General features: G+C 52.9%; 4 protein-coding genes across 5 annotated transcripts; all 4 read right to left on the reverse strand.

Moving 5' to 3' along the window:
* Positions 1–4,316: 4,316 nt before the first annotated feature.
* On the reverse strand, positions 4,317–6,502 carry LOC119098241 (uncharacterized). Its single transcript, XM_037221167.1, has 4 exons — positions 6,382–6,502; positions 5,427–5,540; positions 4,672–4,906; positions 4,317–4,378 (listed from the first exon to the last, which is right to left on the reverse strand). The coding sequence occupies exons 1-4, from the start codon at positions 6,475–6,477 to the stop codon at positions 4,317–4,319; spliced, it is 507 nt and encodes a 168-aa protein (XP_037077062.1). The 5' UTR covers positions 6,478–6,502.
* Positions 6,503–7,699: 1,197 nt separating this feature from the next.
* On the reverse strand, positions 7,700–20,944 carry LOC119098242 (transcription factor Sp4). The gene is made up of 13 exons (XM_037221168.1): positions 20,824–20,944; positions 18,916–19,165; positions 18,493–18,601; positions 17,737–17,963; positions 17,232–17,357; positions 16,697–16,865; positions 12,179–12,219; positions 11,599–11,824; positions 10,876–11,086; positions 10,464–10,647; positions 9,791–9,910; positions 9,410–9,490; positions 7,700–9,052 (listed from the first exon to the last, which is right to left on the reverse strand). The coding sequence occupies exons 2-13, from the start codon at positions 19,135–19,137 to the stop codon at positions 8,924–8,926; spliced, it is 1,845 nt and encodes a 614-aa protein (XP_037077063.1). The 5' UTR covers positions 19,138–19,165; positions 20,824–20,944; the 3' UTR covers positions 7,700–8,923.
* Positions 20,945–33,393: 12,449 nt separating this feature from the next.
* Positions 33,394–40,381, reverse strand: LOC119098914 (tetraspanin-13). Of its 2 annotated transcripts, XM_037221958.1 has the most exons (5): positions 40,217–40,381; positions 37,242–37,631; positions 36,479–36,625; positions 35,942–36,051; positions 34,481–34,566 (listed from the first exon to the last, which is right to left on the reverse strand). In XM_037221958.1, the coding sequence occupies exons 1-4, from the start codon at positions 40,274–40,276 to the stop codon at positions 35,977–35,979; spliced, it is 672 nt and encodes a 223-aa protein (XP_037077853.1). In that variant the 5' UTR covers positions 40,277–40,381; the 3' UTR covers positions 34,481–34,566; positions 35,942–35,976. The 2 variants fall into 2 exon arrangements, with proteins under 2 accessions (XP_037077854.1, XP_037077853.1); XM_037221959.1 differs by lacking the exon at positions 35,942–36,051 and having other exon boundaries at positions 33,394–34,566.
* Positions 40,382–44,567: 4,186 nt separating this feature from the next.
* LOC119099398 (MFS-type transporter SLC18B1) lies at positions 44,568–60,430 on the reverse strand. Its single transcript, XM_037222538.1, has 15 exons — positions 60,068–60,430; positions 58,272–58,363; positions 56,836–57,253; positions 55,803–55,926; positions 55,322–55,417; positions 54,125–54,198; positions 53,587–53,714; positions 53,230–53,318; positions 52,748–52,838; positions 51,314–51,462; positions 48,126–48,242; positions 46,439–46,611; positions 46,176–46,250; positions 45,540–45,633; positions 44,568–45,083 (listed from the first exon to the last, which is right to left on the reverse strand). The coding sequence occupies exons 2-15, from the start codon at positions 58,348–58,350 to the stop codon at positions 44,946–44,948; spliced, it is 1,845 nt and encodes a 614-aa protein (XP_037078433.1). The 5' UTR covers positions 58,351–58,363; positions 60,068–60,430; the 3' UTR covers positions 44,568–44,945.
* Positions 60,431–70,335: the final 9,905 nt, after the last annotated feature.

Raw genomic sequence — 70,335 nt, forward strand, 5'->3', positions numbered from 1 at the left:
TTGCAAAGTTTCACGTTTGAACGTTGAAATATAACTGATGATGTCGAACGTTTCCACAAAGTAACCTCTCAACTCTGAAAACTGCCTAGCGGCACTTATAACTTTTAACTTTGCAACCTGTACCATACATATTAAGTACGCTGTTCTGAAAAAAGCACGAAACAAAGCGTGACCCTTCCAAAATCAAACTTACCATAACGCAAGATAAGTTCAGGCTCTCACTCTTGTCAAGTTCAAGAGACAGTCTCATATAGGGTCCCTCATGTAAATCTTGTATTCGTTTGAGTGAAATCAGCTATCATCCGTAATAAGTTCCTTGATCGTAATGCTATCACGATTATTGTCCTTAAGGTCTTTCACTGCAGATACTTCGTTACACACCTATCATTCAAAGTGACGGCTAAGTTTGGGCAATATCGCGATGTGCAGAAAATCATGCAGGCGCACTGTCATGATCAGGCCACCGCACAGCGTCCAAAAGCGTGATCGGTCGGGCTACTGAGGTCTTCAATTTTCGATAAGTTGGCACTTGGACAAGTTGGGCATCCAGACCACTCCAATAATAATAACCATGATGCCGAGCAATACAAGCACGCGGGCTGCAGGGACAACAGCAATGTTGGCTATTTGGCAACGCAACTTTCGTCCTTTAATTCGGCGATCAGCAGTACATGTATAGGGACCTACCTGTCCCTGCTTCATGGCGAGCGAACGGTGATCCATTTGAGACCTGTTCCGTCCGCTCTGCCATCTGCTGCCGTTGCCGCCGCTACAGGTGCTTCCTCGTTCTGACCCTGCACCTCTCGCGCCGTTCAAAACGGCGCGCTGCCGCGGCGCGACCGTTGCGCGCGCCGCGGCGGCAGCGCGCGGATTCCTGGCCGGATTGTGCTGGCCGGCGCGGCCGGGCGCGCGCCATTCAGGTCGCGCCAAATAGAATCCACGCGCACAAAGCGCGCGCCGGCCGCCGCGTCTTTGAGCGCGCGCCGACCGTTGGAACGCCACGCTTTTGTTGTCTACCGTAACAGGTGGCGGGCGCATCCTCCGCGGGATGCTAGACGGGCCAAACGGGTTGAAGACGCCGCGATGGTACGGAAAGTGGGGCCAGGGTCCTGCCGCGCGGCGGCCGGCGGCGCCCAGGGACGGCGGAAGGGAGGGCGGTGCCTCAAGCGGCGGTCTTCTCCTGAGTGTTGTTGGTCGGGCGAAATGTTAGGCTAAGCACAGGATCTGGCACAATCGCTATCGTTAAGTGCGCCGTGAGCGGAGGAACGCAGGCGAGGAAGGCGGTGGGTGGCACGATATTCTCGTGATCCCGTTTCGTCCATGGTATGACGAGTTGCTTAAGGGCCCTTTATTTCAAGAATCCGTCAACGTTTACATTCTGCCCGAATGCGTCATATTGGCGAGTGTGTGCAGTTCCGAAGATAGACCCACGTACGGTTTATGCAAGGATCATAACAGTCAACTTTGACCATGCCTTCAGATCTGTGAGCCCCAAAGCTCACGTTCCACGCGCCTTAAGTATTACCAATTTCGCGAGACTGCGTGTCTGAACGAGTTAATTAATGATTTACAGTTCCGTCCAGCTTATTTGTTCAAGCCGCAAGCATTACAAATTTCGCAAGACTGCATGTCTGAACGAGTTAATTAATGATTTACACTCCCGTCCAGCTCATTTGTTCAAGCCGCAAGCACAGCACCAGGTTTAGCAAAAGGCGCACTCTTCTTCTACAGCGGCCTTCCTCTTCTCAGCGGCCCCAGCGGGGGAACCCAGTGAAGCCGCCCACGTTTCCGCGGAACTGGCGCCGCACCTCCTCGAGGCGCCGCCTAGTGTTTGCGAAGATAGCGTCAGCTTCCGCCCCCAGGCCACCGGCGGCGCCACCGAAGCCGTCCGGGCCGCTGGGGATGGCGAAGCCGCTGAAAGCGTCCGGGGCTGGTGGCAGACCGCCGGCGCCACCAGGCAAGCCCGGGCCTGGGAAGCCAGCGCTGCGAGGGAAGACGCCTCGGGCGGGCAGACCACGCGGGCTGGGGAGGCGCGGGCTCCAGCCGGGGCTTTCGGTGAAGGCGGCGGGGCGCCAGCCGCCGACCGCCGCGTCGAACGCCAAACGAGTGTGCGTGGAGCTGCGCTGCTCCGGCAGCAGAACGGGCCCGTGTCCGTAACGGTGCGACCCTGCTGGCCGTTTCGGTTCACGTCCTGAAGAGGCCAAGCCAGGTCAGGTTAGGTCGCACTGGGCTATAAGACCGCGACAGACAGACATACAGATACAGCGATGTCGATTTCAATGCAAGTACTGCGTCGTTCACCCCTGCACTGACACAGCATTGCAAACATGGCAAGCGATTTCATCTACGTCATCCACGATCCCTCATATTCTTCGGGCGCAGAATAGCGATTCCTAAATTCGCTCGCCACTTCCGCCAGCGGCGTGCACTGCGTGGCACGGACCTCGACCGTCCACGTGCGAGACCGGCCTCTCGAGGTCCGTCTGGATGTCTGGACGAAGGTGCCCTGGCCGTCACCGTAGATCCAGTTCGGTACCTGCCCGACCCAGCAGCCATGTTGTCAGTTATCGAGGTCACATCGGTCACACTAAGTGGTCACCTCGGTTACACTGACTGGTCACATGGGTCACACTGACTGGTCACATCGGTCACACTGACTGGTCACACTGACTGGTCACATCGGTCAGACTGACTGGTCACATCGGTCACACTGACTGGTCACATCGGTCACACTGACTGGTCACATGGGTCACACTGGCCGGTTACATCGGTCACACTGACCGGTCACATCGGTCAGACTGACTGGTGACATCGGTCAGACTGACTGGTCACATCGGTCACACCGACCGGTCACATGGGTCAGACTGACTGATCACATGGGTCAGACTGACTGGTCACATCGGTCAGACTGACTGGTCACATGAGTCAGACTGGTCACATCGGTCACACTGACTGGTCACATCGGCCACACTGACTGGTCACACTGACTGGTCACATCGGTCACACTGACCGGTCGCATCGGTCAGACTGACTGGTCACATCGGTCACACTGACCGGTCACATCGGTCACACTGACCGGTCGCATCGGTCAGACTGACTGGTCACATCGGTCACACTGACTGATCACATCGGTCACACTGACTGGTCACATGGGTCACGCTGGCTCCAGCGGGTCAGGATTAGCCCGTGCCCTTTCTGACCTGCGCCTGAGGGGGGGGGGGGCGGATGGTACCACCCCAACGAGAGCACTGGTGCCATTCTCTCTGACATTTTGGGCATTAGGACGTGAGTAGTTATCAGCACTGTGAACAGGATGGCTTGGGTCCGTTCGTCATCGTGATGTGGTCTACAGAACGTACCTATATTCCGTCTTATCTATTTTCTATTCTAGCATTCACGCATACAACTGCTTGTGGAGGTTTGTTAGGGTTCTACCGTTTTCCTGTTTGGAATACGGAGCCCCGTTCAATCCTCTTTCGTGATGGATCCCTAGCACCTTTGAAATGACAGGAAAACCCATGTTTTTACCAGCTGTTTTAGTCCTCACCGATTCACGAGGTCGCTGCTGCGTTATGAGAATGTATTGCTCCATACAAGTACAAACTGCAAATTGTCATTAGATTGCGGAAAATTACTACATGTAGCTTTCATCGCATTTCACCACGTGGTTTGCTTTAAAGAAGCTAGACCCCAGCTTTCCGGTTGAAAGTCCTAACGCAATACCATTGGTACAGATACACCAAACGATCTAGCCCACGTCCCCAAATGCAAACCCAAAACAGGTCCCAGATTCAAGTATGCACCCTAAAACAGACACGGCAAGCGACATTCCGGACCAGGATTCAAGCACGTATCAACATTCCTGAGATCCAACCAGCCCTGATGTTTTATGTGGTCACAGCACGAAAATAGCCCAATATTGCGGTAACATGCCATGGTCAGGAAACCCCTCCTGGTCCCAGTGGTGGTTACGAGCATATGATTTCACATGTCAGGAAACGAGCAGCCCTAAACGTGATGCATATTTGAGCATATCAGCTCAAATATGCATCGACTTTGACGGCGCGCATGCAAGACAGCCACAGGACGGACTACACGGCACACCTTCCATGCTCACCGATACCGTTCATCATGACAAGGCACGCCAGTGGGTCGTCGCCCGGGTTATACCCGCTCTGTGGCGTCGACTGCGCGGCTCGGCGTGTGGCTCCGATCTGCCCTCCACCGGCGACTGGGGCGTGCGGGTCTGAGACTCGGGCGGGAGGCGGGTGTCGGGGGTGCCGGCGTCCGCAGCCGGGCGCGAGCGAGGCCCCGCGCTAGGCGGCGCTGCTGGCTTGCTGGATGTCCCGGACGCCTTTGGCTGCGACGGACGACTTGTCTGGCCGGCGTTGAGGTCAGCAAGAAGCGACGGAGGACTGAGCCGACCTCCTTCCCGGCATCCGCCATCATGTCGGTAAAATTGGCCAAAACTGCGCAAACAGTTCGTCGTTTTCGGTCTTTCTGGTGCTTTTCCTTATCGTCTGACTTCGTTTTGTTCGGGTTTGCAGACGCATCCACAGTGTCTGGCTTCTTCTTCACCTTGGGAGCAGCGGTGTTCGTTTGGCCATTATTAAGACTGTCACTCGAGGAGGGCTTCGGTCGTCGGGGATAAACATAGATAACTTCTTTCACGGTCGACCCAAACCTTCGCGGTTGGCGTCTTCACGGATGGCGGCGGAATGACCGGCCGCAAGGGCGACTCGGTCGTGGCGATCGCAGCGTCCTCTTTCTCGACGTGTTTTGTGCTACGACCGTTAGGTGTCGGTACCACCGCGCCTGCCTCGGTGTCTGTCACTTGAGGGTGGGTCGCTGAGTGCTTGGTGGTTTTCGCGTTCCATTCAGCGGCTGACTTCGACTCAGATTTGCTCTGAAACGTGTTTGAATTTCAAAAGAAGGCACGCTGATGTCATGAAAACACAGCCGTGACTTACTGACCTGCGGATTGGGCGGATCGGGGCGCCTGAGAACGAATAGCGAAACGGAGCCGAAGGGCTTGGCCGATAACCATGTGACCGTTCTAATGCTTTGCCGTAAATATTCACGTCTATAGCTCAGTCAAGACAACGTTTTATCGTAAAATGCTCCACTGACGTAATCTCACCCAGAATCGAACGGCATTCGAAGACCTATGTCCTTGGCGAGCGGCACATATGTGAATTTGTTTCAATAAATTGCATTCCACTCAAGATTTGAGCATGAAATACATTGATGCATGGACGAAGTCAAACAGCCACCACGCTGCATAGACACATCTGGCGCATCAAAGGTATAATACCTTAACGGTCAGCAGGCAGCGGCAGCGAGCAGCGACAAAGTCGCATGGCGGCACCGTATGCCGGGACATACATCAGGGGTCTTAACCGCCCGAAAGGTTGGCGATCACTCACCGCCGTCTTCTCCCAGAGTGACAGCGGACCATCTCTGGTGACGAGGATCATGGCCAGCGTAACCGCCAGCGTCAGCATGAGGACCATGCAGAGCATCAGCAGGGCCCACAGACACTGCCGACATGGAGGCCCCGTCAGAACGGACGTTTGGTGTTCGGAAGGTCCCGGGATAGTTTTCAGAAACGCGCTGATTAGGATCGGAGGAGTATTTTATACAATGTTACGTGCCGCGAATACCGGGACAAGCTTCCAAACTAGTACATTTCGACTTCAGTGAGCAATGTGGTTCAGGAAAGCTTTCAGAACGCGAGGGTATAGTCGTATGTTTTCAATGGCATCAACTTTCCCATTTTGCCGAATGTCAGCGGTGATGCTCGGCAGAGCGAGAAAGGTCTGTGGGTCAGCGCTCGTATCTAGGACGCCTAGAACATTCACGACCATCGATGATGATGATGAGGACTAACATTAGAGGGCGTCGAGTACTCCCACTTAACTCAGAACCGAGGCAGTCACATTTTTTGGCAAGGTCAACACATACGCAACATCCGCGAGAAACACAACAGCTCAACAACTTCTCTGAAAAGACTTGAACGCTGGTTCTGATGTTCTCAAAGGACTCGGATGCTGATTCGTGCCTTCTCAAAGGGCTTGGATGGTGATTCGTATATTCTCAAAGGTTTGAATGCTGATTTATGCGCTCTCAAAGGACCTGGACGTTGACTCGTGCGTTTTCAAAGCACTTGGATGCTGATTGGCGCGTTCACAACACTGCGACGGGCGATCGGCCAAATACGGCACCACGCAGATCGATTGCAATCAGTTTGGGCGCGAACGTGTAAACTTCAAACTACTGCCCTTGTAGCAAACAGCAACAATATCGCGAACCCAGACCAACCCTGGTTCGGGAGTTCGCGTAACTCCACAGCCGGCTCAGCCTGGTCAGGCACAAACTCACTGCTTTGCTGGGCCTCGGAGGCGGCGGCTGCAGAGGGGGCGGCACCTGCTCCCCCTCCTCCGCCTTCTTCTGGACATCGTACAACGAGTGCTTCATGCGGGCAGCGGCGGCGCCGACGGCCGAGGACGTAGTGGCAGCCGGCGACCGGCGAGGTGGCGGCCGGCGCCCGGCCGCGTGCTGACGGCACGTGACGGACCGCGGTCGGCCACAATGTCAGGGCGCGCTGCGGCGGCGGTGCTGGTATTTACCGCGGCGAACGGCGCCAAAGGCAGGGCCGGCCGGCGCCAGGGGCAGGTGCAGGCTGCAGGCGGCCGCAGGCTTGCGTAGAGGCACGTGCCTGGCAGGCACGGCACGCGAGCCGGCCGTCGGCTGACGAAACCCGGAGGTCAAACAAGGTCAGCGACCAGAAACGTTCCGGGAGAGCGTGCAAGGTTCCTATGGCTAGAAGCGATTCGGTGCCCACGCGAATGGGAAAAACCTGCTCTCCGAGAGTTGCAACGGGAACACAGGAACGCACAGACCTTGAGTGCACAGTGCATACCCGTTTCCCGTCAGACATACATACCCGTTTCCTATCAGACGTGCGTACCCGTTCCCTATCCAGACATGCGTACCCGTTTCCTATCAAACGTGCATGCCCGTTTCCTATCAGACGTGCATGCCCGTTTCCTATCAGACGTGCATACCCGTTTCCTATCAGACGTGCGTACCCGTTTCCTATCAGACATGCATGCCCGTTTCCTGCCAGACATGCATACCCGTTTCCTGTCAGACATGCATACCCGTTTCCTGTCAGACATGCATACCCGTTTCCCATCCAGACATGCGTACCCGTTTCCTATCAGACGTTTATACCCGTTTCTTATCAGACGTGCGTACCCGTTTCCTATCAGACATGCATACCCGTTTCCTGTCAGACATGCATACCCGTTTCCTGTCAGACATGCATACCCGTTTCCTGTCAGACATGCATACCCGTTTCCTGTCAGACATGCATACCCGTTTCCTGTCAGACATGCATACCCGTTTCCTGTCAGAGAATGCCCGTTTCCTGTCAGAGAATGCCCGTTTCCTGTCACACATGCATGCCCGTTTTCTGTCAGACCTGCATACCCGTTTCCTATAAGACGTGCTACTTGTTTCCATCAATCAGACATGCACACCCGTTTCCTTTCAAACATGCATATCCGTTTCCTTTCAAACATGCATACCCGTTTCCTTTCAAACATGCATAGCCGTTTCCTATCAGGCATACATATCCGTTTCCTATCAGACATGCATACCCGTTTCCTACTATGCCGGTCTACCCATACCGGTTGATTCTGCACCGGGTTAACTCGCTGAATGCATGGCTGCGGCACCAGCGACGATATTCGCAGAATATGGTTCCTTAACCGGCGAGCGGCACTAGTCGCGCTCCACACAACGTGCGGCTTCTTTTGGCATGCACGAAATAGCTTGCCTTGTTCTTACCGCGGAAAATAGACGTAATTTCCACCTCGGCCGTTTTTATCAGACATCCTATACTTAACCGCATGCGTGGTTTGTATTGTAGAGCCATGCGTTCACGAGCAACACACACAATAAGGCACAAACCAAGGAAACTGCCGCATCGCGGCACTGCATTGCGTTAAACGCAAGAATGAAACGAGCCTGCATTGTCAGATTTGCTTAAAGCGCGCCGGAAACGCAGACGAACATCCCGCTAACCACGACCCGAACCGGCAAACAAGCTGTTCACAGCTGTATTCAGTGGCAATTTGTAATAAACAATTTGTCGTTTTCCAAAACATCGCCAGCCACCACGGAGCTCCCCGAGCGGGATGCGTGATAGAGGCGGGCGCCCACGCACGTCTCAGGGTACATGACCGGCCATCCATGGTCAGCAGTACATGTATCATCCTACTGAAAGACAAAACCAACTGTACATTGTGCTCTCCCCCACAGCCAGCAGACAAAAGCAGCGGAATAGTAGCCGCAGTCAACTCCAGGAGTTACACACTCGTTGCGGCAAGACGGGTGGGGCTCAACACAAAATAATGCCTAAAAATAAATACTACCATGCCACAGCATTGTACTTGTATGCAGCACGCGTAGAAACAACGTCCACGCCCGGATGGCATGCGAGTTGTCAAAACCTACGGTACAAAATGTATAAAAAGAGCGAGTTCTCCCATAAAAGTATACAGAGCGCCAACGAATCCAATCTGAGCGTTGATTCTAGGCGACCGTGAGCGGGCGCAGCTCTCGGATGCTTCACGTGACGCCCGTGGGCACGCCACAACGGTGCCGTCGACACACCGGTGCCGCCGGCACGCCGGTGCCGTCCAGTCACCGGCACAGGGCGCCCCGTGAGATTCACACTCGCACCGCTCGCGGGGCGACGGGCCGTTCAGACCTCTCCATTGCAGCCCTGCATCTAATCTCGTGGAAATCTATCGCGTCCGAAAACGTACCATTTGTAAAATCATCACAGGCGGCCGCGCGCACCAGCGGTCAGTCGGGCCTCAACCGCGCGCGCCGACGGCCGCGCCGCGCCGCGCTACGTCATCGCGCCCGTGTCCAATGAGTTCATGCCGTCGCCGATGGCGAGCTGCGATTGGTCGGCCTGGTGCTCCATCGTGATGAGCAGCTTCCTCTCGTCGCCGATCGGGTCCGGGCTGTCGATGTCCTGCGGGGGGAGGGGGCGGCGGGTCGGCACCACGGACGCGGCATTGCACCACGCCCATCAACCCCCCACTCCAGCCGAGCAGACAGCAGGGTAGTGTCCAACACTCAGGCCCAAGTATTCTGCTCTCCGACTCGGATAATCGGATGTTCATTCATTTGGCAGATCAGGCCGGTTATCACATGGAAACTTACGAGTCCGTGAGCCTGCGCAGCATATGGCAGAACAGATACTGCGCTTCCACCCTGGCACAGGCTAGCCTGGGGTCGCACATGTCAGGAGAAATCCCCAACACTGGAGAAATTCCGCAGTTGCGCAGCCAGGTGACAGATCGCCGTCGGCACTGGCTGCGGATCTCACCTGTTCAAGGCTGTCCGGGTCCTCACACTCTAACACCGACTCGGTGTACAGGATCCGAGGCGACCCCGGCTGACCCGCCTCCTATCGGCACACGCGCGAAACATAAGCTACCGCGACAGGCCGCACCACTCAACCACGAAGACGACATGGAGAGACTGAGGCATTTTCAGCCACGGAAAGATCCACTCCCACAGCTGGCCGGGCGAAGCGACCGCGCAAGTATCACCAGCAAATCCTTATCTAGACAGGATGTTTAACTTTCATGACAGCCAGACGCGGATCGTATGGCGCGCCAAACGCTTGCACTACGGTCACAAGGGGGTTAGCGCCGGTCTGAAGCTGCGCCAAACCGGCCATGAGCGGCGAGACCGGCGCACTTACGCCGGCCTTCAGCTTGAGATGCGTCTTGGCGTGCTTGCTCAGGTGGTCAGAGCGCATGAACCGCTTGGAGCACTCGGGACACTGGAAGCGCTTCTCGCCTGTGTGTGTTCGCTTGTGCCTCTGCGGGCAGAGCGGAGCGAACGCACGAGGTCACCACAGACCCAAGCCGATCACCGAAAGCAGCTTACTGAGATAACAGACGCCTGCATCATATCAAAAGTCAACAGGAAACACGAACGTAACTTAACACCTGCAACCACCAACACCGCATAAAACTGGAAAACACAGGCAGCACGCACGCAAGATGAGGCGCGAGCTGGACAAGATGAGGGGGGGGGGGGGGGGGGAGGAGGAGAGAGGGTCGTCACCCAACTTTTCCGGAATTTGGCATTGCACCTACGGCGATGCATGGCAAGAAATGCGCTACAAACATGGAAGTTTCTCAAGTTTTGGAACAGGTGGCGCAGGCAATGCATTACCGCACATAAATCGTAAACCCGCGGATAAGCTAGCGCCCATACAGCCCAGCTCCTATCAGCCCCTTCAGCCCCCCCCCCCCCCCCCCATTTGCGACCTCTCAACTCGAGGTCCTTATCCAGCTCCACACCCAATCCGCCCGCCTCCCGCCCCGTCGCACCCTCCATCGACCTCTGCGCCGCCAGCATCGCCGCACCTGCAGCTCGTCTGAGCGCGTGAACCGCTTGCCGCAGTAGACCCAGCTGCAGACGAACGGCCGCTCGCCGCTGTGCCAGCGCAGGTGGGCGCGCAGGTGGGATGTCTTGCCGTACATCTTGCCGCAGCCGGGAATATGGCAGATGTGCACCCGCTTCTTGTCGCTGTCCGGGTTGATCACTTTGCTGCGTGGCGGTGGCGGCGGCGAGAGGGGGAGGAGAGACTGAGGTCAGCACTGGGCCGGTCGGGTGAGGTGCGCTGCCAATCCTGCACGAGACCCATTCACTGACGAAACGCCGTCACGTAGAAGTTCAATTGACATCTGCAATGCTATACAATACAAGTACGGCTGTGAACTGCACCGTTCGCCAACCAGTGGAAGCAAGGCACAGCATGCGACGCCGAGCACTCACTTGCCGTCGGTGTCGCGGCAGTTGGGACACGAGCAGGCGACGCGCCGCAGCCGCGTCTTGGGGCCCTCCTCGCCGCTGCTGCAGTCGGGCGACGCCGGCGGCACCTGCGCCACCAGCTGTCCGCCCACCATCTGCATCTGGATCAGCTTGTTGCCGGCCTCGGCCTCCGGGGCGGCGACCACAGGCGCGGCCCCGGCAGCCGCGGCGCCCGCTGCCGGGGCCGAAAAAGTCAGCCGGGTGCAATGACGGACACGTGCGCGGGGGGGGGGGACGTGTCAGGGCACACAGCGAGGGGGGAGCCCTGCTGGCAATTTACCTCCGCCTTTACGAAGAGTCGCGGTCAACGGGGGGGGGGGGGGGGGAACACGACCCCACCGCAAAATATGACGCCGGTGTGAGCACTAGGCACGCGGCGCAAGTGCGAAACAATTCGCATCGGGCTCGTCTGGCAGTCTACGAACAGTGCAAGTGCGATACGATTTCCCTTTGAGAGACACGCTACTAAATATCCCAAACGCCTCAAGTGCGATCGACATGACACACAGCTGGCACAGCGCCAAAACACGCCCAGGGTCGCACAACCGCCACCGTCCGCCCACGTCGTCACCAGACGAAGCCAGCACGGCTGGCACGTACGAGGCTCTCGGCCCGACCGCGTCCGGAGCACGCATCCGCCCCTCCCCGTCCCCGGCCCGCTCATCCCGTGACCTGACCCCTGCTGACCTATGATCTGGGCGCCGCCCGGCAGCGTGTGCACCGTCTGGCTGGGCTGCTGCAGCAGCTGCTGCAGGCCCTGCGCCGAGATCACCTGCACCGGGCCCAGGCCGGGGATGTTCTGGATGCTGACCTGGCTGCCCAGCGTGGCGCCCATCAGGCCGTTCAGGTTCGGCACCTGGTCGCACGCGGGTCGCGTCAGGCGCGCGGCAACGGCCGCCCAGAACACGCGCAAACGCCGCGAGGTCGTGCGTCACATACGCATACGCCGGCATCGTATCGCCTGCAGTGCACGCTCCCTTGATTATCGCGACCACGCCGATAAGATTAATGGACATTAATCCGCCGAGTTGTCCCACACATCCAAATAAGCATCGCTCCATGACGCAGCCATGTCGTAACAGTCGCCCTTCCCTCGCTCTCCCACAAAGCCACATCCAGCAAACCGGTTACTTGGCGGTGCCAGCCCAGCGAGCGTCTGCCGCGGCCGCCGCCTGCCCGCAGCGGCGCGGACCGCGCGGCGCGCGCCCACCTGCAGCACGTTGGCGGCCGGCTGGGAGCGGGCGGCCGGCTGGGCGGCTCCCACGCCCGGCGCCCACACGGCCAGCTGCTGCTGCGTGCCGTTCGGACCTGCCGGAGCGGCCGGCAGTCAGCGCTGGAGGGCGGGCGGTGGGCGGGGCACGGCTGCAGGCCGGACACGTGATCCGGGCGGTGGCACATGGCGACGGGGTGCGGCACAGGCAGCGGCGAGATCCGCCGCCAGCGACAGACGGCAGTGGTTGTTGGCGACGAAGGCCCACGGTCCACGAGCGCGCCCCACAGATCACCCCACCGTATAATCTCGCATACGAACAACAAACAGTCGGCCACACTTCAAACTCTCTCCTTTAGGTCAGTACCATAGGCCGGTTAACTGTGAGACATAAGCGCATGGGTTCGCTAGGAAAACATGCTGTCTATGCACTGCCCCAGGACAGCCACAACCGAAATCGTATATCAGGGATTCAAACACGTTCCTCAGGGACTCGACGCATCCGCTGACCAGTTGCCACCAAAAAGCAAAAGCTTTATCTGTGGCTTTTATTCGTCTTTCTTACAAACACAACCATATCTTCGATCCGCGCACGAAATACGTACCTAAAAAGAGGCGCAGAACAGAACACAAGAACGTAGGCAAGGACACCATATCACTGAAGTTTTCCAACGCATAGACACTGTATCACTCGAGCTTTCCCATGAACAGACAACGGAAAGCGATCACTGTAACTAAGACGGCGCAGCCACACTACTGAGTCACCAAATATACAACAGCGCAGCCACAAGTGACTAAATCAATGGCTACCGACATCCATTCTGATAAAGGTGACCCACTCCGGAATACCGGTAAGCTTGTCAGACACCCAGCGCCGCTCCATGGGCTCCCCCGCCACCGGTGTCTCCTGCCCGTCCGGCCTACCGGTCTGGTCTTCGGCGCCCTGCACGCCCGGCTCCTCTGAAGCGTGTTCTGTCGCCGTCTCGCGGGGTCCTGCCGATCCCATCGCCGCAGTCCTTGGCTCTTCACTCGTGTCCGACAAAGCCACGTTGTGTTTTATCTCAAGTTCGGCGTGTGACTCGTTAGTTTTCCCCTGATCTTTGTGGCCACAGGCCGCATGTTTCGGTTCTCCTCCTCCCCCGTTCGCCACGGCCGCAGGGCTGCCGTCTTCTCCGGACAGCACAGCAGTCTTACCTCCACGGTCTGCTCCAGCCTCTACTGGCGTGGCGCCGTTCCCTCCACCCTTCACGTCACAGAGAGACCGGTCGCCGATCTCAGCACCGATGGCGGTCACCGTGGGCTGATCATCTCCTCGCACGTCAGCCTCAATCGGCCGGCACCCGTCCCGGTCCTCGGAGCTAGCCGCGGCTCCAACCGGTCCGCGGTTCTTCTCTGCGGCTCTGCCCACTGGCGCGGGGTCAGCGGTCCTGGGCTCACACGCCGACGGCGCGAGCTGTCCTTCCGCGTCTGTCAACGACGGCGCGTTCTCGTTTCGTTCTCCTTCATCTGTCACCTCAGGAGACGCTTCAACGCCGCTGTCTCCCCTCGCCTCACCCGCCAGCGGCTTGCGTCCGCTCTCGGCGGCAGCGGCACCCGGCATGTCCTCCGACCCATCCTGCTGCTTCTCTTGCGGCCAGCCCTGCTCAGTAGCGCCGGCCGTCTGGCGCGGCGCCGTCGCCTCAGCCGCGCCCAGCGCCTCCTCTGCCGTCTCTCTAGCCGCGCCCGGCGCATCCTTTGCCGTCGCCTGGCCGACGTCCCGCCGACTGCCGTCGCCGGCGTCTGCCGGGCGGCAGCCGGCCATGTCAGCCATCTCGCGGTACCTGTCGATGAGCCGGCGCTGCTGCTCCTCGGACACGCTGACCAGGTAGCGGGCCGTTTCCAGCAGCAGCAGCGCGCCCGGCCGCAGGCAGCCGGCCAGCGGCGCCGACAGCAGCTGGCTCATGCCGCTCGAGATCAGCGCCGCGTCGAAGCGGCGCCGGTAGCGGCCGCGTCGGCCCAGCAGCGCGCCACCGTCGGCCGGCAGCAGGTGTACGCGCACGTGGCGTGCGCCGGCCAGCCGGCCGCCCACATCGCGACACAGCGCCTCCAGGTTGGCCGCGTACACGGCCGTGGCCGAGGCGGCCAGGCGGCCGTTCTGTTTGCGGTGCAGCTGCGCGTCGTCAGTGCGCACGCCGAGCCCGATGAACGGACCGGTGACCAGGTCGGCCCAGTAGCCGCGCCGCAGCTGCCGCTCGCCCGGCCGGCCCAGCGCGCGCACCGTCACCAGCGTGCGGTTGGCGCGCGTCTGCTCGGTGCCTGGCCTCCGGAACGCCACGCCCGTCTCGCGCCAGTGCTTGTACTCGTCCGGCTGCACGAACTCGGCGCTCAGCCGGTCCCTGAGCCGCATGAAGTAGTCCCAGTCGAAGACGCCGCGGCGCGCGTCGTAGCGCCGCGCCAGGTGCTGGCGCAGGCGCAGGTCCCACATGCGCGCCACGTCCGGCTCGGCGCCGCCGCCGCGCCAGAACTGGAACACGGCCGCCAGCTGGTCGCGCTCGCGGGTAGCGCAGCTCGGACAGCTCGACCAGCGGCAGCGACACCGTCTCCGAGCCCGCCACCAGCTCCACCAGCTTGCTTGCCGTCGTCTCGATGTACTGCGCCGTGCTCGGTCGCACCAGGGTGTTGCCCACGATCTCCATGTACATCCACACCTTCTCCTGCAGGCCCACGCTGTCCGGAGGCTCGGCCAACAGCCAGAGAAGCAGCAGCTGGCGCGCGTACACCTCCACGCTGTTCTCCAGCAGGTAAAAGTTGACAGGCCTGTCCGTCCGTCGCAACGCTTCCGGCAGATTCTGCACGACGCTGCACAAATCCGGCGCACCGACGAGGAGAACGCTGACCGCCTCCGAGGATTCCCGATTCCAAAATTCGAAGCCGCCTGTGTCCGAGTTTCCAACAGCAAAGTCAACGGCTGGTGAAAATCCCCAGAGGGCGATAGAGCCCATAGCGTTCGCGGTATCCATCCCGAATGGATAACAGGCCAAAGCCCACCACTCCCGTGCGGAAGCAGATCAACTGTCAGCTCCAAACAGGTTTTCCAGATTTGCGAAGGCCACGAGCATCCGGCAGCAACACGGGCAATGCAGCCGTGTGTATCCGTCGGTAGCGGGGCTGTGTTCTCAGCACAAGTTGAAATCCACTGCCACACGACCACGCGACAACACTGCCGGTGCAGCGAGAGCTGCTGGTTCGATAAGGACGCCACCGGTTGTCATGGCAACAGCTGCAAGGGCGACTCCTGCTTGACGGTTCTTTCTGTCTCTGTTTACAACGATTTTTCACGAGGCAACCTTGGCAGGCGGCCAGCATGAAAGGGGAGCTCGGTGGGGAGTGCAGTTGACTAATGACACACTTACAGGTGGCCTGGTTTGCTCCAAGTTGGTCTCTTGCTTAAACAGCCGTTAATTCGGAATTGGCCAATTGCTTGCTTCAGCCACAGTTGCGTCAGCTGGGACAATCGCATGCCGCGTGCATATTGCCACAGTTGTCCCAAAAGTCAGTTTACTGCATCAAGCAAAAACCTCCACGGCGACATGTGACCTGATCATCCGTATGTCCATAACGCACGTATCGACCTACAGCTAGGTTTACTTATTTTCACAATAGCAAAGCTGAACATCATATTTGTTGGACTTTCCCATTGTTCCTATTCCGTGCTTCGACCAGTCTATCATGATCACGGTGCGGTGGTGTGGCCAGGATTTCCCCCAGGGGGGGGGGGGGACCAAATCGGATCATAGAGGCCCATCCAGCCTCTCTTCGTCGCTCGAGCGCCTCGCGTTTACATTCGAAGAGCCTTATAGGCTCGAGTTTCTATATCGACGCCTTGGGAGCACATTTATGACGTTTTAGAGCCCGAACATGCATTTGCATATGCCAATAAGTACCGGGGCCTCTGGTCCCTGGGGTACCCACCACCTCCAACAGGGGAAGGGGAAACGTGAGGGGACATGACAACAAAGGCTCACTCCCTTGGCTGCCACGGTGGTAAGTGCCGCGGCTGCGCCACAAGGATGATGCCCACTAACACGGGCGCCTCCTTGGTCTAGGGGAGGGATGCCAGCTCGGAGCCCAGCCGGCCCGGTTACGAGCCCAGGGTCGGGAGCATTGTCTGGCAGCCGTGATAGATACAGGTCAGCTGGCAACTGGTCAGCGAAGGTCGACCTGACCCCTGGCGAGGAGGTATTGTAGAACTGCACCAAACGTAAGTACCCCCATACTTGCCGGGAAAAGGTCCTGGGCAGAACAGCGCGGCCAAATGCGTGCGCTAGATCGAGCTTACACAACACAGGCCACTATTGCATGAGGTAAACGTTCACACTATGTTCTTCCCACACATGGGATGGGCCGATTTTCCACGTATCTCTCTGGCCATTCACAGGTCTCTCAGTGAATGGCGCTAAATAATCTTACGCGGCATGATCTCCAGACATGGGGTGACCTAGCAAACCATTACACCCTTACACACCGACTGTGACACATGCATCCCATGACCTGCCCCTGGCCAGCGGCCGCCGGCCGGCGTGCGGGCGAACTGACCCTGTACGGTGATGGTCTGCTGGCCGCCGATGAGGCCGGCCTGCGCCAGCTGCAGCGCCAGGCCCTGGCCGGCCGCCTCGGCGCCGGCCTCCTTGCCCTCCTCGGCCGCCGACGACTGGGCCGTGCCCATCACGCTCGTCGTGGACGTGGTGGTGGACAGGCTGGTCGGCTGCGGCACGGCAAGGGCAGGTCGGGTCAGGTCAGGTCATATGGCATGCTGGGAGGAGGCCATCCCAATTGTTCTCACATATGCCTTGTCAAGTATAGCTCTGCTGTGACACACAGCAGGCATAATACAATAGATCTCACCAAAATCACCATACTGTTCATGGAATTTATAGTTTCCAGGTGTGCCTGCATGTGGTTCACAGCTGACCCAGGACATGCGGGGTTTCATCGGAGCACTCCCAACACCGGCACAAACACTCAGACAAGCAGCACCCGTCCCTCAATCAAACAGCTACTGAGAACTCCCATGACCCCGGTCGGCTGGCTGCCAGCCGGCGCTCGAGCCCCGCGACGGGAGGCGACCAACCTGGCTGCTGGCGGCGGCCGGGGTGGCGGCTACTGCCGCCTGCAGCGAGGCCAGGTGGTGGGCCGGCACCACCTGCACCTGCTGGATCTGGCCCGTCGGCGTCAGCATCTGCGCGTACTGCGGGATCTGCGGAGGGGGGAGGCGGCCGCGTCACCGGCGAGGACAGGAAATGGCCTCTTGACGTTGCTCACATGACGTGCTTATTTCAGAGTATGTGACATGCCAGCTTCAATGATATGTCAGACATAACATGTCAGACCATTTACCTGTCTGATGTGTAGATAACAATACATTTAAATTGAGATCACGCCAGCCTCCTAAAATGTCAAATTTGCAGCAGATGCAGACATGGTGCATGAATATCATGTACAGATCAAAACTGTCACTGCAGAGTCAAAATTGTAGGATGATTGCATCACACTGTAGTCCGTGACCCCTAAATTCTGAACATGCATACAATCTGAGCCTTCTGGCTGCTTCCTTTTATGCACCGAGCCATGTTCACCTGGATCTGCGGCATCAGCTGGATCTGCTGGCCACCCGCGGACGCCACTGGCAGCTGCACTGTCTGCAGCACTGTCTGCCCATTGGCTGCTGACATGGGGATCTGCACTGAGATAGTCTGCATGCTCTGCTGCACTGGCAGCTGCACCAGCTGGATCCCATTCGGAGTCTGCACCTGCAGCTGGCGACCTGCGCCACACAGGGTGGGGGTTTGTCGATCGTTGATAGCTGTGGGAATTCAAAGATCATCAACTAGCCAGCTCGAGAACTGACAAACATAATCTCATTAACTGTTTGCGTGCATGGGCCTCCAGGCACTGCAACAGCAAAACATTATGTGAAGCAATCAATTCTAAGTAAAACTTAACAGTTTGGATGGACGGTCTCATGGGTGAATATGCTAGGGGAAAACAGGCCTTCAATTCTGACAACACGGATTTTGTCGATAGATATGGTAGGTACAACATGAATGATATAGGTACAATGAATGATACAATAAATATGATAGGTACAGTATATATGATATCAATACACAATAGATATAAAATCCCACTTCCCCAACTCCTGGGACAGGACCCATACCCATTGTACCTCACAGATGAGATATGAATCATGGCTGAACATTACAAATCTGGTATTTCAAGTTCAAAGTTATTCTCACGGATGCAATACAATGGAATGCACAACAGTTGTGATGAAACAATCGTGGGTTCATCAACAGTTGGTCCAGATGATGTCAGTTACCCTGTATCCATACCTGGACTAAGAGAGATGGCTTGACCTCCGACATTCTGCACCACATTGGAGCCTATCAGGCTCTGTGGCCTCACCAGCTGAGCCCCAGACAAAAACTGGGCTCCAGAGACCTGGTGACCAAGGATCAAAATATTGTAGCAGGAGACAGTCTTACAAAGTGGGTGGCAACTGGCTTAATTCTCCACAAAGGTCAAACACAACAAATGGGCAACATGTTGCATGTTCTGCAGATAATGACAATAATATTCACATTGCAACTATGACACTTGTGCAAATATAGAACAAAAGACAAAGTGAAATCAACAGACCTGGTCACATTTAACAAAGGTAATGGTAATGGTAATGTGAGCAATCAATTCATTGAATTGTGTGGCTAGCTTGATATTGGAGTAGCCCGACTGACACCTCATCATTGTTGCCTTACCAGATTTCCATGAGCCCCTGCTGGAATGAATGTGGCCTCCTGTCCATCAAATGTGATAGGGACTCCAGATGATGCAATGATCTGCTGTTGTTGTTGCTGCTGTGCTTGCTGTTGCTGTTGTTGCTGTTGCTGTTGTTGCTGCTGTTGCTGTTGCTGCTGTTGTTGCTGCTGCTGTTGCTGCTGCTGTTGCTGTTGAGGACTGGTTTGGGAGGTACTTGGCATTTTGATGTGAAATCCAGCCCCCTCACAACTGAAATAACAAGCCCAATGTCAGTCAGACATACCTGCAAATTGATCACATCACATGATGTCCTTATTATTGCAATTTAACCTGGATTTGGCATCAATGGTTTGCACAATAATGATTTGGGCCTAAGAGCATGCAAACTATAATGGCTATATAGCACTATCATGGTTGGCATGGCTTGCACAAGCTTACTGGGAAATAGGAATAGGTACACACCAAAGCAACATAAAAATAATGGTCATAGCCCTACAACCTGAGGTGGGGCAGCTTGTGGGCCTTCCATAACTGACCTGTCATGTTCAAAATGATGTACATCCTAATCCTAATAATTATGCAAGCGGGAATTTTCTGAAGTGTCATAGCTGGACAAGCACCATACATTGCTTCCAACTGAAATAAATGCATAGATTGCATACAATCTTTTGCACAAAACCTGTTTTTGAACCCCTCAGGCATTGCATAGGTGATGCACAATCATGGTGATGTAGGCAATTTCCATTTGAATATGCTCCAGTCCTCCAACTTTGAGAAGAAAGGGGGGGGGGGGATTATATCACAGGAGAAGCCTCTTAACTAAAACTACCCTCATAACTTGAGAAAAGGTGTAGCAATTTCACCCTGCTCATCCCTTAACATATTTTGCCTTTCTACACCCTTACCTGTCAGAGATCCTAGATCTCTGACATCAGGCCCTGTTGGTTATCAGGATATCTCAATTCATCCAAAAGGGCCATGCAAAATGTTGTTGGGTGGGTACCACAGGGAATCAAGACCTGTGCCTCACACATGAATAGTCAAACCTGCCCAAAATTTACATACTGCCAAGGTACCACATTACTGCTGGTTACACCCAAGCCAAGAGGAGGCCAAATTGGAAAGGCAGGATAGCGTGCCAGGACTAAACAAGCCTTATTGAATGGCGTTGACCTTATATCTATCTAAATGAAAGGAAACTAAATCTAAGGAAAAATATCTAACTATCATCTATGTGATTCATCCATTACCAAAAAAATGGTGGATCTGTGCTCACGACCTGTCATTTCTAAATCATAAGAAAGGGTCAAAGATGATGGGACAGAGCCCAACCATAAGTTGAGATAATTTTCCAAAGTTGGGACATAGAACAACTTCTTTCTATTTTTCCATCATTACTGAAAAAGTCACTAGCAAATTTTCATAAAGCTGGGAGGTCCTGGCCCCTTTGGCTTCTGCACCCAGAGCAAATGATTGCATCAGAAGCATGTGCTTATGTTCATGCTGACAGCACCAAATCAGGCAAAAGTGGACAAATTATGTTCCACCATCACAGCAGTCCACAACCTGGTTGACCTCTACTATCAGCCCTGCTAACCACAGTTACTGGCTCACTTTAACAAAAAATATGCAATGTGACTTGTTGACTTGGTATGGGATATAAAACTTTGACATACAGTTTAGAAAATGTGTGAGAGCTCCATAGCTGACCACCTTAAAGCCCCGCACGAAGAATATGATTTCCAAAATTATCATCTTAAAGCTAAGAGTACAGGTTTCCATTCGGGGCCAAGAATGAACGGCATAACAAACCAGGCATGAGACGTTCTCGACGCTCAATAGGTGCATGCCTACCAGCCTGCCACCCAAACCGTAGCATAATTCAGATTGTAAATGAACACACTTACGTTTGAGTTAAGACGGCCGCAGATCCCACTTCCCTCCCCAATTGCCGGCACGACCACCCAGCGAGACCCTACAGCCCCACGCCGAAACGGCCGGAACTACGCACACATCTCACCACGCCGTAAGCACATCCCAGTTTGGAGGAAGGGCGGGCGTCAACGAACTGGACAGTTCTTACATGTGGATTTTCTGACATTTCTATGCAGTTAAAAGCATTGAAGTTTTGTTTGCCTTCCCTTTTGTTGTTTCAAAATAGCTCAAACTGTAATATTTTTCCAGCTGCTTAGGAAATAGTTGGCACTACTTTCTGCGCATGCTTACATGTGCCAGCAAGCTCAGTCCCCTTGTTTGTGATTGGTGAGCGAGCCTCGAGCACGGTGAAAGTGGATAGGCGCGGTCCCCTGTCCCACCCACTTCGTCCTTCGGCACCGCCTAAAATCCGGTAGAGGCCGGCCAGGGGGCGGACTCAACGCTGATGACTGCGCAGCGCCAGTGAAGGGGCCGGGTTTCCCGGTCGCGTCGTGCGGTGGGCGGGGAACATACGCTGTCCAGGGACCTCCTTCATCGGACGCGATGCGGCAGGGCGGGGACGCGACTGCACGGCACGGCCTTGTTGGTCGGTGGTACTGGCGTGGTGGTTAAGTGAAACGGGGATTTAAGCGATTCCCGAGCGATCAAGTGCGGGGATTATTTAAGGTGCATCAGGAAATTTGCGATAACCGGCTGATGGTAACGGCTACTTATTTTTGCACCGAGGAAACATCGCGGCCCACTTCGCGTGGTGGTCGGAACCTGCAAAAATCGATGTGAACGCTGAGGATCGGTAAAAGGCGGGGACCGGGACCGGGAACACGACGCGGCGTCGATGGGGCCTGCGGTGATTATAAACGACGGTGGTCCTATTTGGCTTAAGTCGGTTGAGGTGATCGCAGGTGCGTGTGCAGAATTTTGCCACAGGGAACAACAGTATTTTCACTGGAAAATTGCGCGCTGCATGCGCATAATAGTTATTGCACGACGTACAATAACATGACGCGGTTTCAACCTACTGACCTTAAGGTGTCTACTTCGATTTTTAGTTCGCAGTTATTCACATGCTTGTTAAGAGGTAGGGGAAATGAGTGCATTGCACTATTCTAAACAAAGGCGTCCGATCCTATTCCTGCGAATTTACCGCGTATTTCAGTCGTCTCTATTTGAAAACCGTACCAGTTGTCACCACTACAGGTTTTCAACACTAGGGCTCCGGTGTAAAGAGAATAACGGGCAGATTTGCTCCCCTTTTTCGATGAAATTAACGGTTTCCTCAACTTTTTTGTCCCCGCTGGCTAAAGGTAATGTTTGATCTCATGCACGGCATTCCAAATGCCTTTTTGGAAAATAGTCCAGTTTACGTATTTGTCATACTTATACCCAATTTTCCGATGCATGTGGAGCTTCTGGCCGGTTTCCGCGATGTGCACAGGCGGGTATCATAATTTGAATTGGGTCCATGGCAAATGTGCCAGATGAGCGTAAGCAGCAGAATGATGGCACGTTTGAATGCGGCTGACCGCGAGCGCGGCTCGGACCATCTGTAGGGGGGTGGGCAGGTGTATGAGTTGTATCATGTCCAAGTAATATCTGAGGGTGTTTTACTACGACTACGTGCGACAGATGCCGAACTTGAGTCACTTGTTTGAAGCACAGCCGCGTCATGTATCTTTCAGTATCGTGCCAGCTGCACATGTGTTCGTGTCTTGGATTGAGGACGACAATCTTTGTTTTTCACATTGCTGACAATTGCAGTGATCGGTGGCAATGTATGCTTAAGGTCCTACCGAATAATCAGACTTATTTGAATCCTCTTCTGAGTGGTGAGAAATGCCTTTGCTGCATATGCCCGGCAAACATTTGGCGTCTCCTTGCCAATGATTTCGGGGCGGCCTAAACTTTCTTCCAGGATGTCGGGCGGCGCATGTTGTATCATCTGTGCGTGGGGCATGTTGTATCAGGGCTTCAATGTATCGACAATCATGCCAATGACTGCTATTCTGTCAATGATTGACTGACATTCTTGCCGTGACTTTCTGTTGTCCAGACAATAAGTCAACCTTTACAGCACCTGTGAACATCCACAATTCCTACATAAGCAGCCGAAACCAAGGTGGCAGCAGTTGTAAAATAAACACACTAATTAGAAAGCGCAGAAGCTTGTCATGTGATCGCGGCAGATAACGAAACAGCAAAGACGGGAGTCTCTTATTTACATGTTGCAACGCATTCAGCTCGCTCGCCATGCGATTTACTGCATGCAAAGGATCAATATAACTTCCCCCATCATCTCATGCAATTTTCCTACGATGGGGCATGTCGTACCTTTTAAAAGGGGCTCATTCAGACGTCATGTACCAAAACATGAAAGTAAAAAATAAAAAACGAAGACGTGCTCTATAAACTTTTACCTATTCATATGTACCTGAAAGATATAGCCGTCTGCACGTACTAACAACTGTGCGCTATCTTTAGTAACATGAGATAAGGGAGCGTGAAGTAAAAACTACTACAACTCTCCACACTCTCCATTTGAATGGAGTTTAAGCCGGTTTCGGCTTCAACTTCGTCTGGAAGAACGGTTGATTTCGGCTTATGTTTTGGGTTTGTGCCATTTTTATCAGCTGGCTTCGGCTTCGGCTTCCGTTAGTTATCTGAACTTTCGGGCGCTTCGGCTGCGTATATTTTGGCTATATAACGCCCAGTGGGCTTCGGCTTCGGTTTCAAGCAAATTTTGAATTATGGCCTCGGCCTCGGCTTCGTACGATCTTGGAAGATGTGCTTCGATTTTGGCACCATTTTTTACCCGAGTCTTGATTTTACTTCATGAGCAGGTCTTTACCATCCTGTCACCCCAATACACTGCAGAACTTTCAACGCCACGACGCATGCTTTGCTGAAAGCCGTAAACCACCCAGCCATTCTCAGGACCAGCAACACCTGCCGATGGCCGAGGAACTAACTGTCCAAAGCTCTGTGTACAAACTAACACAAAAAGCGAGGTCGATAATCCGAGAACAAAATGTTGCACTCGTAATGCAATGCACGTCGTGCACCAGCTCATACATCTTATGTGCTCCTTCTCAATTGCTCTGGAGAACACTGATAGGGTGCCGGTAGTGAGGTGGTTAAAGCGTCTGCGTTAACCGTTGGGCCTTCTGAAACCAGAGGTACGGGGTTCGAATCCCAGCGGTACCCGCCCTTTCCTGCCAGGGTGAGAGGTAGGCAACGGCACGCAGTCTCAGCAGGTCAGTGCGTTGCCAAGCCCCAATGACACAAAACGCTGATAATATTTTCTGACCGCATAGAGTTTTAGCGTGAGCGAGGATGGGTTTGGTTTGGTTTTGGTCTTTCGCTTTGGTTTTGGTTTCGTTTTGGTTTTGGTTGGTGCTCAGCTTTGGCTCCGCGCTTTCAAAGCTCGAAGCGACCGACTTTGATTTCGTCTTCGCGCGTGCAAACTTTAAAGCTTGTGACTTCGGATTCGGCTTTCGTAAAAAAAAACACGATGCCAGTGGGGTCAGCTTCGGCCCCTCAGCTTCAAACTCCAAAGCCTTCAACTTCGACTTGGATTTTGGCTTCCTATCGTTGGCCTGACTTTGGACTCGGTTTTGAAGCCAGAAGGTTGGCTTCGTCCCCATGCCTGACTACAGCTGTATCGATTTGCATTTGCGTTTTTAGCATGCAGCGTGATGCCTTTCAGCCGGACTGTGAATGAGCGGTGAGAGCGCGGGCGGTCCGAGCTGTAAAAGTGGGCGGGTACATATCAATAAGACAGACGAGCAAGGTGTACAAGCATGTTTTTGATCAGCGCTGCTGGGCATCTGGCGTGCACTAAGGGGCTAACGGCTACGGAGCTAACCGTTAGGAACACAAACGTTGTTTCTGGTACTCCTGAGTTTCTGGCACTCCTTTCTGGGTGGCTAGCAAATCGCGTATTTGCTTGATGGGTGCGATCGGCGATTCACTCTCTTTGCCATACATCGTTTATACATCTAACAAGGGGGACGGAGGGCGGGGGCAAGTGATCCATGCATAAGGGAGGGCGGAGGAGGGGGGGGGGGGGGCAAGTGCCCCGGGTAACACTCCTTGAAAACGCTCTTCAACGTCGGAAGGGATAGTGGCGTAGCCAAGAGGGAAGAGCTCTTGGAATTCTGACCCCTCTCGCAGGTAGCAGGACCCAGTGGTGCCAAAGAACTCAGTGCTTTTTGGAAATTTAAGTGTTTTAGAGTATTTCAGACGTAAAAGCATGGTGGCGATGCATTGCAATAGGATCGCAAGATTAAAAGGGGCCCCCGAATGGAAACAACAAAGTCCATGAACTTACCGACGACGAGTTGGCACCCTTGGCTGAAAGGGCTTAATGTGATCCGATCTGACCTCCCATGGGCGAAATTCTGCGTACGCCACTGGCAGTGGCGGGGCCAAATGGTGGCTTTTCGGCCTTTGGTCCTTGGAGGTTGCGGGTCCTCTGCGACCAAAGGTCCTAAAACACACAAAAACGGCTCGCCGTGCATACAAATAGAATCCAGACACAAAAAAGGCTTCCCAAATCCAAGCACAGCACCGCTATGCAAGAAAAGGGATCCATATGACACGTTTTGACCCTCTCCTCCGCAAATTTCTTGCTCCATCATTGGTCGGCACACTTGCCCACGCACTAATAATTACATCATGTCGATAAGATGCATATGAAATACTGCCCACTCGGTTTGCTTGTCAAAACTTGCGAGCTCAACACAGCAAATGGTCGATACCACGCGCACCAACGCGGCGCGAACTGCTTTTGAGGAGGTCAGACGTCGCCGCCCTAATCGGGTATGGCAGTTATGAGCGGAGCTGACTTGTTCTCAAAAATGAAACTTTCCTTCACATTGTTCCCCCCCCCCAAGAGAAATGGACGTTCCGAACAAGCCGTCTCTTAGTCCTAGAAGTGCCACCAGGTAGATAATAAGCACATTTCTTGGCGTACCTGTGCGGCGAAATGGATATGTAATTGACATTTTTCTCGCCTGTTGTTGGCATGGTCGGTGGTGCGATTGGAACGCCTCACCTTACTTGACGTTAAATGCTTCCCAAAGATACAAAGATAATCTTCGACAGATACATAGAGAATGACTGCCCCTACAAGATTCTGTCACATCATTCACGCTGCTTCTGCTGTCAATGACGCGGCTGTGAGGCGTGCAAGTGCTTCAAAATCCCCATTCGCTTACCGTGGTGCACGAAACGATTTACATGTCTGAGACAGCATTTTTCAAAGCTTGTGGCACATTAAAAATACTTTGCACGGCCCAAAACAACTTGGACCATACAACTCCTACATTTCTGAGTCGGAGTCGAGTAGTCCTAATAGCGCAGCTTTTCTGTTTGTAGATTTATGGTCACTTCACATAAGGATGTATTCAGCGCAGTGGTTGTTGAGGAAGTCCCAGTTTCAGAACATGGAGGGCCTTATAGCCAACAGGACATTAAATATCGTGTAGTTCGGAGTGTTGCCATGCCGTTGCCAAGTGGAGGAAACAAACATGCATCAACAAAGAAAATCATGCGATTTGAACAGATCTTAATGCTATATTAACATGCACCACACTTCGCACACACAAACTTAGTATTCCTCACACACGGTGCTGATTTCAGTAAGTACTGAGAAGTCACAGAAACGAATACAAGTCACGAACCCTGACACTTTTAAGACAGGCTGTAACCGCTGCCGATTGCGAAATAGCCTTCTTTTTGTGATGGGTAATGGCAAGTCCAGCATCGAAATGAAAAAACACACAAGTTATCTGACTGTCCTGTATACATGAGACGAAGACTACGCGTGCTCGTACATCTATTTTGCTTTTAGTACGCAAATAACTTTAGAGCCTGCCTGTAGACGAAAAGTTCGTTCAGACGGCAGGCTTTCGTTTAAAATTTTATTCTTCGTTCCACTGTAACGAAAATCTGGCGAAATCCATTGCATAAGATGAGGACAAGCGATTCGGCCTGGCGGTATGGGATGACACATTAGGTGCAATATGAACAATGTTTGTTATGGATCACACAGATTACAATATGTGTTATGTTTCCAGTGGCAATATGTGTAATGTTTCCAGTGGCAGTGGCAGCCTTGCGTGGCATGAGACGAGCGATGCGATAACGTGTTTGAATATTCATGGTAGTTGAGGGTTATGCACATGACGCCAAAAGCTAAACCAGTGCGTTCACCGCCGACCAGTTCTATTCACATCCTCATCTGCTCCTACCGCCGAAATTTGACATCAACTCCAGAAATACCCCCGAATGAGTGGGTCTTCGTTTTACAATCGTCGACGTGTGAACGTTCGCCTGCACCGACTCCAATGTTGTCCATACTCTTGCCCGTTGTTTCCCTCTTCAGAATCCTTTCGTCCGGGATCGTTGCAGCGCCTGGTCTCCCGGATCTGGACTTGGCTTCGATCCGCGTTCGCCAGCTTCTCGTCGTTCGGCAACGTTACGTTCTCAATGTTGACATTGTCGTGGAGGTGACCTCACAGTGATTTTGTAATGCTGCAGGTAAAACTCGCCTGCTGTCAGCTTGCGTGCATTGCTTTACAGCTTGCACGGTACAGAGCCCAAAACTTAAGCTTCCTGCCGCTGCAAACCGCGTGAATCTGCAATCAGTGGTTGCAAAAGTATCGCCTCCTGCTCATCGCCTTGTTCTCGCTCCTAATCCTTGCTCTTCTTTCAATTAGGAACCTATATCACAAAAAAGGTACGAACAGCGAGGCAGCAAACCCGGTATACATTGAGGAAACCTAGTCCTCACCACGAGGGTCCAAATAAACTACCGAGTATTCCGCAAGAGCCAGCTATCACGAAGGGATCACGCAAGGGAAGCGTATAACCATGCGTGGGTCTGCCCTGGGCCAGGTTGTGACCTGCGATGGGTTGGCTAACCAGGAAAGACGTCTCATGGCCTTTATGTCAGGAGAGTCTCTAAGACGAGGAGAGGAAGAACCGGAGCAAGGGTCTGAGTGGCGAAGCGGGTCTCGCTAATCCCATACATGGCCACGGGTTTCCCTCCGCTGCGCTGAGCTCATTCGAAAGCCTACCAGAATTTATTGTGGCGTGAGTCTGAGTGGATTAGGCCCATTGAGGACATATATTTCAGCTAACTTCTCCGTGTTTGCAATTCTGCGGCATTCACTGATGCTTATGGCGGCTTCTTTCCTGGGCGATTACTTCCACCAGCTGCGATACCCTTTCACTTGAATCCACCGTCGGCTCGAGCTATCGGAGGCTGCTGCGCGATAGCGTTACCGCCAGTGGCCGTGCAGTGAGCATAATCCCTTCATGTCATGGCTTCAGAGCTCAGTGGGCCCACTCTCCCGTTGCAGAAGACACCACACTTCCTTCGTTCTGTATCTGTTGGTGCAGAGCGGTTGCTTTTCAAATCGCAATTTTTTTGTTCGCGGGGCCAGAACACTGGAAACTTTCGTTGGCGTCTCGATCTTTTGGACGCTTTATGTATTCACGTTTGCGACGTACTCCAGGTGAGTGCAGTGTCCCCTGGCTTTGCCTTTCCGCTGAGACGACAGATGTACCATGGTCGATTGCGTGCACATGCCAGTGCACTACGACGGCCACGTGTTTATGCGGTTATGAACTAAACACAGTCAAACGTCATTCTACTTGATAATTGTGCCAATAATCCGAAGTCAGCTTTCGCTCGTCTCTCACCGTCCTAATTGCTTATCGCATGTAAATCATGCTTGTCTGCGCCTAGCATCTGCTTAGGCAGGGGCAGCTGGTCCAGAAAGGTCACATGGACGATGTTAAGTCTTTTTTCAAAAATCTTTGCTCTTCCCTTGTGCCGTCCCTGACCGCAAGCAGATCAATGTGTGCGATCCCACCACACGCAAAACGACGATCCCTTACCTACAGAAAACCGCTTCCCGAAGGCATAAGCACATGCAAGTACAAGGGGAGACGTCAGAGCAGACTTGTAAGCCAAGGACTTTCAGATATACTGAGCGCTGCTTCCCGCGGTGACGTCATACCACTGGCGTTTGCCGGCCAGCGGCAAATGCTCTTTAGGTGCGGATAGAAGTGCACGCCGAAGAACGGGCGGGGTCGAGGCGACGGTAGCACGAATTTACGCTTGTCATGGGACTTTCCATAACCCATCGGTGATGGATGAAAAGGGGAAAATAAAAAAGTTGCCCATCCATCTTTCTGGGCCGCTCTTACGTTCCGTATTGTAGAGGAGGTTGGAATGCGCGCATAGCACCAACAATATTCGCGCCAATCCGCGGGTTTGGGAACATGTCCTGTAACCGTATTCACCACGCCACCCCGCCTACTACCACGGGTATTTGGTTGCATGTATCCGAGATACAATGAGTCGTCAATAGGTTCAACCAGCTTCAAACGTCAGTGAAATTCTTGAATCTAAATTTGCCGGTCTCAGGGACGCATCCACATTTATAGCGTTTTTTGTACCTTTCTTGAATCTCGTCCGTCACTCACATGGAGCCGAACAAGGCCACACTGATTGCCGTGATTGAGCCTGGCTGAAGCCGTCAAAGTGATCAAACTATCAATCGATTTTACAGCACGACTTTTGGCGCGCCCGCGCGTATCCCGTGGGAAAACGAGCCTCATCTCAGGGCAGAAGAGAGTATCAATCGATGGCGGCGGTCAATTTCACTGAGCCAGGGGCCGGAATCCGCGGAAAATGTCTCTGGCTGCATCCATCGTGACATGCTATCTGTGGCATTGATTACGCGGACAACCGCAGCTACTGAATTCAAAGCGTGGATTGTAGTCGGCATCGCACAAGCCCATGCTTTGCAGACTGTTTTTTTTTTATTAGAAGTTTCGATGACCTGGCTTTCACTGCACCAGCCCCAGCTCTCCGCTTCCGACCTCGGCGTGGGGAAAGCTGGGCAATGCGCGTGGTGCAGATTTAACACGCACCCGGATGGCCAGTTAAATATCACGCGCTCGGGTGGGGCAGGAGGGAGGGGGGGGGGCAATTTGACCCCTGATATTTCAAAAAGTAAAAGAGCTGGAGACACCAAATTCACCTGGTGATTTGCCTGTATTGTGAACTCACTAATCCCAAAATGTTAGGTTACGATAAGGTCAGGTAAGGCCAAAAAGGGCAAACTCCAGATTGGTATCCATGATGCCCCAAACTTGTTCATGCAACCGCTTTGAATCTAGATGTCTCACCTAAGCAAAAGTTCACTGGTATTTATTTCAGGCCAGTCGCCTTGTTTGACGTTCAAAATGTCATGATGACCAAAAACGTAAGAGATTGTTTGATTTTTTAATTTAAACAAACGACAAGTATTACGCTACGTAGTACGCACATAAAAAGGCTAATCTTGATAAATTCATGCAAGTGGCTCACTCTAACGTTTAAGGAGTCAATAAAAGACGTCTGTTGCGATCCCTGTCATAAAAATAATCAAAATGCACATAAGAAACTACTCCATAACGGAAGCTGTCCAGTAACAAATAAGTTTGGTTTTAATCCCGTCTGACCTTCGTACCCGACCAAAGAGTAATGGCTTTTGTCGTAATCCTGGGTTTAGTCGTTTAACTGCCCAAAAAGCTATCCCAGATATGTATAGCTTCGTCTAACATTCAGTTGCTGCATCAGACTATTCCCTAGAAATTTCCCCCGCTGACAGCTACAGCCTAGATCATCTCAATTGTTGTCATAGATCAGCGACCTTTCAAGGTACACACCTTTGCATGCCAAAATATCTGCTATTTAATTACTTTCAGCTATGCAAAGTTTGCCGCGGCTATTCCGCGCCTTCCGAAAATTATTCTAGGAACACCTTCGGGGGGGGGGGGGGGGACTGGCCCCCACTCCGCCCAAGTGTGCGTTGGCCCTAGTCCTGCGAAGAAGCTAACCCCACTGAGGTTTTTTCCGGAGAACTTCTGAAGGGCCGTCCAAGAAATAACTTTCGCCTTTTACGCCTCCCCCGCCCACGTACTGAGTGCACTGAACGGCCGCGTTCAGTGCGTCCGCGTCCCTCTGGTTGCGTTACGTGAAGTGTGACATCCCAAAAAGGAACGCCCATCTGGCCCATCATTCAGATAGAGATGCGAAGCAAATAACGTGCATGTTTCTTGTCATGCCAGGGAGCCACCAACATCCGGCTTTGAGTGGTTTTTGAACGTTTTAGCGTTTTTTACAGGCACGCCCAAATGTAAAGTTATGCTGCCCAAAACCTCCCCTCACTCCCTTTTTACGCTTCCGTTACGCTTCATACAAGACCATCCATACGTAACGTAAGTTATGGAAGGGCCCCAGTACCGGTGTACCGGAGTACGGTGTCGCCATTTAAAATACCAAACTTTACATTGATTTTGCATATCTTGTCAAAATTTGAAGATCCTGACCTCAAGCGCTGACGATCCATAACCTCATCCTAGAGGTCATGTCGCTGACGCTTTTTTACTTTTTCAGAGCAATCGCGAAGAAACGAGCCAAAAATACGCATGGGCCCGCCTCCATGTTGGACTGTTTCGCACACCGATGACTTTCAACGAGCGAAAGCAACAACCGCTCGTAAACAAGGAGCTAACATTCTCCAACTGCACGAAACTCGTTCACCGCAATGGCGTTCTGCCACCTCACACGCGCTATACCAGCTTCACAGAGCACCATCTGGGGCATGGCGGCGGAGGCAACTCGCCACACAATCCGTTCGGAGTGTATACCACCCCACGCAGGGTTGTTATCCTCCGGGAAGTCCTGGGATGCGTTCATTACTTCGTGCCCGTATCCGCGTGCTTCGCGAACAGTGTCACTGTTGCCCCACCTTTAAACAGGGACCGAATGACAGTTCACCTAGAATGTAGTCCACGCACACAGTAACGTGGCGTCAGACAGCGGCGCCGCAGCAAGGGTGGGGGCAGAGGGGACAATTGTCCCCCAGGACAAAAGTATGGTTTTTGTCCCCCCAAGCAAATCGGGAGACCCCTTTCCTAACCTAAAAGTATTGATGCTACCTGGACAGCACCAAACTTCAAATCAAAGAACCTCCCACACCTGAGCTAGAGTAATACCTCGGGCTCAGAAAATCTTTTTCTGCATCCAGAAGTCTGTTTTCTGGATCATGTGGCCGCTTATGAGTAAGGTACCTATCCTCTGGATAAGGAGGTCCAATGTTGTGTCAAGGAGGTCTCTTTGCTGACTCGAGAGGGTCCCGCTACGAACTAGAAAGCCCTGCTTTGCGTTAAGCCGCTTGATTTAGAGATCCTTTCGTGAATCTGAAGCGTCTTGTTCTAGATCAGGAGGCCCTTCTCTGGAACAAGAGGCCCTGTTTGAGGTTAGCTAGACCCTTTGCTGGACAATTACAAGACCCCGATTTTGGATTGTTTACACTGTCGACATTTAGTTACTTCGATAAAATGCATGTAACCATCTGAAAAGGGAGCACACGCCCTCCTTGCCCCACACCCTTAAATACGACACTGCGCAGTGGGCCCCCTGTGCCCCTATAAGAGGGTCCCATTTTGTCCGGGCCACAGGAAAATTCTGCCCCCAAATTCAAAAACCGTGGAGCTGCTCCTGTAGTCCGGTGACGACCGTATCAATAGTTTGGAAACGCTGCATACGCACAATAGTTTTAAGTTCCGACATAGCCTACGCAGTGCGTAATCCTAGACTCCGTTGAACAATCGCTCGAAAAAAATACGTGCGTTTTCATGATCATGAAGAACTGCTGAATGTCACGCAGACAGTCAAGTACACAGACAAGACGGGTTAAGATTTGGTTTCGGCTATATTGCCCCGTTCGATCCCCCACTCGTCACGCCTGGATAAAACAATAGATTGACAGCGAACATCGCAGCTGAGTTTCGAATCTCATGATTCAAATCATGCATGGCACAATTCAGGAAATGTTTCTCTGCAGTCACCCCTTGTCTGCTGCGTACATACTGTATCAAGTAGTAGCTAAACGGAATCGTGGTACTATGAAGCCCTCGAGCTATGCGAAAGCCCGCACAACTAATTCATTTATCTTCACATTATATATGCCAATAAAACGCCGCATACCCCCGTTGTGTTTACAACAGCAGCTCCTATCCTACACAGCGGACTTTCGCGTCAGATCATCCCCCTTGACAGGATGGCACGTGCGTGGGATGGAATGTGATCTTGTGTACTTTGAAGAGGTAAAAATGCATGCATCAGCTTCGCCACCAACATATCTCCGCACCGCCCAACACCCCACACGGTTCTGCTGTGGTACTGCTCGGCACAATCGCACATGTCGTTGCGGAGACCCTGGCCATCCTAGTAGAACTATTTCAGTTCAGTGCTACCGAGCTGCCGCAGCATGCTATGGTACGCCGACCCGAACGCCCTCTGCACATACGTCAGACGTTCGCTGCTGTGCAACTGAGCTAAAGCTGCGGGGCCGAGAAACCCCGCAATGTAACACGGCGCGGATAACACAGCCCACCGTTACCTGTCGTTGGATGTCAGGCAGCGAGGAGACGGGTCGCGGCACCAAGCAGCCAAAACGAAATGCAAACCCATGAGAAACGTGTGTCACATTTATTAGGTGGGACGTCCGAGGAGCAAAGTTTCGAAGCGATGGCGACATCTTCAACACTTGGCCATGCCAGCTAAATTTATTGAAACCTGTTCAGTGCACAAACATCTTATCCCCACACCCATAACACCGAAGGCATAAGAACAGCAACAGCAGCAATGTGGAATGATCAAAATCACGATTCGAAAGATGTCCGTCTTCAAAAGGACGAGATATTCCAATCACATACATGGTTGTGCACCAAACCATCCAAAATACTGGCTATCACACAAGTATTGGCACCAAACTACCGAAACGGCCAGGACCCTCACAAGCGGCTCCCGTATAACATACAATCTTGTTAAGCTATTGCATAAATATATATATAGACATCTTTTAGATACATGGATACGTTTTAGAGCTCTTCACCACGACTTGACAAGCGGAAAATAGACAAAGCCTGCGTAACACCCACATATACAATACAGGCGTACGTTGACAAACGAAAGCTCGCGCTTCTCCCATCGCCACATGGGCTTTCTATGCATAGTTCGTACAAGCTTTCACCACACCACTCTACAAGCCGCAATATCACGCTCAAACACCAAGCAGCCTCAACTACGCTGAAGAAAAGCGAGAGGCGATGCTGTCCCGCGTTAAGTTTCGCGTTATGTTTTTGCATGCCAGTGGTGGTAACATCAAACTTTTCGCTCGACCGCAGCCAGCCAACGGCACGGGTCGGGCACACGATTCCAGCGCCGCCATCGAAGCACCATAGTTAGACGTGTTCCCCGCGGTGGCCCTCTGGGAGCCAGCTGGACAGGACCACTGCCACCCAAGCAGCGGCCTGGACCCAGTCAAGGAGCGGGCCTCAGCCCGACAGCCGGCTAGCGTGACATGTCCGCACCACTTCCAGTGAAACAGAAAACCAGTGTTAGTGACCTCCGTGTTAAATATTTAGCACTCCCCAGAGGTCGGAACCGTTACGGGTCGCTCCGCTGAGAGCCAGAGCCAAATCACAGCTACCACCCACCTGCCGTGCTCCCCGGCGGCCCTCCGACACCACCACCTGCCCTCCCAGCCCGGACACCCCTCCCCGTGCGTGTGCCGCTACTCCAGCACCTGGACACGGTCCGGGTCCGCCTGGCGGCGGTGACGGAACGCCAGGATAAAGCCGATAACCTGGAACGAGCCGGGCCGTGTCACAAGACGCACAGCTCGCCGAGGTCGGCCATCCGCCGGCTAACGGTGGCTTCACCCGTCCGCGATCCGCTCAGCACACTGGACCAGCGCAGCACTTCGGAGCAGCTTGCACATTACGGCCTCGGAGTGAGTGTGCAGGGAGATCCGACGCTCTCTCCCTCAGGGAAAGCGACACCTAACCGATACATTGCAACGACAGAGCGTGCGCCACGGCTACACATACAGCTCAACCCATCGTGCCGTTCACAAGCCTCGCGAAAAACTCTGCCAGCGTCCGATCGTTCCCACTGGCAGAAGAACGTATTATGCACATTCGGGAGGTCCGCATGATATCATTCAAATCGGTCGTTCCCCAGCAGGTGGCCCGCGTACTCGAAGGCATTCAGACCATTCACGCCCCTCCTATTAAGCAGGTCAAACGTCCATTCGATGGGCACATAGTCACGGTACTGTACAACGAAAACAGAACAAAACTGAATGGAGCAACACAGCATGCGGCCAGCGATAGGATGACTGATAACGACAAATAATCCCAAAGAAAGTTGGTACATGCGAATAAAACGGGTCTAAGCTACACGTTGCAAGAACGAGTGGAGATTGCCTCGAATCTGCATGCGCGGAAAACTACAGATATTGGCTAATGCAGAGCAGGCGAAAAATAACACTAAAACTAAAAAAGGCGAAATGCGTCCCTCCAAACGTAGTCCCAATCTTGACCGTAGGCCAAATGATATAAGCTTCCGAGGACATCAGCATATATGGTGATGAATACACAGCAACAACTAGCCCGTCCATTACAATTTGGACGTTGCTGTAAGTTAAAAAAACCTAAACAAATCCCGAACGTAAGGAATCCATAGCGATCAAAGATTGCGTACCACTCCAAGCACCTTCATGTGGGAGATATGTGGTTTATGAAAAAGCAGTCAAACCAGGAGTGTCGACGACCAGCGTACGTTACGGACGAGATGAGAACAAATTTTTGACAAAAATAGGTACCAGAATTGATGACGAAAAGGCGAAAGGATAAAACAATATACCGCGCAGGAGGCAAAAGCAAAGAACCCTTCTGCATACACGCAAGGCTAAGGAGGTCCGGATCGAGTCCGTTCCCTAAAAAAACAAAAACAAAACAAACGGTAGACAATTTCGCACTGCATGACACCGCAAGCAACATCCCATCAACACACGAAACAAAACAGAACGGAACTGGCAACGCACGCGAACGCCGCGGCCAAAACAAGCCAAAGCCGCCCGGCTGGCTCCCGCTCAGACGCTGCCACCATGCCGAACCGCCGGAACGAAGGGGACTAGCTGGTGGCCGGCCGGCCGTGTCGGCGGCGGCCGCACTAACCTGGGCGGCGGACGCTCCCACGCGCCCGGCGTCGCCTATAGGAAGGAGTGAGACAGGGCACGCGGGTCTTTTTGGCGGCGGTAGCGCGACGTCACGAAGACGCCGATGAACTGCGAACCAGCGCCGCCGGTGGCCGGTTAGTCGGGGCGCTTAGTCGAGACGATTAGTCGAGGTGATTAGTCGAGGTGATAAGTCGAGGTGATTAGTCGAGGCGGTTAGGCGCGGCGGTTAGGCGGGGCGGTTAGTCGGGGCGCTTAGTCGAGGCGGTTAGTCGAGAAGGTTAGGCGGGGCGGTTAGTCGAGGCAGTTAGGCGGGGCGGTTGGTCGAGGCGGTTAGCCGAGGAGGTTAGGCGGGGCGGTTAGTCGAGGCAGTTAGGCGGGGCGGTTGGTCGGGGCGTTCAGGCGGGGCGGGCAGCGAACAGTGGGGCCAACCAGGCACGCGGCGACACACGGGGCGGGTCGGGTCGGGCGGCGGCGGCACAGTCACTGCGCCGGGTTAGTCACACGCGTCACGGAGTTGCGGCCAGCCGCCACTGACCTCCGTGAAGCTGAAGAACAGGCCGACGCCGCCGCTGGCGCGAAGGCCCGAATTGATGGCGTCGCCCACCTTCGCCAAGCACGGCTGGCATTCGCAGCTGGCACCCATGCAGCACTGGTCGGACGGATCGTTGGCAGCGCAGCATTGCTGCAGACGGGGAGCGGTGGCGTCACATCGGACCCTGCCAGATCACGTGAAGCGCACGCCGCGCCTCGCAGGCGCAGAAGACAGGACAAACATGCACGTGACAGCCAAGAAAACTTTTAATGTATGTTTGTTAAGATATGTGTGGCTGATCTCAATATGAGAAGCCTTGGCCAGCGACCAGAATGTCAGCAACGTTCATTCACAGCACTTTATGATGCGCATTTCCTCCTCTTCAATGTCTTTACCTCATTAAAGCATCATTTCATGGCACATATTTCCATGTTTTTAACCACTTAGATAGTATGCTTGCTAACCTCGCCAACTCCGTCTCTGCACGGGCGGCAAAGGTTGCACCACACATAGGCGACATCCTCACCACTATGGCGCATGCCCAAACTCAAGCACCAGTGCTACCGTCGGCAGCCCACCTTATGTGTGTAATTGGGGCTTTACGACGCACTCAGCTGCTGAGGCTATATGGCGTCGCCTGCCCCTCACCCTGGCAGGAAGGGCGGGCACCGCGGGGAATCGAACCCCGTACCTCTGGCTTCCCAGGCGCGCAGTGGTCAGCGCAGACGCGTTAACCACTACACTACCGGCACCCCCGGCAGCCCACCTTAGGACATGGCGGATGCAGCATGTTCAGCGTCAGGTTGGCGTTGCTTGTGACGTTGAAGCCGCAGCACTCGAAGTTATTCTGCGCGTCCGTCTTGGTGTCGTTGTTGGACACCTGCCAGCCGGCGGCCGCCAGGGCCTGCTGCTGCTCTTTGTTGACTGCTAGGCAGGCGCACGCCACGCTGAATTGGACGAGGAACAGCAGGAACAGCACCATCATGTAGAAGAAGAGCAGCACCTGGTGGTGCTTCATGGCGCCCATGATGCCCATCACGGCGATGAAGAGCAGGAACACGCCGCATGCTACGATTCCGCCCACCACGTTTATGCTGGTGATGATGCTGGACGTCTTTCCATAGGTAGCCACGCCAATCAACAAGAATGCCACAACCTGCAGGAAAACATCATGGAAATGTTTGTCACTGTCACTATATAAATAGTGTCACTATATAAAAATGTCACTATATAAATAGAGGTATGTGAGCACTAAACAATATTTGAGCATAGCCCTCACTAGGCAAGCAAATTTAGAGGTTGCCTTACTCCACATTTCTTTTTAAAGCTCCATACCCTTTTTGGGACATTTTTACAAAACTTTGAAGACTATCAATCATATGTCACGAGTGACAAATGCCTTCTTGAGGTCCCACTAGTAGCATTTCATGTTCAGGTGGCTGGTGCCATGCTTAGCTTTTCATGCACTATACATTCTAAAAGACTTCCTTGCACTGACTTGAACATCTTATCCCGCTGCATGATGACATAATCCTTCAAAATGAGATTAGGCCTGGCCATTCATAATCAGGCTGGGTCAAGTTTGGAAGGGTATACATCTTAACAGTGATGGTGTTTTGCTTTATAACCCAGTTTAACAAATATCAGGCCATATAAAGTGACACATGGTGCTGCCTGACATGAACATGGTTTAGTCTGCCTAACTACAATGTAATGCATAGTTCTTGGGGTCAAGCATGAGGCCCAAGCAAAGAAGCCCTGACCCACCTAACTTGATTTAACATCTCAGTTCACAACCACTGATGGATAACATCACAGTGATGTGACATGTCAAGGGCTACAAAGTAATGCTGTCCCTGTCACTACTGGCAGAGTGTTCACAGACTCAAGGAAAGAACACATCCCAATCCAATGATTTCACACAAGCTTGAATGATCCATTGAACACAATCTGCACAGCTATAATATGGATCTGTGCATTTTGTTTTGCAAGACAATCTAATGCTGCCTTCCGCTTGGCCCCAGTTCATTCAGTTCTCAATAATGGCAGTGGGGCTATGAACCTCATCATCCAGTGATGGTGGGCAAAATGCCCGGAGGGCATGTAAGAACAGATGTGTGTACAAATGCTTAAAGTGGTTCCATGGATACTTAGACCTTCATTATTTTATACATTCCAATAATTCAAGACCTTAACAAGGATTACAAGCTAATGAGCTAAATATCAACCAGGGCCTAGTAAAGCAATGAAAAGCACATACAAACCAAAACAAATTCATTGTTGCAACCTGGCATGCAACTATGTAACATGTATGCCTAAACTTGTTGGTTGGAAAAAACACAATTGTGTGAACTCGGGTTGCATTCTAAGCGCAGAGCATGACAATGCAGAATCCATAACCAATGGATATCACTGAAATATCAAAGACAGATCATATTTCAAAATACCTTTTCCATGACCATGACATATTGAATGCATCCTCTTATGACTAACTATCAACACATTGACCATTTTTCAAGCACCATGTTTAAAGCCCCAACTTTGGTTGCCTGATTAGACAATAGGGAAGACAACCCCACATCACATCTTGTCACCACTTATTTCATTTTTTCAATATCTAGCCAAAATTACCAACAACATTAAAATTGGAATGAAAATAAAAATGGAGAAGAACCTACTTCTCCTGTGGTTTTGCCACAAGCCACTTTACTTCCTGTACGTGACATGTCTGGCCAAATTATATGTAAAGCTCAACATGAAGTCTTTATCAAAAGGCGGGAAGTTATATACCTGCAATCGATAAAATACTAATCAGATACATCAACTCACAATTCATAATTTTCCCAGCTGCCCATTCTCACTTTACACAAAAATACTTCAGAACTGCATAGCATTGATGTAGTTTTCATACTGAGCATGCAAGGAAAATACTGACAGAGGCTACTCCACAAATTACGAAAAAATATAATGGGCAACCGCCAGCCATACTCTCACACAAGTATGAAGTAAACAGAAGCTGATTATGATTATTTAATACAGAATTGCTGCCAATAATGACCATCAGTGTGCTGAAAAACAGAGGCAAAATGCAAATCATTTGTGGTACACACAATTACTTATCAAGGGCATCACTTCCTTATCAGTGTCGGGGGAGGCACAATCTGCACAAAATCCATCTGTGGTGCTGGACAACTATGTGACCTTGGTGCACTCACCCCCATCCTCATAAAAAACAGGCAAATTGGCCCAGCCTGAAGTCAGGCAGAGCCCAATGCCCTGATCTTTTTGTGTATGAAAAATGTTTAGAGGTTCATATTAAAAAAATAAAATGCAGCATAACTCACTGAAACACTGGCTAGGTCTTAACCCTGGTGCTGACCATGCAACAAACTCTGCACTCAGAAAAGTGACACTTGTCCTTACATTCTGAACCTCAATGTCACTACTGTGACAAGCATATTTAGTATAGCTGTATTCTAAGCAGCCCAGGACTGCACTTCCATCTTTGGACTGTGAGGCATTGTGAGGGAAACAGCCACTACAGTGCACATACTTCTTGGGGGGAGGTATTTCACACAAAACATCTTGCTGAGCCCATCTGACACATTTCGCGAAACCACACCATCCTAGACTAAACGCTCCAAGTCACACATTCCGTCCTCATCGTGCAGCTGAAAGCAGTTTCAAGGCGAATGCGACGCGGCCTGCATACCAGATTTAAGTCCACCGAATTTCACTTACCATGTACAAGATGTTCAACCCTATAAGGGAATTCTTTGTGCACGTAAATCCCCCACACATGATGACTAGAATTAGAGCAAATAAGTTAATACCAGGCAAATATCAACCGCGTGCACCCCGCGCCGCTTCAACCATCAAACACGCCGACGCTCTTATTGCAGACAGCTGTTGCGGCCAACTGGCTGAAGATGACGGGCGGATAGTTGTCTGCCTCGGGTCGAATTAAATCGGCGGTGTATTTTCGGGAAATAGGTTGGTGATGGAGGTAAGGGGGATAATGATACCCATACAAGCTCCCTCAACCGAATTTTTCCTCAATTTGGCCCACTTTCTTTTGGGGCCACCAGAGGTGCAGTTTCCAAACCAGTGGGGGGGAAGGGGGAGGGTTTTAAATCCCCCCCCCCCCAACTTCGCGTTCAGCCCCCCCAATTTTGGGAAGAAAGTGGGCAGAATCTAGGGAGAAACCTGCTTGTTGACACATTTTGGTTTCAGAATGGGTCATATTTTACCAGGGGTGTCAATTTTCGGGGCCGAACTGAAGGCCCGACAACCTAACCTCCCCTTTCTCACCGGATTCGGCCCACTTTGTTGATTAATCACAAGATACGTTTTTATTCTTCATATGGCGCATAAAGGTCTTTAATTTAAGCGATACAGATGTCATGCAGGATTGGATCCAGGGAGCAGGCACTGGATCCACGCATCTCTTCTGATCGGCACGTGGAGGCGGGTGCCCCCACGGCGGGACGCCTTCAGAGGCCACATTCGGGCGTCGATGACGCTTTTCTATGGCGGTCATGGGGGGCGGCACACACTTGGTTGGAGTGGTGTGGGGACGGAGTTAGCCATGAAGGACTTAGGTCATCCCCATATTCCGGAGCTTTTCATTTTAACCTCACAAACCATTGCCTGTCTTATGGCGCTAGGTATGTGAAGTTCATTGCATCGTTTATCCGCTCAGCTGTAACAATTTGTGTCTTGTGGTGAGAGCAACCATGACTTTTTGCTATGAAAGTGAGACGAGATGCCACTAGGCAGAAAGATCAAAGAAGATAGTCTTTGTGTCACGATCATCTCACCCACGTTTTTTTTTGTAGTATTCCAGCCTAAAACATTGGGGGAAACCCAACTCTGAGTTGGGGGCGGGGCCTCCACAAAAAGACAAATCGACACCCGTGTATTTTACTATGCAGTCCCCCCGCTCATTTGCGAAACTACGCCCCTGAAGGCCGTCCATGTGTCACGAGAGGCATCATACATAATTCACGTTACACAATTTTTGCAATTTTCAACCCTTTCTCCCCCAGGTGACGCACTGGTTACGCTGGATAGAGCTACCTCTCCCCTGGTTCAGCAGCGCAGGCAGAGGGTACAAGGGGCACTTGCCCCTCCCCTTAGGTTCCGAGAGGCCCTTCGGGCCTCTTGTGACCTACGATTAAGGGACCTTTACACGGCCCGGCCTGCAGGGCCGGGAACCTCAGTGCCATTCAATAAGCCCTGCACGCTGATCAGGGGCCACCTGAGTCGATTAGGGCCTATATGCTGGCCGGATGCCACCAATTACGCACCGTCGGCTCCGTGCCGGCATGGGCCTAGGGATCCATTCTCCGAGACGAGGCCAAAGCAGTCGCAGGGGTCAGCGGTTTGCACTGTTCGAAGTCCCAGCGTCTGTCAGGGGTCCCAGAGCGTCTAACAGAGATTTTGTGTTGGCAAGGGACCCGAGTCGGCCAGAGGCAGTGTTCGAGGAGACCTGGAGAGCCTGGAGGACCCACCGGTACCGACGATGAAGGGTCCGATTGGAGTGCTTAAGGGCACGACGTACCGGTCGGGTCTTATTCAGGGGCCCCAGCCTGCAGGGACCGGCTCACAAATGACAGTCAAAGGGCCCTTCGCGTCACTCGGGAACCCCCTGGTTCAATATGGGGCTATATGTCGGTTAAGCACCACCAGTACCGTATAGCCAGTTCCGTGTCGATATGGGCCTGAGAGCCCACTTCCCAATCAACCACAAATCCGGGGCCAACATTTTACAGTGGCTGCGGCGCTCGTATCTGTCAGGGGCTCGCAGTATCTAACAGATGGTCCTACGTTCGCAACGGGCCGCAAGCCGACCAAGGGCAATGTTTGGCGAGGCTTGAAGAGGGCCTGGGGGCCCAGTGGAACTGGCGATCAAGGGCTCGGTTGGAGGGCATGAGGGCCCGGAGGACTGACTGTAGGACAAATGAGGAATCGCGGCGCGTATGGTTGTGACCTAAAATATGAGCCAGAGGCCCTCTTGCACCGTTTGAAAACCCCCTGAGACAATGCAGGTGTCTCGGTCGCCCAGAGACCGCGAACACTGGACAGTTGGGTCCCTTTCAATCCGAACCCTGGAGACCCATTTCTCAAGCAGGAGCAAGGCTGGGGGCCACGAATTACATCGGTTTGGATCCCTGAGACAACGGCTGGGGCCTTGTGTCGGCCAGGAGTCCACAGTGCCTAACAGGAGGTCATGTGTGGGCTAGTGGCCCGCTTCGGTCACAGGCTTTGTTTGAGGAGGTCCGAAGAGGGGACGAACGGCCCATCGGGACCAAAGATCAAAGGCCGAATTGGGGGGCTGAAGGGCTCGAACGACTGGCTGTAGGTCACATTTAGTACACCTACCCGTAGGGCCGTGATCTCCAATGTCAGTTAGAGGGTCTCTTGTACCGATTGGAGACCCCTGAGACAGAGCGTTTCTCTATTCGACCAGAGATCACCAGTACCGAACAGTCGACTCCGCGTCGATCTGAGCTCTTGGGGCCCATTTCCCAAGCAGGGACAAGGCCTGGTCCGCGATTTGTATTGGTCGGGGCCTCTGCGATAATGCGGAGCTTCTGATTCGGTCGGAGGCCCAGTGTCTAACAGGATGTTCTATGTCAACAAGGAGCCTCGAGTCGCCCAAGGGAACATTTATCCAACATGGACGGGCACGGCGGACCAAATGGCAGAAACCTCCAGCATTGGTCGGGGCCTTCCGACAATGAAAGGAAGCATTGTAACTCATGATGAGTGTTCACATTGAGACAATGGAAGGGTCCTGTACCAGTCAGGACCCCCGGTACCGAACGGCGGGCCCTCCAACCCAATGCCAACACGGGCACGTCAAGCCGAACTGGAGTTTATGAGCCCATAATTGGACCACCTGCGGCGGCCAGGAATGCTGTTGCGTCAGTGAGGATTCCTGCGACGATCCGAGGCCAGCTGCGCGGGTCAGAAGATCTACCGCGTCAGGGAGGTACACCACTTATCGGTGCAGTAAATACCAGCACCACTTCGCGTTGCTGTAAATACCATTGTGCTCTTCACATCAATCCAAAAACCGCACTAATGAAATATGCGCCCGAATTACCTTCTCACTGCGCGATTTGATGTCTTAGAGCGTTCAACGGTACTCCTTTCAGATGCGTCATCATTTTCGTCCACCCGATGGCCACGGCTTAAGGTAGCCGCGGGGCCGACGCTGCGCGGTCGCCTGGCGTCGAGGTTTTTGTCGTCAAGTTTTGCGAGCGCGCATGTTCAAGACTACGTACCTTATTTGCATCACTAATCGATTCTGACTGAATGTTGAACATTTCCAGACAAGCATGGCTTGTTCAGGTTGATGCAGATTGTTGGTTTGCTTTGATCTCATTTGCGTGGGACCCTGCACTCACATCGGGCTCTTTCTGTTAACCCGTCCGAGCATTTTTGTCGCACAGAGCCACTTATGCACACACACTGTTCCTGAGCAATTATCTTTGCTCAGAGGGCACTGCACTCTGGCCGGGTCCCTATATGTCAGCCTGCTGGGGTACTCCCGATCGTTCAGGGGTGCACCACGTTGGCCTTGGAGCAGCAGCTGGATATGAGCCGATGACTTTTTTACGCGCAGTTGTTGGACCTAATTTTACGTGCATCTGACGTCTGTCATGTCGTTCCGTTAATACTTTGAATGCTAGGATATTTTTTCCTCCACAAACGACAAGGCAAAAATGATGCATTTATGATCAGCCACCAGCTGATCACACCGTCCAGCCGGCTAGCCGTGAATAAGCTAGGAATCAAGTTCATGCTTGATACATGTGCGTACGTCGCACGCCCAGCTTTCTAAGTGCATTCCGAAAGGAATTCATTCGCGTTTAGTGCATTCCAAAAGGAATGCAATAAACGCGGATGCGCAATCGCATTGTATGGTGCCACCAGTGACAAATCCCGGACCTCAACGGACCAGTGAAGTGCAGACCACTGTAAACGACCGCGACATTCACCCTTACTTTGGTCAATATTAAACGGTCAATGTAGGAAGGGTAAGACCTACTCACACACGTGCCGGTTCAGCTTCGCGCTATACTGTATATTGTCGCGATATACACACACACTGATTACACTTTACAGCCTAAGGAGCAGTGAATACTACCTGCAGGTTCGCGCAGGAGTCCCTAGGACTTCATGGAATACCTTAGCGTGTAGGGGTCCATGTTCACATAACAGGGAGTTCGCGCTAAAACGCCAGCATTGCCATGCGTCCGTATCGTTTGCTTTATAAGCAACATATGGCGTCAACTTAACATACAATTCAGCACAGCCTCTTCTTGCTGGTGACGTGCACATCCGGTAGCTGTGTACTGGCCTCATATCTCACACGGCGGCGCACGCAGTGTACGGATCCTATCGGCTGAAATCGGAACCGCACATTGGCGGTACACCAACAGGCGGCGCTGCGGTCGGGCTACACACTAGCGCGCCTGTCGCGGCCATCGAGTAGCGGCTGCCGCTCTGGATCACTACGGCTCCCGACCAGCTTCCTCCGAATCGTCCTGCAGCAGCCGCCGCCGACGTGGCACGCCTGCAGCATCGTCAGCAACGCCTGCGATGGACACGGACGTCAGCGAGGGCCGCGCCGGGCCATGAGCGACTGCCTTAAGCTGTACCATGGAGGAGTGGATCAAGACAGATGAAAATATATTCACGACTGTGCTTAGCATGCAGTGATTGTCCACCTTTCGCATTGGCTGGAGGATTTGTTTAGTACAAGCACCACTTTGTCAGCGGTAACAGATGCAACCCGTGTAGATTAATTTCGCTACTCTTTAGACAATGGTCTCTCTGGATCCACATCTTACTCAAGACAGTTAACTGTGAACGCAAATATAAGTATGAATGACTTTGCCGGCAATTAAAGGCACGCATGGTTTTAGCTATGCTGTATTCGAATGCAGAACCTTCCAAATGCACGGAGGCTTACCCCTTTCGAGCCGTCTTACCACGCAGCCACTGACGGGATTGACATTTGTGCGAGAAAAGGCTTAGGCCCTGCACTTACACAGCCCAAAGTATTGACAGCGATGCATGTCATCATGATTGGGAAGCTGTAGGCTTCCGTGATTACTCCTGAGAACGCCGGTCCCAGCACGCTCCTGAAATACGCATAAGAAGCCGTAAAATGACTAGCACGTCAGTTCTTACTGAAACAAAACGTAAGCCTAGCACGAACACACGGACCTGAAAAGCACAGAACTGCACTTTCCGTGCCCGCAACCGGAACATCACTAATCGCGGTACAGGGGTCCATGCCACTGCTCTATCCTGTCTTTTCATGGAGCGTTGAACCTCGGAACCGTGGCATTTCGATCCCCTTGACATCTTAGTCGCCTCAGCACGCTTTGTAAAATTAGGCGCCCTTCTGAGTTGCGGGCACATAATTCAAGCCAGATCCGATGTTCCGAGGACCCCCACGCCGGCGAAGGACACGACACAGTCTCAGGTCCCCGCCTATCGTGCGCACGCCCCTAACCATCATGATGAAGCAACAAACTAACACGATGCAGCCGCCACACTCTCACACGACCACACTATCAACAGTCTACCAATCCCGTTCAGAACAGGCCGGCCTGGCTTCATCGCAGCGCACGGCGCGAGCCCCGACAATGATCCTCCGAAGCCGTCCAGCGCGACGCACCCCATGGAGAAGACGGCCCACCACACGCTGGAGACGAACGACTGGGTGGCGACGTCGTCCTCCAGTCCGTGAGCACTGCGGCACCGCCACCCACTGTTACGTCCAGCCAGGACACGCGCTGCAGACGACCGCTGCTGAGAACGTTCTTGGAATGAGATATTCCTATCACCACTATGATCGCTACATACATCTTCATGCACATCCCCCTCCAACGCCGCAAACATAGCACGCGTCACGGGAGGATGGAGGCAAGCGAAGCTCACATGGTCGAAGTCAGCATGTTGCTGAAGTGCGGGATGAAGGCGCCGGCAGTGAAGACCTCATTCAGCGTCATGCCGACGCCGAGCAGCAGCCAGGTGGGCTGCAGCGGCTTCAGCATCGGCGACGGCGCCAGCACCAGCAGGCTGACGGCCGAGCCCACCAGACACAGCGACGTCTGCCGGTCAAGTCAGGTCAGGTCCGGCCGGGGCGGACAGGCCGCCGGCCCGGACGGTTAGGTCACTGTATCCACTCCGGCATGGCACCGCATGAGGTGCGAGAGGGGGAGATAATCACAGACTGCAACGGCCGCCCACGCACGGAAGCAGACGTGTCTCTCGCGTTATGGAGAAGCGATGGAGACGGAAAATGTTTCATGCCGGCCGTGATCTTGCAACCGATCTGGACCATACGCAGGACTTGTCCGCGCAAAGATGAGATTGGAGGATAATCGGCCGAATCTCGCCGGACGCAGCTTAAGCAGACACATGGCCCGGAATAAACAACATGATAACTATCCATAGCAGGGGTTAACCGTTTGGAAATACATCAACTAGATTCATAACGATCAAAAAGACTTGGCCGCAAGTGCAAGTTGTTTGGATGATGTCTCAATTTCGAAACCAAACATTCTAGCGGACTCATCCGCCCAGTGAAGTAACGAATGGCTAAACAGCGGGCTGCGTGGGGGCCGCGATCTCGTCACGCTTCCGGCGAGATCAGTCATCCCGCAACCCGGTCCCGGGGATGGACCTGTCCCAGAGGACGGCCCGGGTCCAGAGGACAGGTCCATCCCAGAGGACAGACCTGTCCTCGAGGACGGCCCGGCCCCGGGGACAGACCTGTCCCAGAGGACGGCCCGGGTCCAGAGGACAGGTCCATCCCAGAGGACAGACCTGTCCTCGAGGACGGCCCGGTCCCGGGGACAGACCTGTCCCAGAGGACGGCCCGGGTCCAGAGGACAGGTCCATCCCAGAGGACAGACCTGTCCCCGAGGACGGCCCGATCCCGGAGGACGATCCGATCCCTGAGGACAGAACTGTCCCAGAGGACAGCCCGGGTCCAGGGGACGGTTCGATCCCAGAGGACAGAGGCCGGTCCCGGAGGACATTTCAGTCTCGGAAGACGGCCCTATCCCGGAGGAAAACCCGGTCTCAGACACAAATCGCCGGAGCCCGGCCAGTGCAGTGTTCCGGTGTGTGCTTGTTGTTGACGAAGACACCTCGCTGGGGCGGGCCGGGACGCGACTAAACACATTTAAAGAGGGCAGATACAAAAGGAAGAAAAGGCAAAGAGCGCCCGGCGTAAAAATCACATCCAGTTGCAGTCCAGTTGTAATTGTAAATCACAATCACGATCACAACCGGATGATGCGCATGCCGAAATATAAGGAAGCCGCACGGTTTGTATGCAACTTCGACGCCACGCAACTAGTGAAGTGAGCATGGAGGTTCAGAGGGCTGATCTGGCGGCGAGAAAAGTCACTGGCTCGTCCCACTTCTCAACTTAGCACAAAATTTGAAAGCATCACAGCTAGATTTGGCAAGCAAGTACATCGATACTGATCGATTTTATCTTAACTAGATGCGTGCTATGATGGTGCGTTTCAGTCATAGCTAGATTCCTACTATTAATACAATTAGGGGGGTCAATCAGTGCACGAAACCAGCGCCCCCACATCGGACTCCTCACCTGAATATACGTGTTGGTCGCTATGTCGGCGAGCTTACCCCAGATGGGACTGATCAGAGCGTATGCGCCGGACGCCACCAGAAAGTACAGACCCATCTGGGGCACCGTGATGCCCAGCTGAAGGGAAAAGGCCCCAGATGTAGAGCAGTGTTAACGACAGCTGGTTTAAATACGCCAGCGAGAACGATGTCGCCATGTGACGCTGTGTTTTCTGCTGCCTGCGCGGTCATCCAATAAGCCGTTGTTTGTTACAGCGAAGTCATCGTAAAAGAGAGGCAAAACCTGCACGAAATGCAAGACGACCACGGCGTTATCAATTGACAGGTCACAGGACCGATGACATCATTTAACGAACAACGCAAACAAGGACATGACTCCGAAAAACACGCGGGCTTTCAGAGATTTCGGAGAGGCTCCCTCGGTGACTTAGTTCGGCTTCCACGCGCTTGCTGCTGCTTAATGTGCGGCACATAAAGTGGGAATCGGGTAACACAATGACATCGGAAATAGCTAATGCAAGAACGGTGATCTTCCGGGATGCGTCAGCGACCTGATCCTGCCACCACAAAGGACGAGACAAGTAGCTGGTACGATTAAGCATGTTGATAAGGCAACAGTTCGCTTGTTTCTGTAGCCTTATCATATATACCAAACAAAAAGGATGTCTCAGTGGTCTAATCAAACATACAACCCAACAAAAAGGACGGGATACTCTCAAAACGGTTTGGTAGCGCCGACATCCACCGCCCTTGCGACACACACCCTCTCAGCCACCGTCCGATTAACAGTAAGACAGATGATATACGTAAGCTGTTCAGTGCATTAGCCGGGAACATTATTCGCATCAGACAGTAGCATTAGCCTCATTCCTCGGGGAAAAAAACAGGAGAATGGAGATATAGTTAGGTAAATATTTTGGCAAGATGCTTTTGCCGAAAACAACTTCTGCTATTGTTCCGATAAAGGCACGTTGCCGAATATCAACCTAACTATCTCCATTCTCCTGGTTTTTCCGAGGAATAAGGCTAATACTGCTGTCTTATCTAAGACTGATGAAACTGAATATCTATGACTAAAGAGTAAGCTTGCGTTGATACCAATTGCCATCAGTCCTGAAGGTTTAGGGGATACATTACATGTAGTTAAAACGCCTCCGCGGACGCTCAGACGCTGGATAACCCATGATTCGCTTGGAATGTCAACATCGTTATCGTTAACGAATGCTTCCTGAAGTCAACAGAGCGCTTGGCGACGGGACGGTTCTGCCGAGGTTTAACACGCTAGGCCCACGACGGATGTCTGTTCATCTCACGGTTGGCTGATGTGGAGGAAACAGACGAGATATGGCCTGTTGCCAGCGGAGATAGGCGAGCTCGCCACTTGATCACACGACCTGCACCGGCTATCAAAATGGCACGCCCTGAGGTGGGCGGGGGGGGGGGGGGGAGGGGACGGGTGCGACAATCTGGCCCCATGCCATCTTTGCTCTCAGGAACGATGGAGGCAAGACGTTTTCAGATAATAATGCCTGGATGATGGTCCCTCATGATGATAATGACTACTGAGTTACGATAGCCATAGGTCCAGTAATCTAAGAGTGAAACCAGGCAAACAATCGAGAATCTACGCGGTGAGCGATTACAAACCAAAAAGCTGGCTATCAAAAACATCAACACCCTTAAGCTGGCAAACTATCAGCTGATATCACGCCACACATGGGCCAATGCGTGAAGCCTGTTCAGTGCCGTAATCGTGGGCAGTACACTGCACATTATAATGTAACTGTTGAGATTCGGGGCCAAACAATATCAAATTGAGCCCGATCGCTGACGGCAGATGTACGGTACCTTGAGAGAATCGACTACGATGACCTCGGCTGTTCTGATACACATTTTGACCTTGCCACAGGTCTTCTGATGAAGACTGACGTCAGCCAGACGTCAGCGCACATGTTTAAGATCGCAGCCGGATGGAGCGCTCGGACCTTGGGCCTTCCGTCCCTCGGTGTCCTTCCGCGAATGATCACAACTTCCAAAGGAGGGCCGACTTTGTGACGTGATTGGGTGCAAAGTGCAAATGAGCAACGGATCTGCTCCACGACAGCCCGCGTCCTCACATTAGCGTCACAAACAGACCTAATCCACAGACACGTGCGTCCATCGGACGGCACATCTGTCACGCCGCGGACGTCTGCCATCCGTCTGCCACGCCGTGTTATTCCGAGCTATCTCCGGATCGCGATGCACGGTGGGCTGGCTTTGCTAGGCTATTACAAAAAGTGCCAGTCGATCGTGTTGGTTTTTGATTCGCTGGAAGCAAATTTTCTTAATGACCACATGACAAACCTTGTACCGCCACCCCATCGTGTTGATGCCGCTCAAGAACGAGCGGAAAGTGGGACCCCCCCACACACACACATTTAAGGATGCGTGCGGAGCGCTTTCAGTACGACGTCCACTCGGAACGGTATTGCCAAACAGAAAATGTTGAAATGGCGGCGTTGAGGGCAAAGGTCTCGGTCTGCTTGAAGCAGCTTCCGCTCAAAAACGATTAGCCAACGCGTCAAAAAAGTAGAGCTGTCACTTGCCAGTCGCTTTTTGGAAGCCGCGTGGGACTTCTAAAAGAGAGGGTACCAACACGTCAGAAGTAAACCAGCTGTTTTGCTTTATATAGACTAACCTTATTTTTGTATCTACCCGTCAGCCATTCATGCGTGACCAAGAATGCCCAGCCCAGTCCACCACCACGCACAGAACCTTACTGTAAGGCCAGCATTACTCACTGAAACGCTGGTGGCCGTGGCAATTCCAGCTAAGAAATGTGAAACCCACTAAACAAATCAACAATCAAACGTGAACAAAGGGTTGAGTAATTCACCATAAATGCTGTCATGGTAGTATCTGTTAGCAAGAGATAATTTGAAGTAGCCAGTTTTAAGGATGGCAACTGGCGGCCCACCAATACCATTATCCAATGAGCGGAGTGATACGAAACAAGGTCAATTTAATCCACTTCAAAACGTCAGGGGCCGATCCATACGCTGGTCTTGTAGCTTCATTCAAGTTGCTGCCGAAACACAACAAAATCGCTACGGCCCAGCGCGCGCATGACGCGCTTTGTCGTCCTGGAGGCCGCGCACCAGCGTTGCAAACGGCATGGACAGCAGACGGCGGACTCTGCGCGCTGACCTTGCTGGTGGCGTACGGCTGGATGCCGGGCTCCATGGCCGACCAGTTGATGGAGATGGTGATGAGCGCGAACATGCAGAGCCAGTTCTCGGGCGAGCGGACCAGCACGCGCGCCATCCGAGCCATGTCCGGACGAGACTCAGCGTCGTCTGCCGACGCACCGGCCGCCCGTCGGGCTCGTTACATCGGCGGCGCAATGCTGACCTTAGGTCGGTCGAGGTCAGCGTTACCGCTGAAATCGTCGGCTTACCGACCGACACGGTCGTACCAGCGCCGTCGCCACCGACGTCATTCCACTGTAACTACCGCTATCACCGCAGTTGTGAGCACCCGCGACATTGCCGCAATGGAAGCCGTCGTCATTGGCATCATGTAATAAGTCACAGCAGTATAAATATAGTCTACCAATAAGTTTACCACGGGTGAGTGTCCCCTTCCCATTTTCTGTATGGATTTATATGCTCAAGATATGCGATGACGTTTTACGCCGGCGACATTTTGAGCGCCTGCGGTTCGCTCAAATAAGCTCCCTCATTCCAAAATTTTGAGTTGCGCTCTGCCTCCCCACAGCGAAATCCTGCATACAGCCCTCGTGAAGTGGAAACACGTCTCACACAGCTCTAACAGCGTACCGCGCGAGTACCGGTGGAATCACGCGGCATGACACGCTATGACACGTGCCACACGCACACCAACCGATTTACGGCTGGCGGAACCCTCCTCGCACATGCCCCGTGACATGTGTTTATAACGTTCCAAAGCCGTCCGCGGCTTCCAAGACCCCGCTTAGATAGCCATCCAGCACTGCCACGTCTGGCGACCGCGGGCGCGAGACACGACACCGGGGCGACGCCTGGCCGCGGCACCCCGGGCGTTCCGTTTCCGAGTGCACTGCACGCCCGGACGCAGCCGGCGCCTGCCTCTCGTGACAAATGGCCGCGCGCGGCAGCCTGGCCAGGCAGCGGGCCTCAAAGGTCGGGACGGGGGGGGGGGGGAGACAGCGGCGACCAGGCTGTTTCGGTCCGCTGCCAGACAAGACACTACGCAGTGCGGGCCGTCGGAGGTGTTTACAAGGCACCGGGGCGGGCTCGAGGGCAAATGCGCGGCTTGTACGCGGGCGCTCCGTGTTCGGGGATGCCGCCGCGGCTTATTTAACGCGAACTCAGCGCGTAACTTTCAACCTTATGCCGCCGTCTGTCAGTCAGGGCAAGCACGCCAACGATCACGGCGACTGGGGTCCCCAGCCCCCTACACGAATGATGACACCATCCGCTATCACACTCCACATCGAGACGATTTTAGACAACGTCTCAACCAACTGCGATCTGTGTCCTTTCCGATCCCCACAAACGAGCCTAAGCCCGGCGCGGCTCCACCGGTTAGCCACACATGACGGTGGGAATACGCTGGTTCGCGCGTTGCCCAGGTACTTACGGACAATCCAGGGCATGAGCCACAGGTTCAGGACCACGCACAGCAGCAGGACGCCACCAAGGACGTAGAACGGCAGACCGTAACCGCCCAGCTGAAAACAACGCAAAGCGCTTTCAAAACCAGGTTCATGGGAGTTGACAGTCGTGGCGTAGGGTCATATGTTCCACATAGGAGCTTTACCGTCGATGGCCTATTTAACATTCGGTGCAAAAACGCTGTGATTTAAGTTTCCAACAGCCAGCTGAGTTTCCCGAGGACTGTGAGAACGATTCAATCAAATCGCTCTCGCAGGAGAGCGAATGTTCGACTGATCGCTTTGCGCTACCCGAGCGACATCACCAACCCTCTAAACAAAGCGGGCAGCCAGGCGTGTGAGGCAGGCAGGCCCGAGCGAAGGTCATCAGCCGCGAGACGGAGCACGCGGGGAGCGGTAGGTCCCTTTTTAACGGCAACCAAAGCAGCAGGACGCGGCCACGGCCTACCTCGTACAGGCCGCCGCCGATGGCCGGCCCTATCGAGACCCCGATAGCTGAGCACGTCTCCACCACCCCCACAGCCGAGTTCAGGTTATCTGTGGGCGGCGGCGAGGGTGGCGCGTCAGCAGGTGGTAAACGCAGGGCTACTCGCCGGCTCTCCCCAAGCCGTAGCCTTTGCTGTTTCACTACGGTCGCAACGTGACGGGCGCTCGGTCTGTTTCGATAAGAACGGTCCTAAAATGGCCACGGAATTGCAGCATTTTAGCGTCAAGGAATAAAAAACACAACCTTCCGGTGCCAATACCAACGGCAGACGAGCATGGCCGAGTCAGGATTCAAGGCTAGGTCACGTATTCCACTCGCCTGGAAACTGATTCGCGACGAATGTCAGCGATGACGTCACGAAGAGCGAGGCTCCAACGGCGCTAATGATCCGAACGACGAAACACAGTGCTATGAACAGCGTGTCGTTCGCCACGAAGTCCAGCGCCCTGAAACAACAACAGCGTTGACCTCAACCAGAGACGCGTGCCATGGCGACAGTGGAAAACAACTTCTGCTGTCAAGTCTGGCGCCCTTGACTGTAGGAAGGTTAACTATGCCGAGGATTTCTGTGGATGGGATTAGCAAGGACCCTCTACACGGACGGTGCATAGGTGAGTTTATAAAGCAACCTTTGTAGCCATGCGGGGAACAACTGCTGAAACATGAGCTGCCAGTGAATCAATGATGAAGAGAGATAAAAGCACTCTCTGGCGTCGTTGCTTCAAAATCAGTGACTCGCAATCGCCAGCAAACGCCAACGTCTGGCGCGACCGCTGGTGTGTTTTGGTTCTGCACAGCTCTACAGCGCCAAAAATGCGAAATGCATCGAGCTGTCCTTCAACTTGCCATCACTTACCCAAACCCAATGGTAGCCAGCCCGGCCAACAACAGACCGAAGTACAAAACCTGAGTCATTCCAAACTTTGGTATCTGTCGGGGAAAAACAGCTGTTATCAAGAGCACTTCTAACGGATCACACGTCTCGGTTCACCTGCTGTAAACCCCGCACTCCACTGACAGAAAACTTACGCATACAACTGCTGTCCTTTGATCAATGTTGGGAGTCAATGACACGCTCAACGGTCAATGACCGATTAATCACTGGCGCAATGGTCGGTTAATAAACACATGGCGGCGTCTTGGTGAACGTGCGTCTTGGATATGTAAGCGAAGTGAGGAGACCCCCCAGGGAACATAACAACCAGCAGCCATGCTAATGATTCAGCCCTTTCCGTCAGTCCATCTGTGCAAACATCGCCGGCAATCTCAGAAACGACAACACGTGATTCCTTGCCGTCTGGCCCACACATTCAATGAGACCTCAGTAGTCAAACTATCGTCACAGCCTGACATGGCACCGCTCCCCCGCAACGAGCGATTCACAGGTGATCAACGCCGCCTTCACGTTGCATGCAGACAGACCTTGCACCGTGTTTCAATTATTAATTGCGAAGGCGAGGTGCGCAATTGATCTGTGACATCCGGTACGATGTAGGGTGACCAGTCTCAAACTCCTGACTTTATACGACACATGGGAGCCCTCTGCCAAGAGGGACATATCGAACAAAAAGCAGCATCGTCAGGACGAATAAGCGCCAGCTCCGGTACCAATTCCGGTACGATATAGGCCAGTGATGTACGAATGGCATAACCGAGACGGTTGAACAAAGTTCGAGGCGAGACAGCTATCGTACTCGTTTAAGAACAAAGTTTTAAGCTGCTGGTGCAGTTCGCAAGCCGTAACCGTCAAAAGACCAAGAGAAGAAGCAAAACAACGCATAGAGACACGATGGCTCAGAATTTAAAACGATCCAGCGCATCTTGTCCCGTGTTTATGTTGCTGTGCAGAAGCCGAGTCAGAGCCCTACACCCCTGGCAGAGAGCTGAGATGGCACCCATGTGATGACGGGAATAACTCAGACTACACTGGGACAGAGCCTTTGCACCCCCATTTACCCGTCACGGTTAGCAAATTGCTCGCCACGCTTACCAGTTTACCCGGCACGCCTACCAGTTTACCCGTCACGCTTACCAGTTCACCCGTCACACTTACCAGTTTACCCGTCACCGGGGTCATCACCAGCTGCGTGAGCGCGTAGCTGCTGAACACGAGACCAATCACCGACTCCGAAACACCGCGGTTCTGGGCCTGCGGCGTGACAGAGGCGGAGATGTCGATAGGCCGATCACAAGCACCCACACAGCGCTTGCCCGCGTCCGCGTGAAGGGGATGAGACGTGGAAGCCCGACTTCTTAGGCCCTGACGAGTCGGCGGCATGCACAAATGCAACGCACTGGAGTTGTTCAAGCATTTTCCTGCTAAACGCTAGACATATTAGTTGATGCATGAACATAACGCAAACATGCGAACAGTCTTTTTGGGGCGTTCATCGTTTAGCGTGGAGCGATCAGTCACGCTGGCGACTCCCAGAAAGATTGCTTCCAACTTACAAAAACAAATCTAAAGGAACGCCACCCCCGACGAGCACACGAGCAAGGGCGCTCAGCTGGCGCCTGGCGCACCGCATGCTCACATCAGTGGGGAAGAACGGGATGAGGACGGCACCGCAGCAGCCCTGCAGCAGCTCTCCCAGACCGATGCAGAGCAGGATCTTCTTCTGTGTCGTGGTGAACCCGCCCCCCGCCGACGGGTCCTGGCTGGCAGGGTCAGGACCAGCTCGGTCAGCACCACACCCCCTGGTCCGAGTCGAAGCGGCTGCTCAGGCGGCTCTTGATGCCTCCGGCCGGACAGGAGCACGCCGAGGCTCAATGGGCGCGATACGTTCATTGGGTCCCGGATAGTTGGATACTCCCGCCCTTTACGACTGCACTGCTTTTCCTGACACTCGCGATCGATGCCCAAATGAACTTTGAAATCAATCAACATTTAAGTGCCTCCAACAAGCATACACGCGTGTGGTGTTACTTATCTGACCCGGTTTGCCACGTATGTGACCTGTGACCGACCTGACCTGCTGCGTGTTTGACCACGAATGACATGACCTGCCCCGTGCGCCACCGTGACAGACCCACTCCACGTGACACTCGACAGACCCACTCCACGTGACACTCGACAGACCCACTCCACGTGACACTCGACAGACCCACTCCACGTGACACTCGACAGACCCACTCCATGTGACCCGCGACTGACCCACTCCGCGTAACCCAGGACTGACCTAACCTGCTCCATGGTGATCCGCTACCAACCTGACAATCCACCACTGCGTGTGATCCACCACTGACCTGACCTGCTCCGGTGCGACCCGCCTCTGACCTGACCTGCTCCATGTGACCCGCCACTGACCTGAAGTGCTCCACGTGACCCGCCACTGGCCTGACCTGCTCCATGTGACCCGCCACTGACCTGCTCCGTGATGACACGCTACCAATCTGACACGCTCCGGTGTGGCCCGCCACTGACCTGACCTGCTCCGTGCGACCCGCCACTGACCTGACCTGCTTCGGTGTGACCCACAAGTGACCCGGCCTGCTTCGGTACGACCCATCACTGACCTGACCTGCCCGCCATTGACCTGACCTGCTCCGGTGCGACCCGCCACTGACCTGATCTGGTCCAGGTGCACCGGGATGGAGGAGCTCCGCTCCGGCTCGGCGCCGTACAGCGGCGCGAGGGCGGTGCGGCTGTAGGACACCATGCGGCGATAGCGGCGCGGCGGGAGCGTCACCTTCACCTCGGGGAAGCTCTCGCTGCTGCCGCGCCGCGACACTTGCTCGAACAGCGCCTCCACCGGCAGCACGCTGTCCGCCTCGCCGTCCGGCCAGTAGAGCGAGTTGTCGGGCACAGAGTGCGGCAGCAGGTGGTACTCGGGCCGGCCCGCACCGGGGTCGGCGGGCGGCAGGCCCACCAGCACGTCCTCCAGCAGGGCGACCTCGGATGGAGGTGGCGCCTGGCCCACCTCTTCCGGATCGGGGGCGGGGACGACATCCAGTGCGGAACTCTTCACCGCGTACTGACTGAGATCTGAAAGCGCGAACAATCAGAGTCGGCAGGGTAGACAGTGAAGAGATCGATGTAGGTATGGTATGAACAACCAACTTTATTTTCTTCGTGTTTTACGGACTTCTTTTTTTTGTTTGCTGTTTCGTGCAACGGCGAGGATCGATACAAATGCATACCAGCAGTGCTAAAAAGAGCTGCATTGATATTTTGGCTTAATGCCTTTGACCAAATACAAAAACGTCCTTTTCTCTCGTTGTTCGACGAAAAAAGGCCACTAGTACCTTGTACACTAACACTTACTTTTTGTTCATGCTTAGCTTGCTGTGCTGTCATGCACAGTATTGTGTTGGTTTACCATACTAGGCCTACGATGTCCTTGCACATTCTATACCTATGTCCTTTTCACAATACGTGGCTATCACATTGTGATATTTGTGGGTATGACCTATGATTGGTACGGCTTTGAGTATTCGTACTGAGAACTGTTGTGGCGTATGAAAATGCAAATTTTGGATGACACTAGTGCAAAAGATCCGGCAGATACACTGTAAAATGCCCTGAAGGTGAACAGCGCCACGTCAGTGGAAAAACTGTTGGAAAAACGGAATCACAACTATCATTCGATGCGTTGAGAACAGATTGTTCAAGGTGCTAAATTAGAGTCGATGATGTTCGGCTTTCAGAACGTAACATAACACATGCATACCAGTAACACATGCACCGTTTTGTTAAGAAATAACACTTAAAAAGATACATTACGGGGCATTAATGGCTTAGTTATTCAATACCTTGCTCACAAGCACATTTATAAAGCTAGTTCAGCCGCCCGCAGCTGTGTTCTGGGGCGTGCTAGCTAGTTCACCCGCTCGCAGCTGTGTTCTGAGGCGTGCTAGCTAGTTCACCCACTCGCAGCTGTGTTCTGAGGCGTGCTAGCTAGTTCACCCGCTCGCAGTTGTGTTCTGAGGCGTGCTAGCTAGTTCATCCGCTCGCAGCTGTGTTCTGAGGCGTGCTAAGGGCTGGCATCCCGTGGTAAGCTCACCTGAGGTCCGGTACGAGCTCTGCTCGGTCGGGCTGTGCCCGTTCGTAAGGATATGGTCCGGATCAGCTGGTGCTGGCATATCTAGTCTGCTTCTGTAACGACAAACAGGACCCAAAGTCAGTGCTGAACCAACAGGAAACATGTACAGAACGTGGATTTATTGTTTCGTGTAGCATCCTCACCAGAAGCATATTATCATCACAAAAGACATTCATGAACGGAGACGTAAATGTTCAACGTAAAGTGTTGACTACGGCACGCAGGTATTAGCAGTTTTATGCAATCATCACATAACTTATTGCATCTATCTAACGCGTACGTCGATGCAATCTATCTATATAACATTCTGTCCACAAGAGCGACACAGAAGGGAGGGGCAGGGGGGGGGGGGTAAGACCATGCTTTTGCCAACTCAAAATTGTATGCTCTCAGTGCCTCTTTCATTGCATATGCTACTGCCCAGGAGACTCTCGTTGAGGAGGACCCATTTTGTTCAGGAGACCCCCTGGAAAATCCTGTCCCACATCAAAATCCGCCGCGCCGCCCCTGACTACCTACGCAACTGTCTGTTATCACTCAACTTTGTGTACCTATCTAACGCTTACGTCCGTGCAATCTGTTTATGTAACCTACCTATATAACGCTCAGGCAATTTCCACGTTTACATAACGGGCGGGCTGCAGACATCGACGTGCGCCCACACATCACGTAACACAAGATACAAAGGATTCCATCATTGTCCTACAGCCGTTCTGGGCTCTGCGCGAGTTGTGGCGCTGTGCCATGACGTCTATCGAAACGCTCTAATACATCCCAAGGCGCGCATTATCAAATTTGTTATCAAAGCGCGCATCAGCGATCAAAGTCGTCGCCAAGAGGAGGGGGCAGGGGGAACAACGCGTTTTCCCCTGCACCAGAGGTTTACACTAGATAATGGTTCATTTCGCAGGCATTTGGTCCACGTTCGCAACGATTCGGAATGGAAAATGTTGGCAAGGTGCCCGACGATGATGCACGCCTAAGCAAACGTAACCAGCAGCCAGCCGCACACATGAGAAAAGGGACAACAGCGTGGATGGCGTCCAGTGTCGCGACTGCAAAACTCGTGTTCCCCGAACATTGAGCTCCCGACGGTCGCCGAACGGCAAATGTTGCCCAAATGGTGTGCAGGCGGGCGGCAACAAATGTGGTAACCCGACCGCCGCCGGCGCCGGCTGGCCGGCCGCCGCTCCCTCAACCCTCAGCCGTTCGTGTCAGCTGATCGCCTGACCGGCGTGGAGGCCGCCCGTGCCGTAAGGTCAAGTTCGCGCAGCCGGACGAGCCGAGCGCACGCGTCGGAGCGGGCGGAAATGGGCCGGTGTGCCCTGCAGGCGTCTGGTTGCAATGTCAGAGAGCGAACAACAGACCGGCCACAAACCAGATAAAACCGGATACACGGGAAGGAGACGGAAACAGGTAACGGCTCGTTGGCTGGCGTTTTGCCAGGGAGCGGAGACTGGGGAGGAAGCCTCCGGTGATACGCGTGGGCCAAACATGTCTTGATACAACTATGTGCAGTCAACTACAGCATGGGACATGTGCATGGAGTCTGATATTGCTGCCTGAAGAACACCGAGCTCACCGGAGCACCGAGCTCGACGCAGCCGGACGCCGGTGTTATAGGAACCAGAGAGCTGGTGTTGACTGCCGTGCCCCAAACTCCCACGGCAAGAAAGCTGGCCGCTGGGCCGGCACCCTGCGACTACTCCCAGATCCAAAAGCTGGTTACCTGTAACCGGCGGTGATTTTCCACTCACCGGTCAGCCGTGTCTGCAATGTCCGTTGGTTGTCTGCAGCTGCAACTCGGGCACGGCAAGTCAATGCACGACAATGACGAGTTTTCTAGAGGCTCGCTCAGCCCCCGGTCCACTGGCCAGAACCCGGAGATTTCCCACGGACAAGTTGGGAAGAGATGGTAATGCTATTGGGGCTTTGCCGAACGCTTCCCCTTTGCACGCCGAGCGACGACTCCAGTTCACCATGCCTCCAGGAACTTCTGTTTACTGGAGCTAATTGGTGACGCACGCACTCGGTCCACACCTAAGGTTCTCGCTCTCGCTCCCTCCTTCCGCGCTACACGCAGTCCCTGCTGCCACCCACTGCGGCGCGCTCCCGCACCACTCACGACCCCGCTGCTAAGTGCGAACGTGTTTCAAGGGCACGGCGGCGCGATATTGACGCCATATCGACGCCAGCGCCTCTGACGGTTGTTTTGTCAACTGCAAGTGTGAGCTTAGCACGCGCGGCTCCGCTAGTAGACTGCGGCCGGGCTCGCTCGCGCGGCCGAGACCCTGCCACGGTGTGTGACTGCGCAGGAATAACTTGCGACGAAATGTGGCCAAAAGTCGGTATCATTATTCTCGTTTTTGCACGCAAAGTCAGTTCAGAAACTGACATAGATTGGCTTGTCTAGTGTCTACGTGGTGTGCAGTGGAACGGCCAGAGGGTCGCGTGGCCGAATTATGTGGCTCTGTAAAAATGTGAAATAGCGACCATAACATGCTTTGGTCCTCTAGAGTTTAAATTCACATCGCAATCATTCTGATTCTTACGCGATTTATCGGAACCGTCGTGCACTATTCACGACGGTTCAGAAGACCTTCCTATCTACACACTTAATGCATAACTAAGGTATCTGTTTCATCGCATGCTAAAAGCCGGCTTAGTTTTCGCAGCCTACTATTGTGTTTAGACCCATGTGTGATCGATCCATGTCACCCGGGAAATTCCTTATCCCGGTTTGCGGCTCTAACGTTCTGGTGTGAAAACCCTAAACTTTTAAGAAGTTTTCAGAACGAAGTTCGTGCGAGATTACAGATCTGTTCTTTTATTCGGAAATTAGTTCGAATAAATTATAAGATGCCGAAAAGAAATAACGCAAAAGGACATAAAAGCACTAAATGAAGAAAAGTTGCCGAAACGTCCTGACAACTAAAGTGACGAGCTGACAGCCTTTTCACGACCAGGAAAGCATAGCCTTCCTTTTTGGTGTCGAGCAGCATCTTTCTGAGGTGAATTCTCGCTCGCGGCGGCACGGTAGCAATGGCGTGTGGGAAAAGGTGGAGTGACAGCCGGTTAAAAAGGCTGAGGTCAGGTGGATCATGGACTCCGATTTCGGTGGATATCAGCTTCTGATCATTGTCTGCGTCTTGGAGGAGCGATAGGTACTACACCAACATCACGAAGCGGCAGCGGCGAAGCCAAAATTTGCGACGAGATGGACTTTCCTAATTTGAGACGAGCTTTTTTTCTCGAGCGACTTGCAGCCACATTAGCCCCGTTTGATATGTCGCAAGCGCCTTTGTCAGCTGAAATGCGTGATATCATGTGTGCTGACGGAGCGTCCGATGTGTCGGCTGCCGAGAAAGTTTTCAAACTTTACCCCCCGTTCTTTTCCCTTTACCTTTTAACTACTTCAGACCGCACACTAACTCGGGCTTACCGCCGACCATAACACACTGCCTATTGAGTGGTGTTTAGAAGTGTGGCTCCTGCTCCCGTATTCCTACGATCTATGTCATCTGTAAGTTGAGCGCTTTTCCCATTGCCATGTCATTTAAATTTATTCCCTTCTCATCTTAAGTGTTCACGCACTTTTTGTGTCCAAAAAGTCTATCAACCCTTCACTGCTACTTGTGCTGGCATGAGGCCCATCCTTTCATTGTACTTCCGCTTTGCTGACCAAGCCCATGTTTGAGATGCGAGGCCTCGCGTTCCCGTTCTCTGCCTTAACGACTACTCTAACGCTATTAATTTACTGAGGAACACAACTACACGCGACACCAATCACTGTCACTCACCTTTCCATGACTACTCTTGAAAGTTCGATTCCCTTTTCTCCTATCCTATGTCGCATTCCACCCAAAATTAGAGACAAGTGTTTTCACTTCACCTAACAAACTCTCCAACGCAAGACCTACCAAATCGAACTCCTGCTTCTTTGTCAGAGTGATGTCTTAATCTGGCGGTGCCTTCTGTCCATGCTCACAGGCTGACAAAAATCCTGGCAGCATCGTCAGCCAGCGCGTGACGTAACCAACCACTTAACTTTGTGGTCACGTTGCGCGGCGTAGGGAGAATACTGGGCCGTGATTGATGCTGACAAACGTGTCGACGACGGATCGAACGCGGCCATTGTCAGTGCCTACGCACTAAGAACAGACAAATAGACCCAAAGACAATGAACACTTATAAACAGACAATCAACACTTGTTGGTACAACACCTACCATATAAATGAGCTATCACTGTTGGTTTGCCCTGGTGCCTTAAACAATTTCTTCAGCCGTGTATTCCCTGGGACATCCGCTAGTCCTGGTACCAAATTGCCGCTGTTGGACTCACGTGCCGATGTCCATAGTATTGTCGGTAAGACTTAAATAGTTTTCCTGATCTCCAGATTCAGGAATCATATTCAGTAAAGCCGCGGTGAAGAACTGCACTCCAGCCGGAGAGCCGCGGCTGCGCCACTGTTCAGCGCATGGACCAAGAGAGGACTGCTTATTGTGAGCGGCAGAGGACGGAGGCTCTCGACACAGAGGAGTTCGTGGCGCGCTGGGCTTTGCCTGAATTGAGCAAAGTAAAGCCTAGTTGATCCCAAGTCCATGGCGCGGACCTGTAAAGGGCTTTGGACCGCCTCATCTTGCCAGTCTGTATAGGCACTCCTAATGTGGAGACAGGAGCAGGGACGCAGAGCGAGCATTGTGAGGTGTGCAACGGTCGTGTGTCCCGTGGTCTAATGGATGGATGCTGCGATTGCAATCCAGCGGTGCTCAGTCGTACACGGTGGTGCTGGTGCTGGTGCAATCCAGCGGTGTCGTGATGAGTTGTGCAATACGCCCAGGGGCGGGCGTGTTGGATTACCCGGCTGTCGAGGGTACGTCTGCTGGCAACTAGCCAAACGGCGCCAAGCTGATTCGCGCGACCGCGATGAAGTGCTGTTCGGCACGTAAAACTCGCTGCATTCCCTGGCTGGCGGAAAGGTCGCGTAAGGAAAGTTGGTCGATGGACTAGATCAGTTTACTTTGTTTGGTGGGATCAGAAAAAACCGCATCAAGCATCACCGAGCACGTGTGATGAGCATAAAATCGCCCATGCAAACACTCAATATATTTTTTAATATAGTTCGGCTCGATCATATACGATAGAAAAAACCGAAAAATACTCTCCCCATTCGGTGAAACAGCGTATTTACATTATTTTACTGACATCTCCAGACGATACCGGGTTGCCCCTTGTTGAAACGGTGCATTATGCCTCAATTCCAGGTCATGTCTTGTTTGACCCCCTTATACTTTAAGATCCACCCTGCCGCTTTTTGATCCAAGGCTAAAAAACGCCAAAGCGTGGGCCGCAAACAATATTTGAACTCTTTCGCGCTTCGTCACCCAAAGCGAAAGAAGTTGGGTAAGACCGGTAAAACGTTAGCTTTGATGCCGCGTGTTCACCTGCCCCATAGGGAACAAAGGCGTTTTTAACGGGTTGGTGGCGAATGCAGCAAAATATGCGTTTACAGAATGTGTGGCGCGGCTTCAGCTTTGGTTATGGCTCAGTTTCTGCCAACTTTGTCAGGATTTGGCTAAAAATACATCTCTGCGGCCTCGCGTCTAGAAATAATGGCAAGGGGCGGGATGGGGGGGGTAGGGACAGAGTGGGGGGGGAGGCGGCTAAGCATATGTACTCTCACCGCCCCCCATATAACCAATAAGCTATGAGCTTCGTTGCTATCTAGAGACGACGACTTGTGGCGTTGTGTAGAGGGCGACCATCCGAACACGTCTGATGCATCTTTCAAATGATGACTTGATCATCATTCCATAGATATCAAAATAGTCATAACAACATGTCATCGAAATGCTCTAGTTCTCACCAGCTACCAGTTTAACAAGGCCCCGCCAGCTGGACAAGGATGTGCCAAAGGGAACATGGTCCTTTGAGCGTAGAGGTTTTCACTAGGCCGAGGGAAATTTCAGAGAAATTTAGTCCAAATTCGCAGGATTCCGGGAAACATTTGACGTTTCGCTTTGTGAGAAAGCTGTTGGCTATGTGTCTGAGGAAATAGTTCTCAGAATTTTACGGGCATTGCGCTCTTTTATTCCTACGGTCCGCCATATTTTTTTAAAGGGATCTCAAATGTCCGCCATCAGGCGGGCACGGATTTTCAACTCGTCGTACACATGAAGCTTTACACATACTTTAAATATTTAATCCCAGCCCTTTTAAATGGATGGATTTCTGGGATCCGAGCTCCCGCTAAGCAGTGCTTGTCGTGTGAACACCATAACACCGATCACACAATTTCAAGTCGACGACACAATTGGGTGGCAGAAGTTTAATGTGCGGATGGCACGATACGGTCCGTCCTGCCCTCTGGTGTTGCCTGACCTTTAGCGCGGCCGCTGCCACCGGTCACAGACCATACCTGTCCGGGACGAGGGGAGTGCGTCCGCAGCGACTCGCGCCACCTCGCCGCGGGTGGGTAGATCCGAATACAGACGCTTTAACCAACTGAGCTATCGGGACAGACATCAAATGCGTTTTGTTTTAACCCCATTTACGTCGTGACATACCACTCATGTAACGTGATGAGACACAGTTTCACTCATTTCCCCTGCTTTATCAAGCTTGGAACATTCGTATCTTTGTCGCGTAGAAGCTGCGTATACCAACTCTGCGGAGGGGCCCAGGGGCAGCGCCACCAGACGGGCAAATGGCCACCCGCCTGTTGCCGTTTGCCAAAGGGGCGAAGATATCTCCCCAGGTCGATTTTCGCAGCTGAGGCATAACCCGTGAGAGCTCATCCCATAAGTCCTCAAACTTGATCGTCTTTTTATGACCCTGTCCGCCAGTTCAGAAAGAACTGAACGCAGTTCCAGCGCTCGATCTTGATCATCTTTTTGTGACCCTGCCCGCCAGTCCAGAAACAACTGAATGCAGTTTCAGCGCGCAACAGGGGATGAAAACTTGCTTGGCTTAACACGCGCCCGTGTGACTGGCTAGATATCCTTCGCTCGGGTGGGGGTGGGGGGTGGGGGGTAATTTGATCCCCCGCTGAGATCTCGGGAACTAAGAAAGCTAGAAGCACCAAATTTACCGGGTGTCTAGACCTGAACTCACTTAAGTCGTGAACTTACGTAACTCTTACGTGAACTCACTTAAGTCAAAGTTTCAGGTTCCTAGGTCATGACCTTTGGGTCAAAAAAGTCCAACAAGGTCAAGTTCCAGGCTGGTCTCCAAAGTACCCCAGAACCTAGATAACCATTTCTAAGCAAAAGGTCACATGCTCATTCAAGGTCAATGACCTTGATTGACGCTTAAGGTCAAGGTTACCAAAATCATACAAGATTGCTTTGAGTTTGCATTTGACTAAGAGACCAATATTACGCTAGGCAGTATGCTTCCAAAGCGAAATGTTGACCTGGGTCATTTTAGGTCAATGACCTATTCTGACCTCTAAGAGGTCCATGCAACATGTATGATGCAGTTTCTGCAATCAATAAATTCGAAATGAGCACCAGAAACTATCCCTTACAGCAAGCTCCAGAGGAATAAAATAGGTTGGTTTTGACCTTAGAGCGACCTTCACACCTGCCCTTAGGTCAATATAATTTGATCATTCAATTGTTGTGTCGCCTGAGAAAGCATCTCAGAGATGTATGGATTCGTCTAACACTCCGTTGTATCAGATTAAAGGATTCCGTAAAAATTGCCTCCGCTAAAACCATGGCGTGACTTTGACCTGCCATAGGTCAGCGACCTTACAAGGTAAATCTAAATTTGTGATGCCAAATGATTTGCTATTCAATTGCCTACACCTATGCAAAATTTGTCGCGGCTACGCGGCGCCGTTCGGAAACCATTCTGGAAAAATCTTCCGGGGGGGGGGGGGGTCAGTTTAACCCTCCACCCGAGCGCGTGTTAAGGGTGATGCAGAAGAGGATCAACGCAGCACGAATGTGCCGCATGCATCGCCTTCACCTGAATCGAGTGGATCCAGCTCACGCCGCGGTCGAATTTGCCAGCCTATACGCATCACGCCAGAGAACGCGTAGCTAGGCTTAGGGCCGCACCATAAACAGTGTTGGTGCAGTCCTGGAGGGATTATTTGAACTCTGCGATCATGTAATGAGGGATTATATGAGCGCTGTCAAGCAGCGGAACGTTTATATGCTTTTATCGTCTCCGTAATCAATAGCCGGACTTGCTCTGTTGTTGTTTTTCCATAACCCAACTAAAAGTTTTTGGAATGGAGTGTCCAGGCCTTATCGTGACTGTGGGGTAAATATGCAGGAAATATCACATTGGGATGCTTTTGTGCTGCACAGACACACGCTTATACAGTGATACTTTGTATGGCCTTTCGGTCTAGATGATCCTGGTCTAGACGTTGCTGAGAAGGAACTACGAAACCGCGATGACAAATCTGCCGGCATATGACAACAAGCGTCCTTCCACGTTGAAAGGAAAAGGGGAATAACGTTGTTTGGATTATTTCTTTCCAGTCAATGCCCACCTGGCCAATGTTAAGTTTTCGAAATGTTGTGGGTCTCAGCCCCTGCTCCCATCCCCGGCTTCCACGCCCCTGTGCCTCACGGTGGTGCAACGCATAGCGCATGAGCTGTTTGCAAAACAAGGCTCATTTACGAGAACGCCAGCCACCATACGCATGATTTTTCATCCATTGTTACCTTTGAGTGTTGTGATCATTTTACGATCCTGCTCCCCCCCTCCGCTATCAAAAATTGACGACGTCGTCCCTGCTAACAATGACTGATACCTTATGCTGAAGTAACCCTGTGGGAATAGGCAGGCGTTCCAATATGCTTGTGTGCCTTGTGATGATCATCAGCATGCGTGCTTCCAAATACTTACGTTTTTCGCACGGCCACCATGAGGTTCTAGCATGCTGAGTAACGTTCTGTTTCTATCCATGGTCGAGAACGACATCCCTCGTGTCACATACCCGCTCTGAGCATAATCACGCGATATGCATGAGCACACTGCATGAGCATATCGCACATCCTTTTTCCAGACGCCTCTGAGCCTGCGCTTTGTCCCGCCCAGAGACGGTGATGTGCAGCAGTTACTAGATAACGGGAAGGTCGATAGATGGCAGGCCCATCGGCTGCTGCAAGAGCCACAGCCTGTACGGTGACGCAGCGGCCCCGGGGCATACCGCCGCGGCCGGACAGCTGTTTTTGAAGGGTGGGTCTTTTGCTGGCTAGTGGGACGATGCTGCTGATCGAAACGGCCCAGCCCTGGGATATGGGCGCTTGTAGGACATTGGTTGACTGGACTAGGAACCTGAGGTGCGGACTGGGAGATCCAAGGTCCCACAAATCCATCTAACTTGTTAAAATTATGGTTTTGTGAGTTCTTCAAATGCCTTGCGGCACAAATAGCCCTGAGCCTACCTACGATTTGGCAGAGGACCCTTTGTCGATGCTTCGTTGAAAGAGGATGGGCGATGAAAGGCTGCACTGGTTTGTTTCGACCCACCCTCGCTGACATCATCAAGCTGAAATAGACAGAACAGTGACGTCATGTTAGAGGCCTTGCTGCGTTTTTAGTAACGCATTGCCTTCCAACCGGATTGCCTCTCTCGCACCAGCGAAGAGTTTTATTATACTTTTGTATTTGGACGTAATTTCGCGAAATGAGTGCGGGGGGGAGGGCTGAACAGTGAAGAATGATGAAACGTACCACTGATATGACGCCAACATGATCCGATCCGATCCGATATGATCCGAACTCCTGTTCGGAAATTGACCTCCCGAATATAAAGGCCCCGTGAGATGGGCCCTCCGAACCTAGAACCTGGCTTATAACGAGGGCCTCCTGAGCCTGCAAAGGGGCCTCCTGAACACAGCAGGCGTTCTGATGCAGATAATGGTCTGCCGTATTAATGAGGATGATCTCATGATCCAGGAAGCGGACCTCTTGACATAGAAAACGGTCTTCTGAGCCCGATCTATAGCAGTTATTACTCTAGCCCAATTATGGCACCTTCTTTATCTAAATTTTCGTAATTTACGGGTAGTTACGACGTCTTTAGTTTGGAAATAAGAGGCATCCCCATTTTGGGGGCAAAACCATACGCTTGCCGTCACTGCCTCCCCCCCCCCCTCCCCTCCTGCTGCGCCACCCCTGTACTGGACCCCAAGGAGAGAAGAGGCAAGAGCCCCCTCGCCCAAGCTAAATAGGAAACCATACCGTTGCCTTGGCAATGACTTACTAGTGGTCCAAACCAGGGGATGCTAGAAAGCCGATTCCAGAACAGGAGCCTGATATGTCTTCACCATGTTTTTGCCTGCAAGACCTGCAAACCCCTGGATGCGCACAGCCCAGTGCTCTTCGCCCATACCAGAACACGGACGAACCACATTCACGACGAAGAAGACGACCTGATGGCTACTCGCACAAAATTGTCAGCGGTCGTCGATCATCGCTGCAATTCAAACTGATGGTATATCTTCTGTTGCTCTACTGGGCCTCCAGGCGCGGCGTATAGTATATGCATTGTGTGTTCATAGGGCGCGATGCCCGCCCTTCCTGCCAGTGAGAGAGACAGGCGACGCTACATAACCTCAGCAGCTGGTTGCGTGGTAAAGCCCAAATGATAACGTCAAATGCTGATAGAAATGATGCAAATCGGAAAAGATAAGGCAGCGGTGGTCAGGTGAGCTCATTGTAGTTTTCATTTTGCCATGCAAGAATCCATTTGTATTTAATGATAATACATAATGTATGCAAAGGCCACAGCATTTTACGAGCGAGGCCGCAAGTCCAGTGAGTTTTGCTAAAACTATGAGGCAGTTTCATCTTACCGGCTCGGCTCAGTCCGGCCCAGCCGCAACGGAACCTAGAATCTTTTCTCTTTGTAACCACTGCTGCAGACACATGCATATTTCAACAACAAAAAGTCAAATTCTTTAAAGGCTTTTTTGTGTTAAATGCTGGGCGTTTACATCCAAGTTACCTGCTCTGACGAGTCGCTTCTGAAACTATGTATCACTGCGATTTTACCCGGCCATCTGCTTAACGTGGAACAGATAAAATGTATTTTGCGTTATATGCACAAAATGCATAAAATGCAAAATGCAAAAGTGTCCGGAAATCTGGAATTGCGAGCCGAGAGCAGGTCCAAAATTTTGACGACCAAACTTCGCAACGGCACGAGACTAACATATGATGACGGAAAAAACGACACTCGCATGCACAAAAAGAACATATTATGTGTGCTGGCGGTCACACCCTCTCATGGGAAAGTCGTGGATCCACCATGGTTATATGCACAATTCATCAGTTCGGAGCTCTTGCCGAGTAGCATTTGTTACTGATGCATCTGAGGCCCCGCTCCCCCCCCCCCCCCCCAATGCCAACTTGAGCCCCCTCAGTGTTCCGCTGAGCCCTCCAATGAATATGAGTCAGCATTGGTAATACTGGAACCAATTAAATGCAGCAAATTTATCTGAGCTGCTGGTACATTAGATATCGTAACACATCACTAGTCATATCCATGCCCATTTTGCACCAAATAGTAAGTATCCTGCAGGCTCCTTATGCTTTTGTCATAGCAACCCATTCATATGCTAGGACCAGTCCGCCAGATGGACCCATAACGGCTCAGGATGCGCCACAGCTGAACTGGCTACAGATAGTTCGATTGCCCGTTCGACTGTCCGCGGTCACGTGCCCTACCTCAAGCCCGAAGGTGACCTTGAGCTCTTGAAGGTTTGCTGGTTTGTCCACGTGGGCGTATTCTTGAGGGAGGTCACTCCACTGCATGCAATCCTAAGATGACGGATCGGGCAAGTGCGAAGTCACTCGACAGCAGCCTGAAGCTGATGTACAGTCCCGGACCTGCTCCTCCATCAATGCCAGCGGGAGCCCGTACCGCGCGCGGTGTCACGCCGTCCACCTGGAGCCACTTATCGTCCCGATCGATCCCGTGAGGCCGCTCCAGGGCCGCCCAGAGGCATGTCAGAGCGGTGGCAATGTAGCGCTCCGAGGTGGTGTTGACAGGA

Source organism: Pollicipes pollicipes, unplaced genomic scaffold (assembly GCF_011947565.3).
Source record: "Pollicipes pollicipes isolate AB1234 unplaced genomic scaffold, Ppol_2.1 Scaffold_4740;HRSCAF=5597_pilon_pilon_pilon, whole genome shotgun sequence".
In the NCBI taxonomy this organism is placed as follows: domain Eukaryota; kingdom Metazoa; phylum Arthropoda; class Thecostraca; order Pollicipedomorpha; family Pollicipedidae; genus Pollicipes; species Pollicipes pollicipes.

Excerpts from the sequence above, each read along its gene's own strand:
- LOC119098242 (XM_037221168.1), bottom strand. The coding sequence starts at position 19,137 with ATGCCAAGTACCTCCCAAACCAGTCCTCAACAGCAACAGCAGCAGCAA. Across the intron at positions 9,911-10,463 it reads CGCGCTCAGACGAGCTGCAG|AGGCACAAGCGAACACACAC; the intron begins GTGCGGCGATGC and ends CTCTGCCCGCAG. Across the intron at positions 9,491-9,790 it reads ATCTCAAGCTGAAGGCCGGC|GAGGCGGGTCAGCCGGGGTC; the intron begins GTAAGTGCGCCG and ends GTGTGCCGATAG.
- LOC119098914 (XM_037221958.1), bottom strand. The coding sequence starts at position 40,276 with ATGTGTGGGGGATTTACGTGCACAAAGAATTCCCTTATAGGGTTGAAC. Across the intron at positions 37,632-40,216 it reads GGTTGAACATCTTGTACATG|GTTGTGGCATTCTTGTTGAT; the intron begins GTAAGTGAAATT and ends GTTTTCCTGCAG. Across the intron at positions 36,052-36,478 it reads TGTTCTTCAGCTTCACGGAG|TTCATCGGCGTCTTCGTGAC; the intron begins GTCAGTGGCGGC and ends GCTGGTTCGCAG.
- LOC119099398 (XM_037222538.1), bottom strand. The coding sequence starts at position 58,350 with ATGCCAGCACCAGCTGATCCGGACCATATCCTTACGAACGGGCACAGC. Across the intron at positions 55,927-56,835 it reads GTGCACCTGGACCAGATCAG|CCAGGACCCGTCGGCGGGGG; the intron begins GTCAGTGGCGGG and ends TGACCCTGCCAG. Across the intron at positions 53,715-54,124 it reads CTGGCTACCATTGGGTTTGG|GGCGCTGGACTTCGTGGCGA; the intron begins GTAAGTGATGGC and ends TTGTTGTTTCAG.
- LOC119098241 (XM_037221167.1), bottom strand. The coding sequence starts at position 6,477 with ATGAAGCACTCGTTGTACGATGTCCAGAAGAAGGCGGAGGAGGGGGAG. Across the intron at positions 4,907-5,426 it reads CACTCTGGGAGAAGACGGCG|AGCAAATCTGAGTCGAAGTC; the intron begins GTGAGTGATCGC and ends AACACGTTTCAG. Across the intron at positions 4,379-4,671 it reads CGCGAAGGTTTGGGTCGACC|ACAAGTCGTCCGTCGCAGCC; the intron begins GTGAAAGAAGTT and ends AACGCCGGCCAG.